Source organism: Lissotriton helveticus, chromosome 4_1 (genome assembly GCF_964261635.1).
Source record: "Lissotriton helveticus chromosome 4_1, aLisHel1.1, whole genome shotgun sequence".
Lineage (NCBI taxonomy): Eukaryota > Metazoa > Chordata > Amphibia > Caudata > Salamandridae > Lissotriton > Lissotriton helveticus.
Genome location: NC_136063.1, coordinates 117115575 through 117187663, shown reverse-complemented (window position 1 = coordinate 117187663; position 72089 = coordinate 117115575).

Here is a 72089-nt window from a genome sequence, read left to right as displayed (position 1 = left end):
GAAAAAGATAGATAATGATCTAGCTTCAATCATTGTCCCTTGGTTTGTATTAAAATTATTTTCATCCCAAGAGCAAATATAGTCCACCGTGCGGGGATCTCTAAAATGAACACAAATGCAATCTCCTCCGATTGTTTTTGGTGTATGTCCCACCCAAGATACCCTGCGCACCATCATGATATTACTACACATGTAGGGTGGGAGTGGTCTGTTGGTATTGAGCCAATGTATTACTTTATTTTTTAAACAAATAAATGGCTCATGGGTGGAATCATTTAATTCGGGCACCCCTTTAAGAACTACAACATAAGGGCTTGATTGCGGAGGAAGAGATACCGATTTTGCCATCTTGGGTATTTCTTTAGTGAAAACATTTCCAGCAGTTTTCAATTTTGTTACAGGCTGCAGGAATTCTTTGCCCCCAATACTGGAGTTCTGGTGCATGGCTATAAGTCCTATTGCAGCGTGAGGGTTAGGGGGATTTAGAGTAGCTGGAGCAGCTGGTCTCTTGTGTTGCATTGGAGGCTGTGCAACAGGAGCCACCGTTACTTTGTCTGTGCTCATAAGCTGATTATTTTGCTTTCCGCCACCCTTGTTGTTATTCTTAACCTCAACCTCAAGCTTAACTAACTGTTTGTCTATCCCAGTGAGTCTTACTTTCAGTGGGGCAAGTAGGGACTTTAATCGAGATGCCAGCTTATTTAAAAAGGAGATATTATCAGAACAGACAGGGTCAGTTCTGTCAGATATATTATTTATGTTGTCATCACGACTATTGCCTGGGATCGCATCCCGACTTGGAACTACAGGGCTAAGGCCGTTCATTCCAGGAAGTTGAGTGTTATGTCCTATTAACAGCTGTGCATCAGATTGTATTAGGTTTTTGCCCAGACCCTTAGTGGTTTTGATTTGTTGTTACTTACAGCAACGGGCTGTTTCCTTTTAGGGATTGCACCTTCTTTTCTCCCTCGTAACCGTCTGGTATTACCCGTCTTTTGAGGACTATCCTCACCTACCTTGGTGGGCTATGGATAAGGGCCTCTATGTCAGTGGAATTTATTCTCTTATTAGGTTCCGGTGTGCGTGCATTTGCTAGATACACCATAGACGACCTCTTCGCCAATGCTAGGTCCTGCGACACCCGCCTTTCCATTAATATAATCCTCTGATCTATCACTGTATTAGTTCTAGTTATGAAGCTATCTAATGTGCCCAAGAGCAAAGACCCATCAGCAGTTTTATTCCGTCTCTCTCGGGCAGGCATTATGTGACCAGTGTTCGACCAACAGTTCTGCTTGCTTCAAGATCAGTGAACCCTCGAGTAGCCAGACAGCGAATGCCGGGGGTTAGAGGGATGGCCCAGTCCAGTCACGAGCGGTCTCGAACGGGCTACAACGGACCCGCCCTTGGCCCGGGCTTTGCCCAGGTTGCACCTGCGCGCGTCCCGCAGTAGCGGATGTGGGCGTAACTAAATAAGAGGAGAAGGGGGCGGGAAGAGGCACCAGGTGCGGAAGATGTCAAACCGCAGTCGCCTCTGGTCCTCGTAGTCCCGCTCCTGTTCGTAGTAGCCCAAGGTGAGGGGTAAGAATTTCCAGTCAGTAGCAGTGCCTAGTTTCATACGGGATATGTGCTTTTAAGTATGCCAAAGAAATTCCTCAGGTCCACGTCTATGAGCAGCTTGTGCAGAGCGGGGGCCGCGAGTCATATTTGTAGAGCTGCCGGGAGAAGGGGGCGGGAAGAGGCACCAGGTGCGGGAGATGTCAAACCGCAGTCGCCTCTGGTCCTCGCAGTCCGGCTCCTGTTCGTAGTAGCCCAAGGTGCCACTTAAGCATTCTCTAGATTCCAGTCCATAGAAATTGTGTTCCGTGAGCACCTGTAGACATTAATATTTTGTTCAAAACTTGTATTGTTAGAGATATGACTTCTGAAAGGCAATATCTCCCCAAGTGTTCCCATACCTGGCATGTCAAGCAGTTTGGTGCTTACTTTCCCTCCAAGCACAGTACATGTTTCAGCACCCAGAGTAATGTGCTGCATAGCTAAATATATATAACGTCCTAAAGGCCAGACCAATTGCATTGAAAATGCTTGTCATGTTTCATTTTCACAAAATTACTATATACCTCAACTATTATAGGCTAACAGAACTTTAATCTGACATGCTGTGCAGGTGTGAGGTGCAGATACTTTTTGAAAACTACCTTCTAAGAGACAAGAATGCAATGTCTCTCATAGATTTTGACACACTACATATGCCACAAAAATAATGCGATAACTTTTTGCTCCCATTCTGACTACTGGATGCAGGTTTTCTGACTCTGATTGTACCCTGGGCTCTGCTAACCAGAACCAGGGTCTGTGCTCTTATTAAAAGTGCATGGTAATTAGGTATAACTACAAATGTTACTGACAACCTCTCTGTAAGTCGCTTAGGTCACTGAGATTTTGGCACTCCACTTTGAGTACGTAGTTTGTAAAAAACCTCATCACCCGACGCATGGCGGATTTTAACGGTGCCCTTATTAAGCTTCCAAGCTGGGTGTTATTTCAATGAAGATAACTCGGATCTTGGAAGCATTTCCAATACCGCAGTGGCACTGCGGTTTAGTGGAAGCCATTTACATTAAACGTAATCACATTTACCTATACTGTGGGAACTGGAAGGGAAGCTGAACTAGTTAAGGAGGAGAAAGAGGCATGAAGCGGAATGCAGTCTTGGCATTTAAATTTGGCAGTCAACTGAGAACCGTAGGATGCGCACAAGGTGGGTCCAATGGTCGAAGTAGCCAAGCTCCCAGGTCTCGCTGCGGTACCGTTGCCACTTGTACTTTGCGCAGTGTATGCAGCAACCACACAGGCCCATTGAGTACTGCCTGCTGCAGGAGAAAGGGATTGGCAGTCACTGCAGTTGAAAGCCAGAGCATCTTAAAGAGGTAGGGTAAAAAAAGAAACAGAGAAACATTCAGGGATTCATTGCCATCCCTGCACTGCTCCAGACACTCTTTAAAGAGATGTATTGCTGGAGCTAACATGAGATCTCCTCGATGAATAGGATCTCAAGCTTAAACATTACTTTCCTTCCAGCCTATGATACTTGGCCCAATAACTGCCTTGTGCTTCTCCATCAGGTCTTTACCTAGATTGAAAGCAAAAGGTTACAAATTGGTGGCCACTGGGCACTATGCACCAGGCTCTGTTCCGTGTTTCAATGATTTATATGTGCTGCTGTGAAACATTGTCCCCCTCCGTCTTCCCAGCCTATAGTTATGGAGGGGGGTTGAGAAAACATTGACCCCTTTGTTCAAAGAAGGAACTGGAAAACATTCAGCTCTGGCTTGAGAGGGAAGAGGTTCTCATGCGTTTTATTGCCTCTTGTCATACATTAGTCTGGGAAACAGTTCAGCAGTGCCACTCACTGACAAAACCTATGTGTTTTTAATCCTAGAGTCAATGTGTACCATAGGCCTAATCACTTTTTTTTATTGTGGCTTAGTGCAAATTAACTCCTACCAGTCCACTCTATCCAGACATCAGAGGAATTGGTGGAGCACAGGTAGCATCTGGGTATCCATTGAGGACTCACAAGTAAGCAGCATCATGGCTTCTGAGTTTGGGGTAGTGCATCGGAGGTGATGATTGATCTCGGCTTTCTCTGCCGAAGCCATTTGGCATATTTTCACAGCTCGAGGTAAGCGCTATACAGAAGGTCTGCAAGGTTATAAGCCTTAAATTAAATAATAGTCTCATCTCATCTGCTGTACAAATAAGCTAATAATGCCAAGGTATGGGCTACGCCCCTCTTTCTGCAGCAAAGTCAGCTCTTGCATGGTGTTTTGGTGTCTGGTGCTAAGGGGATACAAACTCCAGCAGGTGGGATGAATTGGTTCACTAGCACGTTGATTTGACTCACCAGTAATTCGTGGAGATGCTTCCTGAGCTGACAGAAGCTTGACGCCATGGAGCCCGGATGGATTGCTGGTCCAAGGCAATGTATAGCCTAATAGTAACCCATCAGAGATAGGCATCATCTCCCCATTGACCCTCTGATTCTACAAATGCATTACCTGCCTAAGGTCTGGGTACACATGCAACTGCAAATACATGATATGCCATAGTGAGACTGGTACTACTATACTGTAACATGTCATCATAAACATATATCTTGTTCTGCATCATTAGCAAGGCCACGACGAAGGTCCACATGAAAACATACCTTTAATGAATGCAATGAGGTTGTAAAAATGTACCAAGCAATAAGTCCAATGGCCAGTCCAAATAGCAGACACCTCTGGTGTGCCAGAAATCTTGTCACACAGTTCACTACCAGGGAAAACTCCCCAGGAGCATAGGGGCATCACATGGACACTCCAGCCACCGCTCATGGGGGATATGGGTGGGCAGGGGGAGGCTGCTCAATCCTTGGTATGGTTGGGCTTTAGATTAGGAGGGCTGGTTTGGGAAGTAGGAGGGTTGAACCTTGGATGGGGATGGCTGGCTTGGGTAGTAGGAGGGCTAGACCTGGGAGGGGATGGGGCTGGCTTGGGTAGTGGGAGGGCCGGACCTAGGAGAGGGAGGGCTGGCTTGGGTAGAGAGTGGGCTGTTCTTTGTATGGTGAGGGCTACATTTCTAACCTTGAAGGTGACTGTGTGGGATAGACATAGAGGTGGCATTGTAAGCCCCCTTTTTCCGCATGATGGGGATTTCTTTTTGGCTCTCTTTGATGATTTTGGTATGTGATCGGGATGGGTGGCTCTCTCACCCTTTTCTCCTATTAGGAAGGGACTTTTTCAGCAGGTCTGATGGTGCCACCCTTCTTAGGGGGATGGCTTTAAGTGGAAGTGAAAGGGATTGGTGTTAACCCAGCCCTCTACACTCTGGAAGAGGGTAGCAGTGGCAGGCCGGAGGTCCAGGGCACACAGGGTAGGGGTTTTCAAAGATGAGGGAGGAAGTGTTGTGATGGTTGGGGTTTTGGAGATAGAGGAACTGAGGTCTGAGATGTGAATGCATGTTTTCTGTGTGTATGTCTTTGAGTGTCCTGGCATAGTGTTGTGAGTGTTGTGTCTTGTGTCCTGGGAGTGGGTGTTGTGCAGGGTGTGATGGGTATAGTGTGCTTGCTTTTCTTGGAGTGGTGTTGATGTGTGCTGCATGTGGAAGTCTGAGTGCCTGTGTGTTCAGCTTTCCGTATTTGTCTGGTCCGGTGGGGAAATTGGGAGGGTAGATGGGGAAGGGACTGGAGCAAGGATGGGAGGCTGGTAGGTATAGATGGTTGCTGTAAGTGTCAAGGCCAGAGACTGGACAGATCTCTGCAGTCCTGCCGTGTCTGAATGACTGCCCTCCAGTAATGCAACAACTTGGAACAGCTTATTGCCATGATCCCGGAGGGCATTCAGGACTGCATTTTGATCCACAGAGATCTGATGCAGGATGTCTATGGCCTCCACACTGAGGGCAGCAGGGAATAAAGGGGCTAGGGCTGTGATGCCTGGGGAAAAGGAGACTCTGCTATCTTAGGGGAGTGGGCCCAGATAGCAGTTTGGAGAGCAGCATGGAGGGTTGAGACAGAACGTGGTTTGGGAAACAAAGATTTTGATGTTTTCCTTCCTTGGTCTAACGCCACAATGAAGTAGCTGCTGGAGTGTGACATTGTGGAGGTAGATGTATCATCTGTCTCCACCAGGGCACTCCCAACACCGTCCGAGGCACTGGTCCCCACTGTGTCAGTCGATGCATTGTGAAATCTCTTGCCAGCTGCTTTCCCAACACTGGCAGGCCCCTATCCTTCCCTGCCCTCGGTTTATACTGTAATAGTAGGAGACACAGGTACAATACTATTGTCTTGCAACACATCTGAAAGCAAATCTATATTCAACTCTTTCCACATCAGTATAGTAAATTACTTGTAGACAGATTGGCAGCATCAGCACAACCTTTGCCATGAGAACAGGTTGTATTGACACGTGACATGTTAATTCCAGCTACATGATGCTTTTGATAATGCCAACCCTTGCCTGTGCCAACATATACATCTCACATCCTATTATGTGTAGCAATACCTACATATATCCTCTCAAATGAGGCCCATATCCAATGGTGTAGTGTTGCTCTAACATTACGATGAAAGGCCTTATGCTTACACCACTATGTATACAAACTGAGACATGCAAATATGTAATCTTGCATGCATACACTAATATAACTTTGTAGTGTAGAGCAAGTAATCAGGATACCTGGCATTACACTAGGAAGGCATAATTGACATGGAAGTGTACACCACACTCAGCTTACTCCCTTCCACTCACCAGGATCACTTGAGTCTACTGCCAGATGATGCAATTGACAGATACAAATCAGAGAACTTAGTATGTGTCACCAGTAGTGTGGATACTCATGTACAAATCACCTTGTAATTGTGTAAACAAAGAACAAGGCACAGGCTATGGCAATCTCAGTCAAGGATGTTGCATGTAAGCAGACCTCATCCACAGAACATTTGTCAATGTCAGGACAACCCTTAAAGGACAGAAGTCCTTGGAATGAGCACATCCGTGAAGATGCATGTGGTCTCCACAAGGTCTGGTAATGTGCGGTCCAAACCATTGTCAGGTGCTTTGCATCCCCATATTGTGTTGACTGCTGACATAGAGAGCACATCAATGGGTCAAGATATCACTCCCTGATGCATGTCAGCAGCCACAGCTTGACTGTGCACTGAAGCACATGTCTAGCCCACCTCAAAGCATACAGAGTAAGCTCTGGCACTCAGATTAACATTGGCTGACTCTATTGCAATGTATCATATTGTAATTGCATTTATATAGCTACCCCTGGTGAGGCGTCAACTTGGTTTTTCTGGGAGAAGCACACTACGGAACCCATAAGAGATTAATGGTGAATTAGTTCCGTGAAATGCGTGATTTGAGTGATGGATATGTTAGTAAGTTGTTTGGATTGAGAAGGACGGAGGAGGGATAGAAGAGAGAAAATGTTTGCTTTGATATAGCACTTGCTACCCCTGATGGTGTGTTCAAGTGCTTTTTGGGATGGGTAAAAGGTCGGTGAAGTACAGTACACCTCTCTTAAAGATACCAAATTTTAACTTGCTCTGATACCATCTTACCTTGTCACCCCTTAGAGGTGAACGCATTCACCCAATCCAGACACACTGCTCCATTTCATCAACCTTGCACTGTCTGCCCATCACAAAGAGGTATTGCTATATACACAATGTACAAAAATACATCACTTAATGTATACACCCTCCATTCAAGTGTGCAGCTGCTGTGATTATGACAGGAAAACATCTATTGTAGTGCTATTCTGCAGGTAGGCAACTCAAGATTAAGCTGTGAGGTTGTCATCTGTATCATTTTGCCATACAAACACATAGGATAAGGGAATATTCAGCCAACTTCTTGCACTCTGGGTGCTTAATTGTCCAGTCCGTAAGCCACTGCCAAACCATCACATGAGTCACAGTAGTCTGGAAGCCACACTGCATACACAAGGATGACAAGTATCCTGGGTCATTTCAGACATTATTCTCCAAATGGGATCTGCAACTAAGGTAGGATTTGTTTGGGTGACACTGCCTATTTTAATGCTACATAATATGGAGACAGTTGTATAAACCAGGTAACTCCTGCAATTCCTACACAATCAACTTTCTGCACATTGCATCACCCAGGAGTCATTTCAAAGCTACCTGGGTTGATGATGGATGTGATAAAGGTAGTCATTATTGCACAGTTATACTCAGCAAAAAACTCATGCCTAATTAGCTGTTGTTGGGCCCTTAAATGTCCATCAAGCTCTGTTTGGGTCACCACCAGAATGCAGGCTATCAGTGGGGGGGTCAAGATCAGGCGTGCCAACCTTTCACCACGTCAGGGGGCCAGCCCCACCTGCATCTTCGCAACATTCATGCTGAGGGGGCAGATGTCCTTCCACCTCTTGTGGCAGTGTGGACTTTGCTGGTTTAAGAACCCCAGGGTCTACACCTTCTGGGCGCTAACCATTCACTGATGGACTTTGAGATGTAGGCATGGAAGCCATGTCAAAACAGATTGTCACAGATATGTAGTAGACCCTTGTATGCAAGTTATGAAGTAATTTGACACCTCTCACGCACATGGATCCTTGGGCTGCATCGCCATACCGACCATGTCACATTCTATGCTCAACTAGAGATTAGAAATTCCAATGACAATGTCTTTGAGGATGAATATACCACCTGGTCATTACATACACATACTGACACTGCCCACTTACATCAGGTTGACCGAGGACATCCTTGGTGGTACGTAATGTGATAGACCATGACAGACAGTACACTGTTCAAAAATCCTTTAGGAAATTCTCACTGGGCCTGATTCACAAGCCTCTTGCACCGCCGGTAAGTCACCACTTTTTCCCATACTAAAAGTGATGCACCAGCTGCACAAGGGGCGTGTAAATAAGCCCCACTGTGTCTGATAGTCACAACATCTTTACAACCAGGCCCACTGCACTGCAGCACATGGTAAATAGGGCACAGTAAGGTACATGACACAAAACACACTCACTAAATTGACATGGTAAGGGTTTGCTAGTGTTTAAATACGAGATAGTACTGTTTGTGATCAAATAGGAGTGTTCACTACTCAGATGCCTACCTAGTCAGTTGGGAGATGTGGCCTTTCTACATTGTGCCTGCATAGGACAGCCCTTTTGCCAAAAGGGACACTGAAACTGGGATGCCATCACAACTTTGATCTGCATTTGGAATGTGAATGGGGAGGCAGTAGTTACACATGTCTTCCTACTCAACAAATCCTACCAATAAAAGGATAACTTATATACACTGTACATGTCTCAGATATGTAAGAGGTGAGATCAGCTGAGGCTATACAATCCAAAAACAGGCCTTGACCACTTCGGCAGACATCACTAACCTCCATTGTGTCTCTGTTAACCAATTCAATAAACGTATCTGTAATGTCTGCCTAATAGACATGTCTCATATCATTTATGTTGACATTGTAAGGAAGATTGTGAATTTGAACCATCTCCCGGAAACTGGTGCACAAAGTGTAAATTGTTTAGTCATCAGTGAAACCATACAAAAGCCAAACCTCATTCGTTCTAACTCCTCATTGCATGCAGTCAGGGCTCATGGGAAAGAAGGCTTTGTGGGCCATTGCACAATAACCATGTAATCATTAAGCAAGTCAAAGTAGCTAACATGAACCAGAGCCATGCAGAGAGCAATATCTTAGGTAAAAGTGTCAAAGAGGGCTACACTCATTCCAATGGGGTCATCCTCTCCACAGACTTCAGAGCAACATAGGGATTTTCTAGCATGGGCCATGTAGTGGTCAAACAATCAATGCATCGGCTTGCACTCTGAGGCACTTACTAGTATAAAGTAACAGAAGCTAAGCATTCAAAAGAATTGAAAATCTGTACATGTGTAATTACCGGTACCTCTGATGAACCATATAGCCGCCCTTACTGTCCAAGGACCTCATCCTACAGCAGATCCAGCTCCTCTCGTGTGAAGGGACAGGCCCTTACCTACTCACTGCGGACCCTGAGTGCTCCAATAGGTAAGAGACACTAGCAGGTGATGGGGAGGTATGGCAGGCAGCAGTGTCTGTGGGCAAGTGACAAGCATTCCTAAATGCTACCTATAGATAGGTCACATGGGTGGAGTCAGTGCTAGACCAGCATTGCCATTGGTCCTTGTTGGTAGCATTTTACAAATAGGGCCCTTGGCAGTTGCTACTGTGGCTGATTATGACTACTGCGAGTCTCAAACCGGTAAGCCGTGGCTGTGCCTAATAAACTGCAACAAATTGCAACCAAGATTACCGTCAGCTGATCGCCATGGGTCAGAACGATTCCGATTGCCTGACAGACCTCTCTCCATCCCCAGGATGGAGGCGGCACCTATCAGGAACTGCTGTGGGAATTGCAATATCCCTTTTCACTGGTTGTTTTGAGGCGGTGGAAACGTATTTGGTGGAGCGTAACAGGTCCCCCTACCCTTTGGGGCTGGTACATGGTCCCTATTGTGCCCCACAACATATCCCTGTACAATGTGGCAGTATTGCAGGGATATGTAAACATCCTATTTTTTGTATTGAAGCAGTGGCTGCTGACCGCATCTCCGCTGCAATGCAAAAAATAGGCAATGCGATGCAGTGGTGGCAGTTGCATTGTAATTTTGAGTGTGGGTTTCCCACCTTATGGGCAGCCTGTTCCCATTCTGAAATGATGCCACGCAGACTTAAATCCATTTTAATTTGGCCCTAAAACTAAAAATATATTAACCCGTAAAATTGATATTATAGACAACTAGATTTTTACCATCGATATTTTTACCTTTGATATGTAATACTAAACTAATTTTTAATATTTATACATCAATATTACCTACCTCGCTAAAATGCTGTCAATATTCTTCTGTCGATTTTGATGTCACTCCATATTTTCACCTCCCTATTCTGTCTCTACACCTCTTTGGGCTTCTCACCCTCATTTATAACCCCTTTTTTTGGGTCATCCCAGTTTTTGTCTTGGTATACCTTGTCTTGACCCAGTAGTTCGCCTTCTTACCCAATTCTTGGGGAGAAATTGGTCCTAGGGCTACAGAAGCAGATGCAACTTTTCATTAAGGCAGTTACTTAATATTCCACCCAGGACTGACTCTGGGTTTTCTGAGTCCCTCTGAATTTAATTCTGGTCTCCTTAGTTGTGAGTCGAATTCTCCCAATTAGGGTGCCCTTCATGAGTTTATAAGACTCAGCATCTGCCCCAGTAAGGGTCAGGAGTATGTTGTGGCACTTACCAGTGAATAGTTCCTAAATAAAGTGCCTCGCAGTGGGTCTTTCTCACTTTCCTAGCGACATAAGCCCTCTCAAAGGCTGTGAACCATTTGGTGATATCATCACCATCCTCAAATGAAGGGACAATCCCTTTGGGGATTTTAGGATCATAAGATCTTTCAGTATCTTTGTTGGTTAAATTGCTGCAACCATTGATGGGTCCTAGGCCCAACTCTGCTCTTTATTTTTCCAGAGCTAGGAGTCTAGTCTCTAACTCTAGTCTTTGAGTTAACCTTGTTAACCATTGTCCAGACCTGCATACATCTTTAATGCCCTAAAATCTATCATTTAGGGGTGACCCAGAACATTGCGTCCTCAGATTCGAGGAAGAAAGAAGAAAGATCGAAGATCCATACTGACCCATGAAGGAGAAGAGGATATCATCTGTCTTGGCCCAGCCCTGTTGACCTGTCTCATCCACGACCTGCCTACAGCAGGAACCCCGGCAAGTCTAGCAGTAGACAACCCCCATAGCACATATTACCTGTCCTGCAACCTACCTACATACTCTGTCTCCCATGAGCACTAGATTTGCAGACTCATCTCCAGAATCCCGATTCTGTCAACCCTGTGATTGTGCACCATGATGCCCACTGCCTGAGTAAAAGTAGCCCATCACCCGAAGGAGTTCTCCCCAAGGATCCTGACATGGGATCTGGTAATCCCCTCCTTCCTCAAGACTCCAGACAATACCTACAGCATCAACCGGAAGGGCCCCTGGCGCAGTGCGGTTCCAAAGATTCTTCATAAATCACCACAAATAACCCCACGGAACCTCTTACAACAGTTTACAAATTTGGGCCCATCACTCCCATCATTCATACACACATTTAATCCGTTCCGAGGATTCAGTATGGTTGCGGTGCTATAGTGGAATGCCTAAACTATAGTTTATGCATTATTTACATCTGCAGTTTAATTTCTAAGAAGCATGTTTTTATTTAAAATAAGGAAAACAATATCATCCCACTATTTAAATTCGGATCTACTAGTAAAAGTTGACTGTAGGAAGTATCAAACCAGTTTAATTTTTATTTTTCTCTAAATTTCAAGTTTTTTAGCATCATCTCTATGTTTTAATAAGACTAAAAGAATAACTCAATTTGCAATGAAAATCTGAAAGGAAAAGGTTGAAATTTCAATAAGATTCATTTATTAGGAAATGACAGTGAAAGGAAATAAGCAACGAAAATATTACCCAAATGGAGAGACGAAGACATCAGTACGGAATGCAATAACCCCAAATGGAAAACCTCTCTGTCTCTCTCTCACGATACAACACCCATTCAAAAGTTAAATCAAAAAGAAAAATGTTCTAAGTCTCTGCGCCTCAAAGCAAAAATTGCGCAGACCGACAGCATCTCGGGGTGCCAAAATCAGATTGGAAAGCAAGCTTTTTTCAATGTCCGAAACGTCATTTTTTATACCCTTTTTCAATAACTTATCTATCTAAATTCGTAACTCTTAAGTTTTCTAATGTCTGTGATTGGTCAATTTGGAGTCGGATGAGCATAACCTCATCATTCCTTATTCGGATGAGCATAACCTCATCATTCCTTATTCAAATTTCCTGCAAATTTCCTGCAATGTCATCCTCACTTGCTCTAACTGGGGTTTCTTTGTGTAAAAAATAACTTACTCCGAAGTGTCCTCTAAATTGTTACTTGACTTTTCTTTCCCACGGGTAGGATTTTCGCCTCGCTGTCATCTTTGGCTTAGACCCCATAAAATGGCCACGCTGTCCTTGACCCGCGCTGTTCAGTCACAGGCAGTCTGCATCTCCGACTCTGGTGCATGCTTTTTTCTGTCGTCATCTCGAATTTTCAGACAGACTCCCTTTTCTTTTATTTTGCGTACCCATTTAGGCCTCGATTTAGGAACTAACACGAAAACAAACACAAATAGATGTAAGTTTACGAAATAAAACCCTTTCTGTTTACCTCCCCCTCCTAATGATAAACCAGTTAGTATTTATCTGGATCTAAGCAACAATTATGCATAATTCGACTTACCAATCTTCATGTTTTATGCCACAAGTAAACAGACAAATGCACATTCAAGCAGGTTAGTCCATAACATATGCATACATTTTATTACACATCCTCGACACATTAATTGTTTTTTTCCCTATGCAATACATGCAAATTAGTATCCCATGTGTATTGGTGTATCAATTTTACTCTAGGTTGGGACATTTTCAAAACCACGCATTTTAGTACTTGTCAGTGTTATAGAGTGTTAATTTCACAAGGGGTACACAACATTTTGTTTTCCACCTTGCTCCATCACCTACCTGACCGTGACCAGAGCTGGTAAGAAACCCCGACGCCAGAAGTCACCAATGCACCTGATGCCCCACAGCTTGAGGTGGCCCAATCAACAGTGTCCAGGCATCTTCCTAGATCCCACCTTACTGCTCCAGCCAGTGGTCAGCTTCAGGAAGCCTCTCTGTCCAAGCCTGCTGCATTTTTTCGAAACTGAAGGTCTGAATTGGAAAGCACAGGGTCCCCAGTGTCCATTTTACACCCTGCACCCAGGTGCCTGGTAGCTGCTGGTGGTGCGGCATCCTGTGCTTGTTGTTGCTCCCTGAAGTGCTGACCTTAATCCCAGGAGCTTTGCACCCACAACTGAGCGGCCTGCTGAACAGCAGTCTCTAACAGAAGGATCCCTCACCACCATTGACTAACATCGAACCCCCGCAATCTGCACCCAGATACCCGAGTGCTGCTGGTGGGGCAACTGGTGTGCCCCTCTAGACCTTGGAGAATCTTGGTCCTAATGACCAAAACTCACCCTCATACATTGTTAACGGATGTACGTCATTATGACTCACACTTTTACAACGCGTTCCATTACAATGCGGTTGCAACAACGCAAGTCTTTACAACGACTTTTTTGGGGGGGCGCAAATTAAAAAATTTTAATTTACTATTCCAACACCAGTCCCCGTGGATAGAAGGGAAGGTGTTGGGATAGTAAATTAAATGATTTACTATCCTTGAGCGCCCCCCAGCGCAATTCGTTGTAACAACTTTCGTTGTTATGACCGCGTCGTAATGGAACGGCGTTGTAATGGTTGCGTCGTAAACGTCGCATACCATTGTTAACTTACCTTTTGAAACCAATAAAACTTTTTCCCATGGTAACCCACGTAAAGAGATTTAGGCCTAAAAAATGTCAGAGAAGGTCATTACACCTGGTCCGCGTTCCTGAGTGTCTGATTAGGATGCAAACGAACACTGTTCAGTCATATTCCTACAATTTACTATGGAAGCATGCATTCCAGCTATAATCAAATGCATGCTCCTATAGTGAAATGGAGATACGGGTCATTTACAACGTGACGCATCTGGGGAGATGCGTCACATTGTAAAGCTCTGTGCCACATGAAACCTGCCTTAGGTTTCATGTGGGCGATCCGGCGCAGGAACGCCTCGTAAAAGTTACGCAGTGAATTCAGCAGGATTCCACTTAGTCACTTTTGTGTCTATAATGTGGCTCTTATTTTATGTTTTTAGAAATACATTTAGAAATCTATGCCCATTACTTTATATACATATTTCAGGATGCTACATCCTGCTGGTATGAGTAGAATAAATTGCATTAGATATATGCATAGAGGACGTCAAACGTTTTCTGTCCAGTTCACAATGACCATTGTTACATTCCTTTCATGGTAACACTATCATGGTACATTGCAGTATCATCAGTTCTCATTTACACATTAAGAAATTTCCAGCCATCAGTGCATTTCTATAAGAACCAAGTTTCCTTCCAAGAAAGTGGTGGGAATAGCTATGAAAATAATGAAGTATTTCCATCTAAATGTTTGCTTGTGATCTCCAGATCTAATATAATTTTTTTGGTTTCCTATTTCTGGGTGACTCAGGTATTCCAACTACCAGCAAAGTACATTCAGAATCCCAGTGTAGATAAATAGTTGAATTATTTACTTTACTAAATGTTATAGTTTTGAAATCTTTTGTTCAAATCAGTAAACAAAAATTAAAGTACTTACATGTGGAATTATTAATTTTACTAAGGAGGATTCTTTCTCCCTTAATACAGAAAGTTAATGCTCTACTTCTAATATGGTGTGATCGCTCTTACGATATGTATTTATAAATACATAAGTATATGTATGTCCATAACAAAAAAATACATATTGCAGTACTTGACACCCTCTTTTTATGAGTATATTTTATTGCATATGATGTATGCATTGAAAATATCACAGTTTTTGTCAGTTAAAAAGTAAACAAAGATAAAAGACTGTCCAAGAACTTGGCAAAATATGTACGGTTCCCAATGATCCTCACGACAAAGTATTCATGGTAACACTATCATTGTTCATTGCAGTATCATCAGAGGCCCCGCGTCAACTTTGCCTGTGGGTGTTCGAGACCTCTGAGTGCAACGCTGATTGTTCCCTTTCGTGCCAGAGTTGCCCGTGTGGTGGTAATGTGCCATTCTATTTTTGTGTTTGCAATGATATTATGTGATTGTGCCTCTCCCTGCTTGCTGCTTTGAGCTGTATCCAGCTGTGTGCCCATGCCCAGTTCCTGCTTGCTGCTGCTGTCCCCACGGCCCCTCCCGACTGGTCTTACTGCCCCTGCCCACCAGCTGTGCTTCCCGCCCTCCCCCTCCCATGTTTAACGGCGCCGCTGTGGACCTGCGCACAACAGGCTCTACACTTCTACCACAAGTGACTACTTTTTTACCATCAAATACCTTCACTTCCAGGTCCAGACCAGCCCTATAACCACACTTCACAACACCGTCGCCTACGAAGCACCCAGACCTTGAACTTTGTTCGCCAATGCCATCAGTGACCTCAACGCACCCAACGTCATCAATTCCATGGACTGCATATTCATCGGAGACCTGAACTTCCACATCAACAACTCCATGGACCCCAACTCTTCCACCATCCTGGACAACATGGCCAACATCAAACTGGAACAGCTCATTACCATGCCTACCCACAAAGCAGGACACACGCTTGACCCCATCTACACAGGACGTAACAACATATACTTCAGCCATACTACGCAACCCCCATGGATGGACCACCACTGTATACACTTCCACATCGACAAACCCACACTGCCCGAACCTGCACTGCGCCCTCTTCAAAGGAACTGGAGCAAAGTCACTGAGGAACAGCTCAACTCCACCTTCAACTGCGATGCCCCACCACCTTGGCCTATGCTAGCCTCACAGCCAAAGAATTCCACAGATTGATCTCCAACTGTGCAGACCAGCTTGCACCCCTACGTAACCCCAACAGACAGCACCCCAGGAAGGCCTCCTGGTTCATGACTGACCTCCAAAAATCCAGATTCACCTGCAGATGCCTTCAGAAGAACTGGAGAAACAGCAAATCCCCAGAAGACCGCAACACCTACAAGAATGCCATGACGGAATAAAACCAACACATATGAGCCCCCAAAAGGACCTTCATCCAAAACAAGATCTCTTCAATGTCTTCCAGGAAATTACAAATCCCCCCAGCGAAACCACAGACATCACCTCTTCCAGGACCTCTGCAACAAGTTCAGATCCTCCTTACATTTGAAAATCAAGGGCCTCTACGACAACTTCAATGACCAGACGCCTGACTCCGAGACCACGTTCTTCTCCAGAAATGCAAGCCAGCCAATCCCCTTCTCTTGGACCCCAGTCACCACCGAAGACACCAATTCAACCATGAAAGGTATCCACTCAGGAGCCCCCACAGACCCTTGCCTACTGCACATCTTAAACAGAGCTGCCTCCGCCATCGCTACAGAACTACGACGCACCATCAACGCCACCTTCAAAAGCGTCATCTTTGTCGATGAAATGCACAGAAGCCAGACCTCTGCTGAAAAAGCCCTCAAGAACAACTGACTTATCTCCCTCCACCCCTTCGCGGTCAAATTCACAGATAAGACCCTCAAAGCCCTACTAACAATATTCATAAAAGAAAACTCCCTCCTCGACCCCTCCCAATTTGTAATTTTCAGCAACCACTGCACCGAGACCGGTCTACTCGCTGCCACAAATAAAGTCCGCACCCTCCTCGACCAAGGACACACCGCTGCCCTGATCCTACTCTATCTCTCTGCAGCGTTTAACAAAGTCTCCCATGGTACACTCACTGCCAGACTCTCCGCTTCACAAACTCTAGACCATACAGAACACTGCAGCCAGACTCATCCTCAGCATCCCCCGACACGAATACACTACCTAACACCTTCACTAGTTCACTTTGAGAAGAGAGCTACATTCAAGATACTCACCCACACTTACAAATGCCTCCACAACACCGAACCCGAATACCTCAACAGCAGAATGTCCTTCCACATACCCAAGATAAATCTCAGAATGGCTGATCTTGCCCTGCTCATCCCAAAGCAAGAACAGGTGGAAGAGCCTTCTCCTTCATCACGGGCAAGACCTAGAATGAGCTCCCGATCAACATCAGATGTGCACCCTCCCGGAACATCTTCATAAAGACACTCAAGACCTGGCCCTTCAACTGAACAGTGCTGCTTTCCACCTCTCCCCCCGAGTGCCATGAGACCACTCACATTTCCTTGCTAGTAGGGGGTAGAAATAAATGGCAAAATAGTGAAATATTTGAAACAAAATGTATTGTTTGTGATCTCCAGATTGAATATTAACATTTTGGTTTAATCTTTTCGGGTGATCTAGTTCTTACAACTACCAGCAAAGTGGTAACCTTGAATACACTAAGTGAGTACAGCATCTCAGTGTGAAGAAACAGTTAAAGTTTTTCATTACGAAATGTAATATAATATCATTATAGTCATGAATTTGTACAATTCCTGTATGTTTATGAAAAATCGAACTTCACCAAATCCTTGATTATTTACTGAATGTCAAAAACAGTGGTTTAATGGACTCTGAACTTTATTCCAAATCAAAGTTACCAAAAAAGCATTTCACTTTGTAGTTTTTTTCTCATTTAAATATTTGCAGAACTAAAGAGTGGAAATAGCTTTTAGGGGATTTTCAGGGTAGGAGCAAGCCAACCTCAAATTCTTGCAACCTAAATATATTTCCTTGGAATCTCCTATCTAATATTACGTTTTTGGTTTCCTATTTCTGTGTGATCTAGTTGTTTCAACTACCAGCAAAGTTGTAAACCTGAAAACAGCGAGCACTGCATTTCAGTGTGAATAAAGAGTTGAATACATTATATTACTGATTGCAAAGCAATAATATTATTGTTTTGAAATTGCACTATTCCTGTGTAACTTTGAAAAATTAAGTGCACCAAATCATTGGATATATACTGAATATCAAAAACAGTGGTTGAATGGAATCTGTACCATATTCCAAATCAAAGTTTCCATAAATAGTATTTATTTTTGGACAATCTTCTCATTGAAATCTTTGCATGCCTAAACAGTGGTAATAGAATTTAGGGACTCGTCTAACAAGGCACACATAGGTTGACGTAATATGTTAAAGTAAAGTTGTTATCTATTAATGAGATTTATTTTGACTGAGTCACATGCAGATTTAAAGGTAGCCAATGCCAGGCTGCACTTACAGGCATTTAGTCATCTGGTACTTGTCAGCCTTGTGAATACCAAAATATGTGTTTGTCTTCTCTGGTGGTATTTAACTTCCATGACACTGGTTTAATTCCTGCACAACTTACTACAATCTTACTGGGAAGTGAAAAAGGCCAATTTGAAATTTGCCAATTTTACCTTATTTTAGAGAGTCAATTCTCATGAACTGAAACCTAGTAAAAAGTGCACCAGAATGTAGAGTTCATTAAAATGAAATGCCAGTCAATTACAAATGTGCCATTATGTTCTTTCATTACAAATCTCTAATCCACAAATGTCAGTAGGGACTCCATGGCAGATAGAACTACATGCATGTTAAATCATGTCCACTTTGATTCAGCACTTGTTCTTTTTTTACAAAAATATACCCATGAATTATCACAGAAGAAATCCACCAGACACCTGGGGGTCGATTCCGATCCGGTAAAATCCCCGTCCGTACGAATCGTATCCGGAGCCGTTTCCGTACGACTCGTACGGACGCCGTACGACCGGACGATTCCGATCCCGATCGGCCGACCTGGACGCGATTCGTACGGTACACGTCGATTCGTACGGAAAAGCGCACGATCACCTACACTCTGTACGGCACGTACCCCCCATGATCGCAGGGGTACGGCGCGTACCCCTGCGATAATGCGGGGTACGTGCCGTACACCCAGCGTACATGGGGTACGTGCCGTACACCCACCGTACATGGGGCACGATGCGTACCCCATGTACGCTGGGTGTACGGCACGTACCCCGCATGATCGCAGGGGTACGCGCCGTACCCCTGCGATCATGGGGGGTACGTGCCGTACCCGGGGGGGCGTGCCGTACCTGTTTCGGCGCAAACTGTGCGTTTACGACTGTTTTCACCTCCCGTAGGAAAAGGGTCGTACGGTGCGTACCCGATACGAATCGTACTTGCTGGGTCGTAAAAACTAGCCGCGATGTCGCGTACAGTGGGTTCCGAGTGAGATTCGTACGGAGATTTGAGTCGTACGGAGTCCTGTACGACTCGTACGGAGTTCGGCACCTAGTACGGATCGTACTTCATCGTACGTACGGGACGTCTACGGATACGATTCGTACGGGGAAAAAACGCCCCGTACGACGATTCGGAGCGCATTTTACCGGATCGGAATCGACACCCTGGTCTGGCACTCCACTTGAAACTTCCCCATTCTACCCAAGACAATTTACTAGAAATTTCCTTTTTTCAAAGTTACAGGTTTATATACAATGGAGCTTTTTTTTTGTTCAAATTCGTCAACAGACTTTAAAGTTACTGAATGTAGTAATAATAGTTTTACTTAGCAGGATGTTTTCCACCTTAATACATAGAGATAAAGCCTCTATTTCTAAAATTGTGGCATAGCTCTTACCATACGTATTTATAAATACGGAAAGTAAATGTATGTCCATAACTTCATGTACATTTTTCAAGATTTTACACTCTCCTTTTATAAGTAGATTAAACTGAATATGATATATGCACTGAAGATGTTAAAACGGTTTTGTCCGTTCAAAAGTAAACAGAGATAAAGACTGTCCAAGAACTTGATAAAATCTCGCAGCGTCTGGTTCTCGGTGATCCTTGCCACATTCTTTTCATGGTAACACTAACTTTGTTCATTGAAGTCTCATCAGTTCTCATCTACACAATATGCAATTTACAGCCATGTGTGCATTTCAGTAAGGACCAAATGTCCTTGCTATAAGGGGGTGGGAATATCTGGCAAAATATTGAAGTATTTGCATCTAAATTAATTGTTTGTGATCTCCAGATCTAATCATGTTGGGTATTAACCTGTCACCAACGTCGTTAATTTTCACATAAGGAACTTTATCAGGACTTAAATGATGAGAGTATTTAGAAGGGAAACCTTTCAGGTAATTACCTCCCATCTCTCTTGCGGCAGTAGATGCCAAGATGTAATCATTAATCTTACTTGTTGAATGTGTAACTGCTTCTATTGAATATGTTGCTGTCTTCGCCGCCTCATCGGCAAGTCAATTGTCAACAGCGTGAACTCCTACACGCTGGTGACCAAGAGTATGAATCACAAACATGAGTGGAAGCTGCTCTTTTAACTCAGCCACTCTAACCCAGATCATTTTATGTTTTATTGTGCGACCTTTGGAGTCGTGATTGTCATTTTGAGTCCAAAAGTATAAATTGTCATTGTATGATTGAACTCAGTAGTAAGAGTCACTTACGACAAGAGTAGTCACACTAGGATCTGCGTACTCTAATGCAAGCATCAGAGCACAAAACTCTGCTATTTGGGTGGTACAGTCCCCCAATGTCTGTGTATGCACGACATAAGACTTGAATTTACCATCCACCATCGTATCAACCACAATCACGCAGGCAGAAACATAGGCGTGTCTAGAATCCGTAGCCGGTTGCACAGAACCGTTAGTGTACATGATACAATGGAAATCCTCCAATGGCCGCATAGTCAGAGGAGCAGGATAAACACACTTATACTGCAATACCTCCCGAGTCTGCCGAGAGGAATCAAAAATGAATGTGACATCCGGAGATGTCAAGGATGTGGCCCTTTGTATCCACAGTGTGTGCAAGGGAAACATCCTTTACAACGCAACTTTTACCACGCAGTGCCTATACGACTCAACCATTACAACGCATGTCATTACAACGCATTGCACTGGGGGGCACTCTAGGATAGGGAATAGATTTAATTTACTATCCAACACCTTCCCTACTATCCACGGGGACTGGAGTTGGAATAGTAAATTCAACTATTCACTTTCCAGCACCCCAAAGCGCTATGCGTTGTAAGAGCATGCGTTGTAAAAACTGCGTCGTAACAGCATGCGTGGTAAAAGCATGCGTTGTAGTGTCATACATCCGTGTGCAAAGCCTTTGACTTTGGTACACTGGCTCACGTCACTGCCACCAAGGCAGGATACGGAGTAACAACCAAAATGCGCTTTCCCTGCGACAGTGCACGTTCCTTAAGAATCCACCGCCACAGGTACAATTCTTATTACCAGGTTGGTGTGGTTATCTTGAGTTAGTAAGAACCTAGATTCTAGATCAGCCTGCAAAGACTGCAAGATGGTTGAATGTGTTGAGAGCCAAGAAGATTTAGTTTGATGGCGCCCTTCCCCACCTTCTCACTGCAATTAGATTCGGTCCTATGTCCATTCCAGGCACTTCTTGGCCTGTTTTAGCTGGCTTTACCCCGTACCCACGTGCATGGGGATGTCCCTTACTCGAATTGAGGCCCCTTTATACCTCTGCAGTAGCAGTTATAGGGGCTTTGGTTAATTACATTTCCCGCAACATTCCAGGTGGGGGCCCTGATGTTGTGGCGCATCCAGTTGGGCCGAAAGGGTTGAAGCTTAGGCACGTTATGGTTAATGCGGTCATGGGCAAGAGTCCCCAAGATAAGGATGAAATGCCTTTTTGGCTTGATGAGAAATTTGACCAACTGGAAGCAGTATTTCCTAACACGACTCCAGTGGAGAAACATAGGATTCTTACAATTAGTTTGCTGAAAGACTTAGTGCCCAAAGTGACTGACTGTACCACATAGAGTATGATTTTTGTGGCAGTCTATATAAGATGCTTTGGCACCCCGTCCTACCCTCCCTCATTAAGCATGTTCAGGATGAGCACGGACCGGAGGCAGCTGTTGAATTGGGAATGACTTGGAGTGTTTTACGTAGTTTCTGATCTTGTCCTTGCTAACGTTAAGGGAGATGCAGTGAGCTTTCAGGTGTCTAATGCTTTGCGCGATGTCCCCAATGCAGAGAAACCACGTCAGTTACCGAGAATTATCACAGCGGCTTATCAGACCTTTGGCCGTAATAGTTTAGGTGTTAAGCTTTTTGCAAAGACAGCGCAAAAGCAAACACAGGCGGCGAAGTCTGACAACGATGATCGCCCCTCTAGTCAGAAACAGACTTGGACTAAAAATAAAAAACAGGGGAAAAAGCAACAGAAATAGGGGTCCCGTTCTGCCTCACCGATACCTGTGTCTACTGAGCGCACTTATGAATTTCAAAACCGTGCTACGATGAAGTCACCTGATCGTTTTTTAGGTTCCTGATCAACGCGCTCCTCGCTCTTTGCAGGATTCATCGGTCTCACCCACCGGTGGAGGAGACAGCGGCAAGGGGAGGGGTAAGAAGCAAGATTTGGAGAAAGTAGGTTGTACCAAAATGTAAAGAGGCTTGATATGTTGGGCATAATTGGGAATGTATGTCCGAAATTTAAAAATCTCAGTAAAGATTGTAGGTTTTTCAGTAATAAGGGAGCGCGAAACTGTGCGCATTTCTCCAGGAAGTGAGGAGCAAAACCTCGACCTTCATAGTTTTTTCTTCTTCTAGAAAACATTGCAGTCGTAAACCATGGAACTCGCGTTTTGGGGATAGTCACTGTACGATCATACCACCGTTAATTTCTTATAGCTTCCTCTTTTTAATTCTATTCGCACTAACATGTAGTTTACAAGGCACAGTTAGAGTGAAGTAATGTTTCAAAGCAGAGTTCCTACCTTTAAATGAGGTTTATTTAGATATATTCACATGGATGTTTAAAGCCAGCTGCAGTCAGGCTACATATGTAGGCCTGAAGCCATGTGTTACTTGTCAGCCTAATGATTACCAATATCTGTGTTTTTCTCCTCCTCTGATATTTAACTTCCATGTCACTGGTGTGTTTCCACACCATATACTGGGCTCTTTTTGAGAAGCTAAAAATACTAAAATTTGGCAATAGCTGATGTAACTATGTTTTAAGGAGTCAAACTGCATGAACTGATATCTAATCAGCAGTGCCCCAGTCAGTGAAATAACAGTCAGCAAAAATAGGAGTTACCACTCAAAAATGAGGTATTTTCTACCAATAAGTTACAATTCTTTTTCATAACTTAGAATTAACATTTAGTATTTGAGAAAAAAGGACCAGTAGAAAGAGGCACAGTGAGTTTGTACAAGGCCACGAAGAACACCTTGAGAGGTTGAAATGTGTTGTCTCCTAATTGCCGCTTCTAAGTAGCCCTTGATATTGTCATTAGGTCATCCACACAGCACTATTGTTTTGTAAAAGTCTTTATCCATTGTTAAGATGCACACCACACTCTGCTGTGGTTGCTCACATTATGCTGTTTGCTATCCACAAAACCTGCTCAATAATCATTGATATCACCAAGTGCAAGATCGCAACTTCAAACCAGAGCACTCCAGGTAATATCCATAATTTTTACCCATAACTGATCTCTAATCCAAAAATATTAGTAGGCAGATAGAATTGCATGCATATTAATTGTGATGAATTTACACTCAGCACTAATTCTTTTTTGCGAGAATATATCCTTGAAATATCACAAAAAATAAACCCACCAGCCACCTTGTCTAGCATCCTATTTAAACCTTCCCCTTCCACTCTGGAAACATTTCTAGAGATTTCCTGGTTTCAAAGTGGCAATTTATGATACAATTGTGCTGATTTCTTGTGCAAATTAGTCGTAAGAAGTTAACGTTGGTTGAACTTGGAAGCATTCATTTTCTTAAGCAGCATTGATTTCATCTTAATTCAGAGAGGCACAGGATCTATTTCCAACTTAGTTATATACCTAGAAACATACACAAATCCAGAAGTCTGGTGCTTCATACACAGCGGTCCAGGAGGGGTTACGGTAAACCATGTATCAAAAACAACTCTCTCCGGCTAAGAAAAAATAATTGCTGGGACACCCAGGGATGCTTCAAAAGTTTATTCTGGCAAAATAATGCCTCACCAACGCGTTTCACTTTTCAGCTTTATCATGGTGTGGTACAGACCTCCAAATTGCCGTATTTACCCACCATATCAGTGAAACTAAGAAAGGACATTGTAACAACACTATATTATGGGTCTATATCTGCGCCATATTGGAATGTACTGTTGTTGATTATTTATCACAGTATATATGCCACAATATTTCTTAAATCTCTGCTTTTGGTTTAACAGAACAATTAGAAATTTCATTTACAGTAAATTTCATCTACTAATATTATGGTATCCATTCAGTAATCTATTTTAGAAATATACTTGGTGTTGTAATCAACTGCCCTCTGATATCACAAACAGCAGAATAAGTACAACAATTACCTACAGAAATTGCCAATTATTGACAAACACCTACCAATCTTGAATTAACATACATATTATACATGAGTTCATGTCTAATATCAAAAAGATAAGGGCGATGTCTCATTAATCATTAATTACAATATTGAAACTGTAGTCCTGCTCAAGTGGGCCATTCTATTCAATTCGTAATCATCATTACATCATTATGTCAGATCCAATACAGTCTTGCCCAAATAGTCATACTATGTCTGATATCTCACACTTGGATTCAACAGGGCTGACTTGATGTTGTTTCCCTTTACGATGCTCCTAAACATTCCTGCCTCGATATTCTCTATGATCGTCTTACGTGTGCAAAAAAGACAACAAAATCTCAATTACTCATCTTAAAACTATTCTATTACAATTAATTATATTTAAATAAAAATAAAATTACAAAAACTGGAAGGATTAAGCTTCTTTATTCATTGGTTCCTGGCATTTACTTTTTACAAGGGCACTGACATCTCTTCTCGTGAGTTTAGACCTACTGGGGTTGGTATATCAAAGTCAATAATACACCTTGACTCCATTCTTCTTAATTGACATTCTCTATCACCTCCTGTCTCTTGTAATGTAATCAAGCTTGAAACTACATATGAAAGCAGTTTCTCATTTTGCCAATGCACAGTGTAAAAATGATGTGCAACAGGATACAGAGCATCCTTTTTTCTGAATGCACCTAGGTGTTCTAGTACCCACTTTTTTGCACAAGGAATAGTTTTGCCTAAAAAAAATTGCCACTAGGGAAAATCAGGCAGTAAACACAACAGTCAGTTTCACAGGTGAAATTCCCTTTAATCAAATATTCTCTTCTAGTGTTTGGGATTTCCAATTTAGTACAGTCAGTGCTGTTTGAACATGCCTTCTACAACATCTAAATCCATGACTCACATCTCTGTGGGCATCATGATCTTTAGTGTATACTGCATTGCTCAAGTTCAAGTTCAAAAGACCTTTATTCGAATTTCATAAAATTCATAAAAGTACCACATAAAACAATTCATTTACATAACACATCATTACAAAAATTCATGATTAAAAAATATAATACAATTCTGATGAGGCTAATTTCAAGGATTTTCCATCATTTTACGCACTTGTGTTATCAGTCTCAGGAAAGTGCTAGTGTGAAAGATTAGTTCATCTGAGTCCAGGGAAACCAACATTAAATAAGACTCCTCCAGCGAAAGGGGTATATATTTCCTAAAATATGGGGTTAAAAACCATTTAATATATCTTAAATTAAATTTACAGAAGACTAGGAAGTGCAAATCATCCTGTGTACTGACACCATCACACGGGCATGGGTTAAAGTCAGTGCTATGTCGGTAGCCCAAAGGGAATGATAACAAAAATTTCACTGAACCCGCTCTTAAGCGAAACAAGAGTGATCTCTCCCAGTTGGTCATGGGTAGAGTAAGGTAGGGCAGGAGTGGTTGCCTGCACAGTTTATTTCCCATATATTTTACAACAGTTGATTTAGTTGATTCTCTTCCCATCCTTTCAGATTCAAAAAGTGCATACTGTGCGTGTTTAACCTCAATTTTGTCCTTGAGCTCAATCTTGATAGGGTCGGAGAAAAGATTACCTCTGTCCACGGCACTTAATGTTTTAAATACTCCTGAGAGCCATGGAATCTCCATGCCACGGTCACAATTTAGGCAATCTTTTCTAATATTTTGTGTAAGAGTGGCTGAATTGTTCCTCCAAACTCTAACCCAAAATAGTGCTGGTCTGGCTCTGATAAAATCACATACATAGGGGAGGTTTAGTTCATTATGACAGATAAAATCAGAAGATGAGATTGGGGCACCCAGTATTTCTCTGCAGAAGCGGCTTTCTTCCCGCTGAATGCATGCGCTGTCTCCCAACCCCCAAACCTCTGCTCCATATGAGGCTACTGGTGAACACTGTAATCTAAATATTTTTAAAATAGCTCTTGTGGCACCTATTTTCTTCGGGCGAGGCAAGCTCAAGATAGAATTGGTGGCTTTCGAGAACTTGCTCGTGGCGTGGGCCAAATGCCCACTCCACGAGCCGTTCGCAGCGAAAACCAACCCTAAGTAAGGAAACATAGGGACAGATTCAAGTTTATCTGTTTCTATGTATATAGTGTTGAGCTTCCGTTTACCTGAGCCACATGACATGATAAAAGATTTTTTTAAATTTACGCGCAGATCTATCCCTCCAAGTATTGGACAAAACTTTGAACAAGTAAACGGAGGGCATTGGGTGTGCGGCCCATAAGCACCGCATCATCTGCGTATAATAATACTGAAAGAGGTTTCCCCAGAATTGTCGGTACATCGCTGGTGGCTTGTTTGAGACTTCCAGATAAGCCATTAATATAGATGATGAACAACAGGGGTGCAAAAACACACCCCTGTCTCACCCTCCTACCGATATCAATAGCTCCAGAGACCTCTCCACCCATCCCAATCCTGACCTGTGCTTTTAAATCAGTATGTAGGTAGGCCAGGAAGTTAACAAGGGTCTCGTCTAGCCCGTAATTCAGTAAGATGGTCCAGAGTTTAGATCTATTCACTAGATCGAAGGCGGAAGAGAGATCCATAAAAGCAAGGTAAATAGGAGATGCTCGGGCAATGCTATACTTGTCAATTATCAATTTTAAATTCAAGCATTGCTCCACTGTCCCTACCCCGCTCCTGAATCCCATCTGACACGGGTCTAATAATTCTGTATTTTCAGTCCATTCAAGCACCCTGTTATAAATTACTCGTCCCAAAATTTTTAGGGTGTTATCCAAAAGGGAGATTGGACGATAATTGACTGGGTCCGACCTATCTCCCTTTTTGAAAATTGGGACGATGGTGCTAGTTGCCCAGGTGGTAGGCATGGGCACTGTTGGTAGACGTTAACAAGAATTGGTGCCCATAAATCTGGACTATGATTAATAATATCGATGGGCAAACCGTCTGGGCCTGGTGCCTTGTTTCCAAGGCTCTCTTTTATAGCTGTTTCTACTTCATGGGCATCAAACTGTAGGCCACACAACTGTCCTGGACTGTAACTCGGTGACTCCTCAGTTGGAACGGCATAAATTTTAGAGAAGTGGGCCTCCCAATCTCTACTAGTTATATTACAACTGATTGGTGTTAGCTTTTTACCCATTTCTCTTGTTTTCCTGACTGCAGACCAGAAGGGCCCGCTGCTCCCCAGATTTGCGCTGGCGACCAGCGAATCCCACTGTTCTGAGAGTAATGCAGCCTTTCTACCAGTTATTGCAAATTTATACTGTTTCCTAGCTGTCTGGACAGCCGTTGTGCACCTGGGATTAGTGTTGAGTGCCCTTCGTAAATCCCTATTTGCCGATGAGCAGGCCGAATCGAACCACCTAGGTTCTTTCTCTACCTTTGGTAGAGGTACTAACAAGAGAGTTTTTATGGTTGAACACAGTTTGCCAAAGTCAGCAATTATCCTATGGTAATTACCGTCCATAGATAGGCAGGAGTTGATCAGGTGCGGGTATTTAGTTTGTACAGTATTCATAATTGCCCCGCTGTCAACCCCCCTCCATTTTAATCTCAAACCATCAGCCGTGGGTGTGATGTCCCTTGCGCCATTTAAGTTCGTGTAAACCGAACTAGGGGCTAAATCCAGAGTTACTATGAGTGGATTGTGATCCCCAAACGATGACTCCATCACTATAGACTTAACTACACAATCTATTAAATGGGGTGACATAAAGATATAATCAATGGTGGAACTACTATCCCTACCTCTCAATGTAGGAGCATAAGGAGCGCTAGAATTGTGACCTGTTTCCATGGCATCACCAAGGTTGAACTCAGTTAATATATTTGTTAGTTCGGTGCCCCTTCGTTCTGCTTGGTCTAAGTGGGTCCTATCCTTAGTCCCATGGTCTTTTAATATCTTTGCATTAAAATCACCCCCAATCAAGATCCCTAGCCCAACATCAGCTTGTGGGCTAAATTCCAGATTGTGTAAGGTCTTTGAGAGTGCCTCAAAGTTTTTATTAGGCACATAGTTAAAATCATTATTATAAAAATTAATTAAATAAATCCGAGTCTTTAACTTGTATTTGAGAATTTGTATGTTCGGATTCCCTCTAGACAAATCTCTGATTGTGCCACCAGCCAATATCTTAATCCCTATAAACAAACCACCCACTGCTCGGCCAAGACTGGGTTTGGGCGCTGTTACACTAAAGCAGTGATAGCCCTCAATGTATAGGTTCCCAATATCCCAAGTCTCCTGAAACATGACAATGTCTATACCATCAATTGTCTTGGCCCATTGAGGGTCTGAGAGCCTTGCTTCTAACCCAGCTACATTCCAGCTAAGGATTGACAAACCACGATAGCTGGGATATGTAGGAGGCTTATTCCCAAGATTCCTTACTGTATTCACATCGAGTTCGAGCGATGTGAAGATTTTATATTCATGCGTGACTGTGGATATAGCAATGTGGTTTGGTATTCCCTGGGCGACATTACCTGGTGTTACTAGTAATTATTCCTCATTAGTGTTGCCAACTACGGTGCATCTACTATTGCCATCCATATCACCAAGCGGTCTTCCCTGAGTTATGATTTCTTCTTCTGGTAATTGACACCCCTTGTTATCATTACTTGTAACTATGCTTCCAATGTTGTTACCTACCCTAATGTCCAGTCAGTCCAGCTCATCTAAATTTGAGAAGGCCTCTTCAAACCGATTATAGGTTGGGATGTTAAATAGTGGCCTTACTTCATTCTGATACATAAACTGATTTGGGGTAATTGTTGGATATGATCTTTCCCTGTGGTCATACTGGGGCATTGTGGGAAAGTGGGTATGGTGCAGCTGATATGTTGACATTGGGGCCTGATGGCACAGTGCAGGGCCATTCAGGAGATTGGGGTCTTGGTTCTGGTAAAAAAGTGGGGACTTAATCATGGAACAGAAATGTGAGTCCTGGTGGGGCAGGACAGAGTTATTTGCCATATTTTGCTTAGGGGGAATCAAATGTCTATAAAAGTAACCCAATGGGAGCAGGGTGGTGTTAAATTCCCATGGTGAGGGTAGTGGTGCACTATCCAAAGTTTTTTCTGCCCATTGGGGGTTCTTAAAATTTACAATTATGCAGTCCCCCTCGAACTTTTTCCTCAGTGGGCCTACCCATCCCACTCTCTGAGTGTGGATAATCTCCCTTGCCCCTTTCATCGGGAAATTACAATTTGCAATTAACCAGTGTAGGGTCTTATTTTTAAGGGATGGGAGGGTTTCTTCCTGGTCCTTCCTAAGTTTGGAAACATTAACTAGGACCAGCACATACGCTCCGCATTCAGGCGGCAGGCTGATGCGTGGAGAAATCTGTCTCATATTAGTTGCCATATTTTGGACGGGCTGAGCCCTTGGGGGATTTTGAGCGGAGTTATTAATTTGACTACTTGGGATTCCCTTGCTCTGGGCAATATTTGGCCCCTTCCCTGGCTGTGTGGCTACCTTGGTCGTGTGAGGATTAACGGTGGAGTTAACGATAGTGTTTGCTGCTGCTTGATTGGCAGCATTTCCTTTACATGGAGCTTGTGGGGTTTTGGGCTTTGCAGTCATAATGGGAGCTGCGGTGTTCCTGGGTTTAAGTCCCATACGGGTTGGCCGTCACTGAGAATATTTTTGTTGGAAGCGCTTAGTTCAGCTAATTGTTTTTCAATCCGTACAAGACTAGATTCTATCGGTGACAAATAGATGCTAAAAAGTTCACCCATTCTTTCCAACAGATGATCATGTGCAATATTAGCATCAAATTTGTCGCCTGTACCCTGCGGCGCCCCTTGAGACTCTTCACTCACTGTCTCTATGGCTACATTTGTTCCATCTGCATTTAGGTGTGGGTTGACGCCTTTTCTTGCCTTTCGCTTTGGGGCGCTATACTTTCTAACTTTAGACCTGCTAAGCTGTGTTGTGTGTTTAGTTTGTTTCCGTATGGCACCCACCCGCTTGTCCCTTGATTGCATTGTCCTGTCTACAGCTGCTTCATCCAGAGTAGGATCAATGAGCAAGTCCGGGGTCCTTTCCAGATCCATGGTGGATTCTAAGTCAGAATCTATTAGGGGGTTTGATGCTGATAAATTAACCTCATTTGGTATGCTGTGAATATCAGCACAAACGTCAATTGTAGGTCCAGTGTTGATGTTTCTGGCCTGAACTGGTGTTCTTGCTGATGCGATGAGGCCAAGGGATGATCGTCTAGCTTGGGCTAAATCTTGTGAAACCCTGCGCTCCAGGAGTGTGATGCCCTGATTTATGGCGTCATTGGCCCTTGTTATAAAATTATCTATTGGGCCTATCACTGGAACCCCCCCAGCTGCTGTTTTGCTTCTGGTGCCCCTAGTAGTCATAATAATAGTTTGGATGCGGTTGTATTTGTCACGAGTAGAGTGTTACTTAATTCCAAAACAAAAGGCAGAAGATGTTATACTGGGCTAGGACCCTCCCACTCTCCTTACTAGGTGTCAGTGATGATAAGCAGGTCCCCTGTAGGGAAATTATTGCACAGGGGTAGGTGCAATACGATGTAAGCAGTGCTTATAGACACTCAGATGACAAAATGCAGAAAGCAATATACCATACAGTGGAGTTTGTAAGTTCGCCAGATACAAGATGGTATGTATAGAACTGCGTTTTTCCCGCAAATGGTAGGTTGAGTATATAACGGTCCTGCAGTCAGTCCACATAAAACTAGGAATGTAGAGAGGACATACCTTAGGGAGACCTGCAAAGTCAATGTTAGGGGGGTGCACCCGGCCCGGCCTCCTCGACCTCTGAGGGCCTCAGAGGGCCCGCCCTTTGCCCGGGCTTAGCCCGGCACGCTCCCGCGCGCTCCCACGACACGGAGGCTGTTGTTGACTTTTAAGCGCCTCCAGGCGCGGAAATCAGGTGTAGCGGCTTCCTGCCGCAAAGCTCCCTGGGAGTCGTAGTCTCCCCCTCTCGGCGGCCGCGCCGGGATGGCAGAGGCTGCGACGGTGGGGGGAGACAAGTGGCAGGGATCAACGGCGAAACCTCCAGGCAAGCGGCAGCAGGTAGACTGTAAATACAGGGATTGCAGGCGAAGGTGAGTTCCGTGTTGCAGACAAAGCGCCCGCTCACCCGAGGCTGCATTGCAGCTTAGCTCATCTATGAGCGATCTACACCTTCTAAAGGTGATCTGGGGTGTTACATGAACATATTTTTGCAAAATTGCATCTGTTCTTAAAATGTGCCAATTTCCGTTGAACATTTTTCAGATTTTGTATGCTGTATTTGAAAATGTTGTTATAAATCTCACCTGACCTGATGCTTCCACCACTGCAGGGTTGTTTACTGTAACTCTGATCTTTGCAAAACATCCGCTTTAGCTATAGCTTGTTTTATTGTTTTACTGCTGTAGCCCCGTTCCTCAAAGCTTTTACTCATTACCAATTTATCTTTGTTGTACTCATACTATGTAGTACAATTCCATTTGGCCCTGATCAGCTCCCCATAGGGAATACAATGGATTAGGCTTGAAGGATATGCACTATCTGCATTTAGGAGACTATTGCCCGCAGTAAGCTTGCTGTGTAACTTCATAGCTAACACATTTCCCTGAATCTCTATTCCAACATGTAGGAATACAATTCTATCTTTGCTTTTGTTTGAAGTAAAATATAATTTAATCTCATTTTCATTAAGAAATGTCACAAGTTGGTCAGCAGACAGTTTATCTCCTCTCCAAATTAAAAAAATATCATCTATAAACCAAGTCCACATGACAATATTTTCTCAGATCAGTTCCCAGCTACCGGACACCTGCTCCTCCCACCAGCCCATAAATAAATCATCATAGCTGGGGGCTAAGCAGGTGCCCATTACTGTCCTTTGCGTCTGTCTATAGATGTTTTGGTCAAAGAGAAAAAACTTCAACAGTACATCACCATTTCTAATAACATTTCAGTATATAATAATGAAGAAACTGGTCTTGCTCTTAAAAAATATCTCACAGCTTGGATCCACAGGTCATGCTTAATGCAGGTATAGTGACTGGTTACACCCAGTGTAACCAGCAAAACATTGTTTTCCCAGTTGATGCCCTCAACCAGTGTTTGGAAGTGTGTTGTATCTTTTAGATGAGCAGGTAACATAAAAACAAATGGCCATAGAAAGTAATCAATACATTTTGAAGTAATTTCTTATTGTGATCACATTGAGGAAACAATGGGCCTGCCGGGTGGCCTTTCTGCATCTTTGTCTAATTTGGGAAGCAGATACATAATGGGCAGACATGGATGTTTCCAATATAAAATACAACATTCCTCCCAGTCAAGTAAATCTTGATCTTTCCATTTAACCAACATTTCATTGTACCTTGAAAAAGATGATTGTACCTCTGATTTACTACTTAGCATATAACATAGAGGATCGATCATTTAATTAATTGGCAAGGTCCTTCAATCAAGTAGTCCACTTTCACCAAAACCACAACATTTCCACCTTTGTGTGAACATCTAATAACTATAACGGTATCAATTTTTAAACTTTCCATTGCTCATACATTTTCACCTGTTAAATTTCTCCCTGCTCTTCCAATTGTTTAATATCTCATTTTTTTCAGATCCGAAACCACACTTTTCTCAAACACTTCCAATGCATCACTATGTATGTTTGGTATAAATGTAGATTTGGGTTTAAAGTTACTCAAACCTAATGCATCCACAGGTATTTGTGATGTATCCAAATGTATTAACGGATCCTCATGAAGTACTATGCTCTCATCCAGTTCTGCCATTGTATGTAACAACTTTATATCGTACATGCATAATGCCTCTGATAACTGATTAGGCCTTCGCTCACTTTTGGACGGAGCATGCAGGAGGAACTACTTTTTCAATTGAAATTTTCTAAAAAAACTGAAAATGTCAATTCAAGTCTTTACATTGTCTAATTGTCTGGAAGGACAGACAGATAGGCCTAGGGATAACAATTTACTATCTGTAGGTGACAACTTATGTTCTGACAAATTGACCACCGTCATCTTGTTACCCTCTTGGCTCTTGTTGACATTGCAACTGGTTTGCTGCTGTTTCCTCTTTCGTCTTGACCTTGTTTGTTTGTTTCTCTGGTTCCTCCTGTCCCTCTGGTTTGGCCTTGTTTGCCACATCCTCTGCCATGCCGAAAATCCTGCTCTCTTGTTTGTTGATTTTGCTTAGCTTTAAAAAAGAAAACATCATCACTCTTTGCCCTTTGTTTTTTTCATTACCACAAAAAAATGAAAGCAGCAGATACCTCTAGCAATACATCCTGACGGGACTTAAAACTGACATGCTGTGCAGGTGTGAGTTGCATCTACTTTTTGAGAACGTCCTTCTAAGAGAAAAGCATGCAATGCCCTTCATAGATTTTGACACACTACATATGCCACACATCAAATATGATGACTCGGATAAAACTGCAACCTGAGTGAAGTTAGGGATTGTGAGAAACAAGGACCTGTTAGAGATTTTGCTCCCATTTTGACTACTAGATGCTGGTTTTCTGACTCTCATTGTACCCTGGGATCTTCTGACCAGGGGCTGGATTGTGCTCCGAATAGAAGTGCATGGTAATTAGGTATAACTACAATTATTACTGACATTCTCTCTGTAACTCCCCAGAATGAGGTTGGGCATGTTGTTCTAGAGGCCTAGTCAATTTCATGTACTTAGGTGTGCATTATTTTTATGCCTGCTGACATTTTCGGGGATGCTTTTAATCTTAAATTATATGCAAATTTCACTATTCAATTAAAGGTACCTTGGTTTTATATATAAGTCATATATAAGATCTACCCTATGTCCCCCAGTGGTAGTGTGCCTTGTAACTGTAAGGAAAGATGTGATAAAAGAAGTTGTATTTGCCCTGGAAAGGGAAACAATGCCAATTTCATGTTTTCCAAATGAGTCACAATGACTCCGTAGGCTAACATAGAGAAGTGTTATTAAAGTGTAACTATTGAAAGAAAGGAGCTATAATGATGCTTCAAAGTACAAAATGTATTCTAACATTATTTCACAGAAAATAAGTTATGGACTTTCTTTTTCAGTAAGCCAAAATCCAGCCTTTCAGGTGCTCTATTCTGGTTTGCCAGGTTGAGCCAAGGTGTCTTAATGAGGTGTGAAGTGTCCAGCCTTGAGACGAAGAATTTCCTTTGGGAGGAGAACTGCAAGCTGAAGAGCATAAGGCATGACTGGGTGGAGGGGCCAGACTAGTCTTCAAAAATTGAATGACAGCCTCACCCCTAAATGCCACACCACCAGTCAAATATGAGCCCCACTAAATGGATCAATGAGGGGGCTGGAAGGGGAGTGTTAGGAAACCTTAGTCATACGAGTGGATTGGCTTAGCCATATCTAAGTGTTCATGAGAGAGTTTCTCTATTTTGTATATTAGTAGTATCCTGATTTTAGGGTAAATAATATACCAGAATTTAGAGGAAGTGGCCATACTCCACCTCGTGGTACCCTGCATGCCATTGGTATGTGTGCCCTGTTCCCCCCCAGAAGTGTGAATAAATCTGGTAGCATTGTCCAGCAACTCAAATCTGCTGCCTGAAACAAAAAAGAGAAATGGGACTGCTCTGCTTCGATCCTGATCTGTAAGGAAAGGATTGCACTCTGAGGGACTGCACCTGCTGCACATTTTGGTACTACAACACTCATCAATAGGTCCCAGTGAGTTCTGATTAGTAGTGGGTGAGGTAACACCTTTATTGTAACCACTGGCCAGTGGGTTGGGTGACTTCTAAATATGCGCTGACCAATGTGATAGGCGGAGGCTGGATACCCAGTTGGAATGTCCCTAGGGCACTGAACAAATGCCTCTTACTCAACTAAAACAAACTGGTCTGGAAGCAGCTCCTCCTATGACTGGAATGGAGGAAGGTTGGCTACAATTAGCCCTGGTTTCAAGTACTAGAATTCCTCAGGCCCAAATTGGAAAATACCTATACATTTGCAGGCTTCAGCCTGGTAAAATTAAGTTACAGAAGTTCCTCAGCCCTCTCCAACTGCCCTTCTTGATTAAGGATGATCGGTATACCTTATACCAGGACTTCTTACCAAAAGGCCCAAGCCATTATTTATTTTCTGAGAGCAGTTTCATATCTCATTGAGACGAAAGCCTGATGGGTATAACAGCGACTGGATAGGCTAATGCAAATTAGCTCACTGGAGTTTCAAGCAGGTAAAGTGTTAGTTTTGACATGGTACCTTTCCTGTGTGTTTTTGTAAAATCCAAATTCACCAATTCAATGGATATTTACTAAATATCAAAAACAGTGGTTGAATGAACTCTGTACCGTATTGCAAATCAAAGTTACCAAAAATGGTATTTAACTTTGTAGTTGTTTTTCTCATTGAAATCACTGCAGTACTAAACCATGGAACTCATGTTTAGGGCCTAGTCACTGTACGATCATGCCACCCTTAAATTGTTATATCTTCCTCTTTTTAATTCTATTGGCCCTAATATGTAGTTAACAATGCACACTGAGGGTGAATTAATATTTCAAAGTCGAGTTTCTACCTGGCAATGAGGTTTATTTTGATAAATTCACATGGATGTTTAAAGCCAGCTGCAGTCAGGATGCACATGTAGGCCTGACACCAAGTTTTACTTGTCACCCTAGTGAATAGCGAAATATGTGTTTCAATCCTCATGAGATATTTAACTTCCATGTCACTGGTGTCTTTCCTGTACCATATGCTGTGATCTTAATGGTAAGTTAAAAATATTCAAATTCGGGAATAGCCAATGTAACTATATTTTAGGGAGTCAAAGCGCATGCACTGAGATCCAGTCAGCAGTGACCCAGTGTACAGAGTAAAAAAAAAACTGAATTACTGGTCAGAAAAAATTGGGGTTACCACTCAAAAAGAGCTATTTTCTAACAGTATGTTACAATTCTTTGTATGTAATAGGTAGTAACAGCTTTTGCATCAAGAACACTTAAGGATTCTGAGCGCAACTACTCCACTATAGAGAAGGAAATCATTTTAAATTCATTCTATGGAGAGTCCCGTTTACCGTAAGAACTGATCATAAACCTCTATTGCCCATGTTCTGCGCTAAATGCATCAAGAAATCTACCCCCTACATCTCTAAGTGGGTGTTGGGTCTACAAGGTTTTATCTATAACATGAAATATGTCCCAGGTGACAGGAACCAGGTTGTGGAATGTTTGTCTAGACTTCCTATTGATGTTGAAGATTCCTACACTAATTCCTCTGATTACACAGTTCTCTCCATTCCAGCTATCAGTAAATATGAATGGGATAAATGTGCCTTAAGGTCATCATTAGTGAGGGGTGGCCTTAGAATCTCAAGGAAGTTCCTGAGAACCTTAGAACTTTCTGGATTGTAAAGGATGAATTGTTTATCATTGATAACTACATACACAGGTGCAACAAGATCATGTCACCCGAAAGTCATGTACAAGCCTATTGAAGATACATTTTCCTTTTTTAAAATTTTTTTTTTTATTAAGTTTTATATTTCCTAACAATAATAAATCAAACAATTTTACATTTAGCACAGACACTCGTAAAAAATGCACAAAGTAAATAGCAGAAACAAAAAAAATCAATGTTTTCAGTATGGAGGGATTAACATAAATAAAGAATTCAAAATTCTAAGTTTTTACGCATTCTCCTTCCACCTAATAATAGGTTCCCAAATATGTTTCCCAAGAATTCTACCTTTCTTCCCCTTCCTATCATATTTCCCTTTTTCCAAATTATACACAGAAAGCAACCGAGCCAACCACTGATGAAAAGTTGGGGCAGCCTTATCCAACCATGTTGTTGCCACTCATATTTGCAGAACCAACATGGCCATAAATAAAAAGTAATGTAATGTACATTGGACGTCGCCCCCGCTTACCCCAAGGGTAACCCTTGCTGGTCTAAGAGTAACGCTAATTCCTAAAATTTTGTCCAAAAAGGATTCAATAGCCCTATGTAGTGAATGGAGTTGCTGACAGGATGCAAAGATGTGGATTCTATCAGCATCAGGCTATTACACCGGGGACACATAGTACCTGTAGTACTCCCACACTGAGCTATCCTAGCAGGTTTATGATACAGGGAATACATTGTTTTGTTATGTTGGGCCTGCAACCCTGCCAAGTGTAGTCTGCCCCAGTGCGAGAGAATCTTGAAAGCTATCCTGGTCCACCCCGAGCTTGTCTGCCCACTTCTTCCCATATTTTCCGTTTATATTTAAGGCAGACAGCTCTGAATAAAATTTTCTAATAGAGCACTCCGCCCCAGCCTCAATAACATCCAAAACACTTTTCTTACAAAACCTGGCAGAGCCTCCATGATTGTTTACTAGATAACTCCCGACCTGCAAATACTTAAAAAAATGATTGTTGTCGACACCAAACATCTTCTGGATATCAGAGAACTGAACTACTCCATCAACTCCCGTCAGTTCACCAAATTTCCGAATCCCCCGTTGTCCCCATTCAGCCCTTACAGAGTCTGGAAATATTTCTCCCGGTAGAGAGATATTCCTTTCGATCCGAGTATAAACATTCAATGTGCCCAGTCCCAGTTTTTTACAAAATGATGCCCATTTTTTTTATAAGCTGCCATCAGTGTCTTAAATCTTGTTATTTTAAAATAACTGGGATTGTTATATTTAAGAAAACAGTTCTCTGCATTCTCACCAATAGGTATCGAATATATGTCAGTTGAACCTAGTTTAACCTGTGGATCTGAGGCATTACCCCCCAGCAGCCCACGCTTGTACTGGAGGGCTGCTGCCCAATATTACATCCTGAAATCAGGAATTGCCCATCCTCCCCTGTCCCTGGAGAGAGTCATGAAACAAAGGGCTCTCCTGGTCTTTCCTTGCGCCTAGATGAATGTATTAATTGAGTGTTCGAATGCAACAAACCATTTGCCCTCAAATATCAACGGGATTGTCCTAAATAGATAAAGGAACTTGGGTAAAATTATCATTTTCATGACATCGGCGCGCCCTACCAAGTAAAGATGGAGATTATTCATTCTATCAAGATCCTTCTTAACTTTATCAATTAGCGGTTCAATATTTCTATTCACAATGTTATCTAAGTCAGCTGATATGCTAATCCCTAAATACACAGCAGAGTTGACCACCCTTATATTGCCACATACTATCTGACTATTCATAATACTCTGTTTCTTAGGCCCGTTTAATGCATAGCCAAAAATTGAGCCTAATAGCGCGGCCTCCCTTTCCACTTCCAGTATAGCGCTAGTAGGGGAAGGAGTCACTATCGCCATGTTGTTCGCATAGGCCAGTGTTTTAAAGCTTTAGCCCTGAATCCTAATTGGTAAGATCTTCTCATTTGCTTCCAATTTGCCGATCACCGGGTCGATATACACTGCAAATAACAGGGGTGAACATGGGCACCCTTGGCGAGTGCCACATTTAATCTGCACCTCCGAGGTATACCCTCCAATATTTCTAAGTTGGGCCATGGGAGATTGATAGAGTGCCTGGATTGCCTTAATAAACCCCTCCCCAATACCACACTGAGTCAGGGCTGTCCAAAGAAAGACCCAGGAGACCCGATCGAATGCTTTTTCTGCATCCAGAAACATAACCGCCATGGGATCTCCTGAGACTTCCATGGCATCAAAGGGAGTGATAACCTTTCGGACGTGCTGTGCAGTACCTCTCACTGGGATGAAACCATGTTGGGTAGAATTAACCAACTGTCCTATAATCTTATATATCTTGAGAGCCATTGCCTTGAGGTATATCTTGGCTTCCGAATTCATAAGGGTATAGGTCTATAAGACTCAGGTTCCAAAGGGGGTTTGCCTTTTTTTGGTATCACCATGATATCAGCGCCTGCCCACAACTTTGGGACAGACTTTCCTAGTTGGGCCTGCAGGATTGTATCGACCAGATCGAAGCAAATTGACAATTGAAATGTTTTTATAAAATTCGATGGGGATCTGGTCAGGCCCAGCAGCTTTACTCGAAGGAAGACTATTAAGGGCTGCAAACCTTTCCTCAGGAGTCAAGGGGACGTCTAGTGCCTCCCTGTTTCCTTTGGAAAGAAAAAGGCCAGAGACATCCCTGAGATACTGTTGAATATCTAAGAGGTCCCCTGGGTGCTCCACACTATATAGTCTGGCATAAAACTGTCTAAAAACATCCCTGACCCCCTCAGAGTCCAGAGCTATCCCTCCCTTACCATCCGATATTTCTTTAATTTCTACAGAGGCTGATCTCTGTCTTGTACGGACTGCAATTATAAGTTCCGCACGCTTGTTTAATTCGTGGCATTGTTCCCTTTTTGTTAAATAAGTTGCAGCTGCCTTGATAGCAATACTTTCATTCAACTCTGCTTTGGCACATACACTTTTTAGGAGTTTCTGATCCAGAGAGGCCCGGGAGAGGATTGCCAAATTGAATTCTTCCTCTGCATCTGAGACTGCTTTAACCAAATGTTTAACTCTAGTCCCCTCTTGTTTTGTTTATGAATACTGTAGCTTAGTGTCCCCCCATGAATGCCAGCCTTGAAAGCGTCCCAGCATATTCCTGAAGAAGTATTACCTCGACTAATCTCATAGAAAGCTACTATCCAGTCATTCATTAGCTTAACATAGCCTTCATGCTTAATTAACCCTCTTCCATAAGTCCATACCCACTGCCACCTGTCATTTTTTATATTAAATCCAGGGGATTATGGTCAGAGACAATCCGAGGAAGTTTCTCAATCTGAATTCTTACCAGTAGAGAGTTTGATATGAAAAAATAATCCAGACCTTATGTGGAGCAGAATAGTAAGTTCTGCCATTATCAAGTGGGTTCAAACGTGCCCACACATCTACTAAAGAATTATGGCGTGCCAGACTAACTATTGCGCGACATGTTTTTTTGGGGGGCTTGATAATGTTGCCCATGGTCTGTACCTAGGCCCCAAACAACATTTATGTTAAAATCGCCCAACAGTCTAACCGGCTCGGGCCAAGAAGCCAACTCTAAATCTAAAAATTCAAAGATACCCGGGTCATCCTCTGTTGATCAATATACTGATCCTGTGGGAATTATTTCATCATTAATTATACACTCCTAAAGGACCCATCTACCCCATTGATTTTCCCTTTTTATTTTAACTTTGACATCCTTTCTTTTGGACAAAATGGCCACCCCTCCGATCTTAGTCCCCTGTTTTGAATGACCAAGCAAACCAAATCCCAGCTATTCCATTAAATAACCCCTTATCCCTTCTACATGTGTCTTTTGGAGACAAACAAGATCAAGCCGCATTGATCTCAGGGTAGCCACGACACACTGCCTTTTCCGATGGTCATTCAGATCGCATACGTTGATAGATGCAACCCTTGCATTCATTAAAATACATCAAATACCTGTCCCCACCAATTAACCAACCCATCACTACATGTTTTCCTCGTCCCTTCTGAAAATGTTTTCATTCTTTTACTAACACACCTTCTGTGACTGCCCTCCCATCTCAGACATCGTGCTGAGCTGTGCCATGTGAACCACCACCCTGCACCCTGCCCCTCCGCTCCCCCAGTTAAAACCACCCCCCAAAAGCCCCCACAGCTTAAACTGCAGCAGTCGTAACTCCTCCCCTCCTCTTGCTTCCACCCTCTATGTCCTTAATGCCAGATATTCCTAGGGGAGATCCCTTCTAAGTACGGCATACCTCCCGAGAAGACAAATAAACTCTCCTTATCCTTCCTTCTGCTCCTTTAATTCAGCCAGATACTGTTGAGCCTTAATCTCAGAATGAAAACATTCTAACGTGACCTTTAACAATAATCTTGAGCCGGCTGGGTACAATAAGTAAGCCTCATGTTCGAGGCTCTGAAGAGGAGCAATTCGCTGTCTCAGCCTCCACCGTCTTTCCACAGTAAAGTGGCAAAATCGGGGCAGGCAAAGAATGTAACCCTGTCGAACATGCGGGGAGGGCATTTTAACACACCAACCCCCCCAAAGTAATTCATGCCTCTAGAGACACCATAGAGAACAAAATTACAGAAATAAGACTGGAGGTCTCCCTCCTGCGTCAAGATATGCGCAATAAAGTGGAAGGATTGCCCAAAACGGAAACCTACATCTTAGAAGCAGAAAACTCAACACATAAACTGAATTCCAACGTCAAAACCTGAAGGCCATTGTGAGAGAGGTAGCATGGAAAGCGGATGATGCTTAAAATTGAGCCTGCAGAAACAACCTCCTCGTCATCGGATTCCAAGAAGGACAGGAGGGTTCCGACCCAGTGGTGTTTGTGATGTCCTGGGTTTGCAACTCCCTCCCGGCGGTGAAGTTTTCATCCTGTTTTATCATCAAACAGGCAAATAGGAGGCCCAATGCAAGATTGCCGCCTCGTGCCCCTCCGTGATCACTAATTCTGAAATTCTTGACCTACCAAGAACGAGACTCAATACTTAGAGAGGCATGGCACAGAGGGAAATTCAAGCCTGCTAACACAAAGATAATGATTTTGCTGACTAATCTAAAGAAATACAGAAGATGAGGTACACATTCAACTTACTGAAATTCAAGCTGAGACCTATGCAGATCCAATATATGTTTCTTTTCTCAGTGAAGCTCAAGGTTATCTTCCAAGGTACCTCACAATTTTTTCAAACCCTGAAGAAGCATGAGCCTGGAAAGAGGAGTGCCCCATGCTATGACGGTAAACGAGGACCAGCTTGTCACAATCCAAAGACGCAACCCCAAAATGGGAGCCCCGAACACAGAGAATAAGAAGGAGTTGCCAACTTAAACGAGGACACAAGACACTCTTGAGATCCTACGGAAAGAAACCCGGTACAGGGCCAAGATACGCCTCACTGAAGCCAGGGGAAGACAATGCAGTCAAGGGGAAAACACCCACAACAAACAATCAGATAAGAAATCCTTGGCGGACACGAACTGTGACCACCCACACTTCAAGAATATCACTTGCATGGAAGATCAAGATGCGTAGACACACAACGTGTAGAGTACGCTCCAACAGCAGGCTAAGAGTGGCAAGAAAGGCTGAAACATGGGCAGGCCAAAGGCAGACAAACTGCAGAACTGCTACAGAATCCCCCAGACTTGATTTTTCTCAGTGCGCTCTGAGTGGAATACTTTTTTTGAAGCCTAAATCCCTCATTCTTTTGGATAGAATTTAGCGGGTTGGAGGGTAGGGGTAGGACTACAGACCGCTCAAACTGAACTTATGCCAAGTTGTCATGTTGACAGTTCAGGGAATAGGTGTAGGTAATGGAAGAGAGTGGGGTGGAGGGGTTAGGTTTAGGGGTAAAAAGCTTTATAGTTTAATCATTTAGTATGTTTCTAATACAGCCAGTGGCAGATTTAAGGTCCACAGCGAAGAATAGAGGGAAAGAGGACATCAGACAGACCCACCTGTGCATAAACTGAAAATCATGGGATACACACATAATCAGTGTTGACACATACTCAGCATTGTCATAGAAAGTTATTGGACTCTGTAGAAAGATCAAGAGGGGGTTAGTTACCAGATACATCAAGAGACTTAAACCTGACATTGTCTTTTTACAGGAAACCCACTTGCTGGGGTACATACTGTGACTTCATTGGAAGAGGGACATACACAACCCTGACCCACACAGAGTTTTCTGAAGGGGTGCAAAGTGTCACCATACTACTTAAAAAATCCCCCCCTTTCACAACTAAAATCTGGACAGACCCCAATGGGACCTTTGTTGCTGTCCAGGAGTCCTGGGACGACATGTACTCACATTAATTTGTGTTTACCTCCCGCAACAACTGCATTCCTAATCCCTTGATACAATTGCTAAAATACTAATAGGCTCAGGCCCATCCACAAACATCGCTGTCCCCACTCGCTGGCGAAGTTTGTGAGGCTGCTATGACTGACTAACCTCTGGAGACAATAACACCTTCTAGAACGCACTTATTCCTATTTTTCCTGAGCCACATAGCCTTTTCTAGACTCGACTATTTCTTTACCCGGCAGGTGAAATAAGAATGGTGGGTAGGATGAAATACCTAGCAAGTGACATTTCAGACCACTCGCCATTGCGGTTCACAGTAGGGGGTGAGGGGAATAGGCAGCAATCAGACTGGAGACTGAATGCCTGGGAGCTTCACAACAAAACAGTAATGGGAGTCATTAGAACAGAAACTGAGCTATTCTTCCAAGAGAATAAGGGCTCAGTAGCTTCAAATATAACCCTCTGGGAGGCCTACAAGACGGTGCTTCGGGCTAGACTGCATGATGAAACCCACCAAATAGAAACCCTAGACTATAAACTCTTGGAATTAGAGAGAAACTTTACCCCAGATACAGAGGCTGCCCTGTTGAAACAGCCAGTAGTCACACTTAGAGAGATCCATGCCCTAACGGAACGAGAGGTGCAGACCCAAATTCAGAATACACAACATAGACTCTACAAGACAGGTGACAGAGCAAGGAGACTCCTAGCCTGGTTGGGCAGAAGGAAAAGAGAGATGAGCTGGGTGACCCAGATACACGAAACAGATGAACGACGCACGTCCGCACACTCCATAGTGGGTGCTTTTGCACTCTACTACACGGAGCTGTTAGAGGCTAACCACTTGCAGACAACATGCAAATAATAAATTATCCTAGCAATATAGACATGCCTCCCCTGCAGCAGGAAGATAAGGAAGCCTTAGAGGCAGATATTACCCTAAAGTGCAAGGTGGTATAAATAAACAAAAATCGGGGAACACTCCGGTGCCACACAGTGTGCAAGTGGGATTTTTTAAGCAAAATGTTAGCCTGGTAGCCACTCACTTACTTAATATGATCCAGGCGGCATTGGAAGAGGGGGAGTTGCCACAGGATTTGTGTCAAGCCTCAGCGTTGTTTATACCAAACCCAGGTAAGCAACCAGAGGGTTGCGGCTCCTACCTCCCAATATCATTGCCAAACACTGAAGCCAAGATTTTGGCCTCTATTTTAGCATCCCGACTCTTGACCATTATCACATCATTGGTATACAGAGACCATTCGGGCTTTATGCCTGCACGTGCCACGTGCCTCAATCTCCGCCGACTTGCCAACTGGCTAGACACAGTGAAGGACAGACATATCCTGTATATCCTTCTGTCTATAGATGCGAAAAAGGCCTTTGACAGTGTTCATTGGCCGTTCATGAGACAAGCCCTAGTAAAATTTGGATTTTGGTCAAGGATTCATGGCTTGGGTTGAACTATTGTATACTAACCCCAGGGCAAGGATAAACGTCATTGTAGTAAGCTCAGCTGGCTTCCCCATTCTAAGGGGAACCTGACAGGGCTGCCCCTTGTCAGCCCTGCTCTTTTGATTGGTCTTGAAGCCGCTGGCATGCCGGGCCAGGACCCACCCAGAATTAAGGGGTATCCGGGATATCGGAGGCTAACTTGTTGATGGACGGATTTCTCTATATGGGGATGATATTCTGCTCTACGTGATTAACATAGATACGATGCTCCCCCTGATACTACACCTGGTCAAATGATATAGCAACAATGTAGGATATAATATCAACTTGTGGAAGTTGAGTCTTTACCCCATGGGAGGTTCCAAAGAAATACACTCTCTAGCAGAAAACCTGAACATTACGAAAGAGTATATTTGCATTGAAATGTAATTGGTTGGAATCTCCCGATCTAATAATAACTTTTGGATTTCTTCTTTACTGTGTGATCTAGTCCCTACTACTAGAAAAGTGATAACCCTGAAGAAACCAAGTAAGTACTACATCACCGTGTTAATAAGACTTGAAAGCATTATGATACAGAATGCATAAGAATAATATAGCACAAAATGTCTCTGATTGTCCTGAAATATTTTAAAAACAATCTTTTCACAATTGTGCTTTTCATAACCTCTCTTGTATGGTTACAGTTGCCCTGGTTAGCCCAGTCAGACGATGTAAAGAGTACATTAGAAATTCCTATTTAAAATGATTGCATGTAAAGTATTATTCCAATACTTTTCAGAGTTTTTATTGTCTACTGCTGCTTTTTACATTTTTTTGTGATAAAGCACCAAAACATCCGTACTCAGAGCATGTGAATAAAAAATAATACATCATCCTTCTCTGACCTTTGTTTGTTTCATTACCACAAAAATAATGAAAGGGGCAGATACCTCCACCATAACATCCTGACAGAACTTTCAACTGACATGCTGTGCAGGTGTGTGGTGCAGATAATTTTTGAGAACTTCCTTTACAAGAGAAAAGCATGCAATGTCTTTCAAAGATTTTGACACACTACATATGCCACAAATCTAATATGATGACTTGGATAAAACTGCAACGTGTGTGAAGTTAGGTTGCAAGAATAAAGTATCAGTTAGATTTGTACTCCCATTTTGACTATTAGATGCTGTTTTTCTGACTCTGATTGTACACTGGGCTCTGCAGTCCAGGCCCAGGGAGTGAGCTCTGATTAAAAGTGCATGGTAATTAGGTATAACTACAATTCTTACTGACATCCTCTCTGTAAGTCCCAGGAAGGGGTAGGGCATTTAGGTCAGGAGGCCTAGTCGATTTAATATACTTAGGTATACATTACTGTTGTACATGCTGTCATTTTCAAGGCTGCTTTTAATCTTAAATTATATGCAAATATGACTATTTAATTAAAAGTACTAACACAGTTTCAAAATACCTTGGTTGTATATATGTCACATGTAAGGTTCCCCATAGGTCCCCCAGTGGTAGAGTGCCTTGTAACTCTAAGGAAAGATATGATAAACGAAGTTATATGTGCCCTGGTAAGGGGAAAAAAACATGGCAATTTCATTTTTTCAGCAAATCAAAAGGGAGAGAGAGGACTAGGTAAGCCAGTCCGGGTCCCCTGGTTATATGTAGAAATATCAATATAGGACTAGCTACGTTGTATTTAGTGGAACTCAGAAGGTATATCTGCGGGCAAACCCTTAGGTTTGGACATGAAGCCCTCACACACCAACCTAGTTGGTGTCATGCTTCATCATCGGGCCCACCACAGTGACACCGAATGTGTCCCGGGTGTGCTGCGACTCCAGATTACTGAGGAGCTGGTATTCTTGCTGAGTGTGCAGTGCTAGTGAGAATGAGAGTGGAAGGTTAAAAGCTATACAGGTGGTCCCAGTTCCCGAGGGTAAAAGGTAAATTTAATACCTGGGCCCCTGTTAGCAAGATAAAAAGGCTGTGGACGATGTGGAGTGTATTAAGAGCTCCTACGTCCTTGTGGTCTACATGTTTCAGCCAGGCCTTTTGATTAAAACTGGCTTTCCTCAGGACCAATGAGTATGTGTGAGTGATGGTAAACTATATTAAGTGACAGTGTGTGATAAAAAAGTGTTGCACTCGCTAAGGTGCCGTACGTGTAAGAGGGGGATTCCCTCTACTTTACTGTACATAAAACACAAAGACAATACAGACATACAAGGAGAACCAATGAGAATGGTATATACCAAAACACAACATAAGGCCGACTTCTAGTGTGCGTGAGTGACCTAGAGCGGCAAAGAACTTGGCCATGAGTGGTTGCCATGGCTAAGGTGAACTATGGCGGTAGAATATTAAACGTGGTGGCAGTGGTGGGCTACACAGCGAAACAAGCATAGCGTGAGGTACAGGTAAGTATGGTACATAATTCCTCACACTTGCTACTTGCTGTTAAAGCCTCATGGGTCACTTGGCAGGGAGGGAGAGGAGACCCTAAACGTTGTAAAAGGTCATAGTTAGGATGGTACCTGTGGGGAGAAAATGCTGCTTACCCAGAGCGTCGTGTAGAGATCACTCGTTTACTCACGGTATTTCCGATCAGCGTGCTCCTGCGACCTATCGTCCTGCTCCAGTGTCCCGAGTGAACTGTGCATGGATCAGGTAAGGGCTTAAGTAGCCGGTTCAATTGGTATCACCTGGAGAGGGGAGAGGGTGCGGTCGCGCTGGCTAGTAGTGCGCATGCGCTGGTAGCTAGCGGCACTAGCGTCGATATATTGACGATATTCTCATTGTCTGGGAGGGCAATGAGGAGACACTGAAAGATTTCCTCACGTGGATCAATAACCTTGATCCATTCCTCAAGTTCACCTGCACTAGCAGCCCTACGGAACTAGCGTTCCTAGACCTCAACATAAGAGCTGATCAAGGGGGTTTGACGACAACCACTCATTACAAACCAACATCCAGGAACTCCTTGTTACGCTTTGACAGTTTCCACCCCAGACCCTTGAGGGAGAATCTGCCTTTTGGGCAGTTCCTGCGCATACGCCGGAACTGCAGCAACCTCCGTGACTTCAAACACCAGTCCAAAGCCTTGGTCCACAAGTTGGAAGACCGTGGTTACCCAACTAGAATCATTTCGAAATCCTGCAAGCGAGCACGCAACCAGAACAGGGAGGCCCTCCTTGAAACTGTTGTCAGACCACCAGAAACTCCCTTGATGACATGCGTCACCACCTACAATACCGCCTCAAACCAGGTCTCCAGTATAATTCGCAAAAATTGGAAGATCATCAATTCGGGCACAAGGAACTGGGATCCCCCCCGGTTCGCATACAAGAGAGCACAAAATCTGAGGGACCAGCTGGTTTCCACGAGACCCAGAAAGACACAACCTACAGGCCAGACAATTTTGAACACATGGGGTCTACCTGAACTAACAGGCCATCAACCGTGTTACAATTGCAGCGTCTGCCACCTGACTACCCCTTCCAAAACATTGTCACTTGAAATTGGTAAAACCTGGACACAAAGGCAATTTACTAATTGTAACTCGTCTAACTTAATATACCTCATCACCTGTCGCTGCGGTCTGAGATACATCGGTATGACTACCAGAAAAGTCAGAACCAGGATGACCGAGCACAGAAGCACAATGCGCTGTGGCAAAAATATCAGCAAGCTAACCCAACACTTCATCGTGCAAAATCACACTCCTAACGACTTCACCTGGACAGTCATCGAACAATTCGCACCTTCGTGTTGCGATGAGAAAACTCTGCTCTCTAAAGAGCAACGCTGGATTTATCGCCTTTCTACCCATACAGAGGGGCTCAATGATTCTATCCCGTGGAATGCTCTAGCAAGATAAACGCCTCTATGTAAGCGGTCCGTGTCCCTGTCTGCGCTCAGACTCGTGGTCTGTCCCTACTCTGTAGTTTCCCTGTTTGCCCAGATGCCTCCATTCGCTATTGTTGCTTTTTTAACTTCATTGGTCCCTCACGGGCCTTTTTAATTCCCCCGCATGGCGCACGCACTAGAGTGCACATGTTAATATCAGTGCAGTACCACTCCGGGTACCGAGGCACATGCGCGAATGAATAGTGCTAATGCCTCCCATCGCGCATGCGCTACAACCGCCCATTGCGCATGCGCAGCGCTAGTGCCGCTAGCTACCAGCGCATGCGCACTACTAGCCAGCGCGACCGCACCCTCTCCCCTCTCCAGGTGATACCAATTGAACCGGCTACTTAAGCCCTTACCTGATCCATGCACAGTTCACTCGGGACACTGGAGCAGGACGATAGGTCGCAGGAGCACGCTGATCGGAAATACCGTGAGTAAACGAGTGATCTCTACACGACGCTCTGGGTAAGCAGCATTTTCTCCCCACAGGTACCATCCTAACTATGACCTTTTACAACGTTTAGGGTCTCCTCTCCCTCCCTGCCAAGTGACCCATGAGGCTTTAACAGCAAGTAGCAAGTGTGAGGAATTATGTACCATACTTACCTGTACCTCACGCTATGCTTGTTTCGCTGTGTAGCCCACCACTGCCACCACGTTTAATATTCTACCGCCATAGTTCACCTTAGCCATGGCAACCACTCATGGCCAAGTTCTTTGCCGCTCTAGGTCACTCACGCACACTAGAAGTTGGCCTTATGTTGTGTTTTGGTATATACCATTCTCATTGGTTCTCCTTGTATGTCTGTATTGTCTTTGTGTTTTATGTACAGTAAAGTAGAGGGAATCCCCCTCTTACACGTACGGCACCTTAGCGAGTGCAACACTTTTTTATCACACACTGTCACTTAATATAGTTTACCATCACTCACACATACTCATTGGTCCTGAGGAAAGCCAGTTTTAATCAAAAGGCCTGGCTGAAACATGTAGACCACAAGGACGTAGGAGCTCTTAATACACTCCACATCGTCCACAGCCTTTTTATCTTGCTAACAGGGGCCCAGGTATTAAATTTACCTTTTACCCTCGGGAACTGGGACCACCTGTATAGCTTTTAACCTTCCACTCTCATTCTCACTAGCACTGCACACTCAGCAAGAATACCAGCTCCTCAGTAATCTGGAGTCGCAGCACACCCGGGACACATTCGGTGTCACTGTGGTGGGCCCGATGATGAAGCATGACACCAACTAGGTTGGTGTGTGAGGGCTTCATGTCCAAACCTAAGGGTTTGCCCGCAGATATACCTTCTGAATTTCATTTTTTGCCAATGAGTCACAATTACTCCATAGGCTAACATAGTAAAATGTTATTAACGTGTATCTATTGAAGGAAAGGAGCTATAATGATGCTTCATAGTATTGAAATTTATTCTAACAATCACAGAAAATACGTTGTGGCATTTTCCTTTTCAGTAAGCTAAAATCCAGCCTTCCAGGGTCTTTTTCCTGGTTTGCCAGGCTCAGCCAAGCTGTCTTAAAGAGTTGTGTAGTGACCTGCATTGAGACAAATAATTTCCTATGAGAGGAGAACTGCAAGCTGAAGAGCTTAATGCAGGAAGGGGATGTTGGGGTAAAACTAATCTTCAAAAATAAAAATGACAGCCTTAGGGAGGTCCGTGCCCTAACCAAACGAGAGGTGCGGACCCAAATTCAGAATGCACAACATAGACTCTACAAGACAGGAGATAGAGCAGGGAGACTCCTAGCCTGGTTGTGCAGAAGGAAAAGAGAGATGAACTGGGTGACCCAGATACACGAAACGGATGAATGACGCACACCCGCACACTCCATAGTTGGTGCTTTTACACACTACTACACGGAGCTGTTAGGGGCGTGACAACTGACAGATGGAATGCAAATAATAGATTATTTTAGCAATATAGATATGCCTTCCCTGAAGCTAGGAGATAAGGAAGCCTTAGAGGCAGATATTACCCTAAAGTGCAAGATGCTATAAATAAACAAAAATCGGGGAAAACTCCAGGTGCCATTGGAATATTTTAAGCAAAATGCTAGCCTTGTAGCCACTCACTTACTTAATATGTTCAGGCGGCATAGGAAGAGGGGGAGTTTCCAATGGATCTATGTCAAGCCTCAGTGTTGGGTATAGCAAACTCAGGTAAACACCCAGAGCGCTGAGGCTCCTACCTCCCAATATCATTATCAAACACTGAAACCAAGATTTTGGCCTCCATTTTAGTGACACAAAATTTGAACATTATCACATCATTGGTATACCGCGACCAATCGGGCTTTATACCTGCACATGCCATGTGCCTCAATCTCCACCGACTTGCCAACTGGCTTGACACAGTGAAGGACAGACCTATCCTGCATATCCTTTTGGTTTTAGAAACGAAAAAGGCCTTTGACACTATTCATTGGCCGTTCATGAGACAAGTCCTAGTAAAATTTGGATTTGGTCAAGGATTCATGGCTTGGGTTGAACTATTGCATACAAACCCCAGGGAAAGAATAAAGGTCAATGTAGTAAGCTCAGCTGGCTTCCCCATTCTGAGGGGAACCTGACAGGGCTGCCCCTTGTCACCCCTTCTCTTTCCATTGGTCTTCAAGCCGCTGGCATGCCGGGTCAGGACCCACCGAGAATTAAGGGGTTTCCGGGATATCGGAGGTTAACTTGTTGATGGACGGATTTCTCTATATGGGGATGACATTCTGCTGTACATGACTAACCTAGATACGATGCTCCCCCTGATACTACACCTGGTCAAATGATATAGCAACAATATAGGATATAATATCAACTGGTGGAAGTTGAGTCTTTACCCCATGGGAGGTTCCAAAGAAATACACTCTCTAGCAGAAAACCTGAACATTACGAAAGAGTATATTTGCATTGAAATGTAATTGGTTGGAATCTCCCGATCTAATACTAACTTTTGGATTTCTTCTTTACTGTGTGATCTAGTTCCTACTACTAGCAAAGTGATAACCCTGAGGAAACCAAGTAAGTACTACATCACTGTGTTAATAAGACTTGAAAGCATTATGATACAGAATGCAAAAGAATAATATAGCACAAAATGTCTCTGATTGTCCTGAAATATTTTAAAAACAATCTTTTCACAATTGTGCTTTTCATAACCTCTCTTGTATGGTTACAGTTGCCCTGGTTAGCCCAGTCAGACGATGTAAAGAGTACATTAGAAATTCCTATTTAAAATGATTGCATGTAAAGTATTATTCCAATACTTTTCAGAGTTTTTATTGTCTACTGCTGCTTTTTACATTTTTTTGTGATAAAGCACCAAAACATCCGTACTCAGAGCATGTGAATAAAAAATAATACACCATCCTTCTCTGACCTTTGTTTGTTTCATTACCACAAAAATAATGAAAGGGGCAGATACCTCCACCATAACATCCTGACAGAACTTTCAACTGACATGCTGTGCAGGTGTGTGGTGCAGATAATTTTTGAGAACTTCCTTTACAAGAGAAAAGCATGCAATGTCTTTCAAAGATTTTGACACACTACATATGCCACAAATCTAATATGATGACTTGGATAAAACTGCAACGTGTGTGAAGTTAGGTTGCAAGAATAAAGTATCAGTTAGATTTGTACTCCCATTTTGACTATTAGATGCTGTTTTTCTGACTCCGATTGTACACTGGGCTCTGCAGTCCAGGCCCAGGGAGTGAGCTCTGATTAAAAGTGCATGGTAATTAGGTATAACTACAATTCTTACTGACATCCTCTCTGTAAGTCCCAGGAAGGGGTAGGGCATTTAGGTCAGGAGGCCTAGTCGATTTAATATACTTAGGTATACATTACTGTTGTACATGCTGTCATTTTCAAGGCTGCTTTTAATCTTAAATTATATGCAAATATGACTATTTAATTAAAAGTACTAACAAAGTTTCAAAATACCTTGGTTGTATATATGTCACATGTAAGGTTCCCCATAGGTCCCCCAGTGGTAGAGTGCCTTGTAACTCTAAGGAAAGATATGATAAACGAAGTTATATGTGCCCTGGTAAGGGAAAAAAAACATGGCAATTTCATTTTTTGCCAATGAGTCACAATTACTCCATAGGCTAACATAGTAAAATGTTATTAACGTGTATCTATTGAAGGAAAGGAGCTATAATGATGCTTCATAGTATTGAAATTTATTCTAACAATCACAGAAAATACATTGTGGGATTTTCCTTTTCAGTAAGCTAAAATCCAGCCTTCCAGGGTCTTTTTCCTGGTTTGCCAGGCTCAGCCAAGCTGTCTTAAAGAGTTGTGTAGTGACCTGCATTGAGACAAATAATTTCCTATGAGAGGAGAACTGCAAGCTGAAGAGCTTAATGCAGGAAGGGGATGTTGGGGTAAAACTAATCTTCAAAAATCAAAATGACAGCCTTAGGGAGGTCCGTGCCCTAACCAAACGAGAGGTGCGGACCCAAATTCAGAATGCACAACATAGACTCTACAAGACAGGAGATAGAGCAGGGAGACTCCTAGCCTGGTTGTGCAGAAGGAAAAGAGAGATGAACTGGGTGACCCAGATACACGAAACGGATGAATGACACACACCCGCACACTCCATAGTTGGTGCTTTTACACACTACTACACGGAGCTGTTAGGGGCGTGACAACTGACAGATGGAATGCAAATAATAGATTATTTTAGCAATATAGATATGCCTTCCCTGCAGCTAGGAGATAAGGAAGCCTTAGAGGCAGATATTACCCTAAAGTGCAAGATGCTATAAATAAACAAAAATCGGGGAAAACTCCAGGTGCCATTGGAATATTTTAAGCAAAATGCTAGCCTTGTAGCCACTCACTTACTTAATATGTTCAGGCGGCATAGGAAGAGGGGGAGTTTCCAATGGATCTATGTCAAGCCTCAGTGTTGAGTATAGCAAACTCAGGTAAACACCCAGAGCGCTGAGGCTCCTACCTCCCAATATCATTATCAAACACTGAAACCAAGATTTTGGCCTCCATTTTAGTGACACAAAATTTGAACATTATCACATCATTGGTATACCGCGACCAATCGGGCTTTATACCTGCACATGCCATGTGCCTCAATCTCCACCGACTTGCCAACTGGCTTGACACAGTGAAGGACAGACCTATCCTGCATATCCTTTTGGTTTTAGAAACGAAAAAGGCCTTTGACACTATTCATTGGCCGTTCATGAGACAAGTCCTAGTAAAATTTGGATTTGGTCAAGGATTCATGGCTTGGGTTGAACTATTGCATACAAACCCCAGGGAAAGAATAAAGGTCAATGTAGTAAGCTCAGCTGGCTTCCCCATTCTGAGGGGAACCTGACAGGGCTGCGCTTGTCACCCCTTCTCTTTCCATTGGTCTTCAAGCCGCTGGCATGCCGGGTCAGGACCCACCGAGAATTAAGGGGTTTCCGGGATATCGGGGGTTAACTTGTTGATGGACGGATTTCTCTATATGGGGATGACATTCTGCTGTACATGACTAACCTAGATACGATGCTCCCCCTGATACTACACCTGGTCAAATGATATAGCAACAATATAGGATATAATATCAACTGGTGGAAGTTGAGTCTTTACCCCATGGGAGGTTCCAAAGAAATACACTCTCTAGCAGAAAACCTGAACATTACGAAAGAGTATATTTGCATTGAAATGTAATTGGTTGGAATCTCCCGATCTAATACTAACTTTTGGATTTCTTCTTTACTGTGTGATCTAGTTCCTACTACTAGCAAAGTGATAACCCTGAAGAAACCAAGTAAGTACTGCATTACCGTGTTAATAAGACTTGAAAGCATTATGATACAGAATGCAAAAGAATAATATAGCACGAAATGTCTGATTGTCCTGAAATATTTTAAAAACAATCCTTTCACAATTGTGCTTTTCATAACCTCTCTTGCATGGTTACAGTTGCCCCGGTTGGCCCAGTCAGATGATGTTAAGAGTACATTAGAAATTCCTATTTAAAATGATTGCATGTAAAGTATTATTCCAATACTTTTCAGAGTTTTTATCGTCAACAGCTGCTTTTTACCTTTTTTTGTGATAAAGCACCAAAACATCCTTACTCAGAGCATGTGCATAAAAAAACATACATCATCCTTCTCTGCCCTTTGTTTGTTTCATTACTACAAAAATAATGAAAGGGGCAGATACCTCTACCATAACTTCCTGACAGAACTTTAAACTGACATACTGTGCAGGTGTGTGGTGCAGATACTTTTTGAGAACTTCCTTTACAAGAGAAAAGCATGCAATGTCTTTCATAGATTTTGACACACTACATATGCCACAAATCTAATATGATGACTTGGATAAAAATGCAACCTGTGTGAAGTTAGGGATTGCAAGAATAAAGTATCAGTTAGATTTGTACTCCCATTTTGACTATTAGATGCTGTTTTTCTGACTCTGATTGTACACTGGGCTCTGTAGTCCAGGCCCAGGGAGTGAGCTCTGATTAAAAGTGCATGGTAATTAGGTATAACTACAATTCTTACTGACATCCTCTCTGTAAGTCCCCAGGAAGTGGTAGGGCATTTAGGTCAGGAGGCCTACTCGATTTAATATACTTAGGTATGCATTACTGTTGCACATGCTGTCATTTTCAAGGCTGCTTTTAATCTTAAATTATATGCAAATAAGACTATTTAATTAAAAGTACTAACAAAGTTTCAAAATACCTTGGTTGTATATATGTCACATGTAAGGTTCCCCCTAGGTCCCCCAGTGGTAGAGTGCCTTGTAACTCTAAGGAAAGATATGATAAACGAAGTTATATGTGCCCTGGTAAGGGAAAAAAAACATGGCAATTTCATTTTTTGCCAATGAGTCACAATTACTCCATAGGCTAACATAGTAAAATGTTATTAACGTGTATCTATTGAAGGAAAGGAGCTATAATGATGCTTCATAGTATCGAAATGTATTCTAACTTTCACAAAAAATACGTTACGGGATATTCCTTTTCAGTAAGCTAAAATCCAGCCTTCCAGGGACTTTTTCCTGGTTTGCCAGGCTGAGCTAAGCTGTCTTAATGAGTTGTGTAGTGACCTTCATTGAGACAAAGAATTTCCTATGAGAGGAGAACTGCAAGCTGAAGAGCTTAATGCAGGAAGGGGATGTTGGGGCAAAACTAATCTTCAAAAATAAAAATGACAGCGTTAGGGAGATCCATGCCCTAACCAAACGAGAGGTGCGGACCCAAATTCAGAATGCACAACATTGACTCTAAAAGACAGGAGATAGAGCAGGGAGACTCCTAGCCTGGTTGTGCAGAAGGAAAAGAGAGATGAACTGGGTGACCCAGATACACGAAACGGATGAATGACGCACGCCCGCACACTCCATAGTGGGTGCTTTTGCACACTACTACAGGGAGCTGTTAGAGGCGTGACAACTGACATACGGAATGAAAATAATAGATTATTTTAGCAATATAGATATGCCTCCCCGGCGGCTAGAAGATAAGTATGCCTTAGAGTCAGATATAACTCTAAAGTGCAAGATGCTATAAATAAACAAAAATCGGGGAAAACTCCAGGTGCCATTCGAATATTTTAAGCAAAATGCTAGCCTTGTAGCCACTCACTTACTTAATATGTTCAGGCGGCATAGGAAGAGGGGGAGTTTCCAATGGATCTATGTCAAGCCTCAGTGTTGGGTATAGCAAACTCAGGTAAACACCCAGAGCGCTGAGGCTCCTACCTCCCAATATCATTATCAAACACTGAAACCAAGATTTTGGCCTCCATTTTAGTGACACAAAATTTGAACATTAACACATCATTGGTATACCGTGACCAATCGGGCTTTATACCTGCACATGCCATGTGCCTCAATCTCCGCCGACTTGCCAACTGGCTAGACACAGTGAAGGACAGACCTATCCTGCATATACTTCTGTCTTTAGACACCAAAAAGGTCTTTGACACTATTCATTGGCCGTTCATGAGACACGTTCTAGTAAAATTTGGATTTGGTCAAGTATTCATGGCTTGCGTTGAAATATTGCATACTAACCCCAGGGCAAGAATAAAGGTCAATGTAGTAAGCTCAGCTGGCTTCCCCGTTCTTTGGGTAACCTGACAGGGCTGCCCCTTGTCACCCCTGCTCTTTTCATTGGTCTTGAAGCCACTGGCATGCTGGGTCAGGACCCACCCAGAATTAACGGGTTTCCGGGATATCGGAGGCGAACTTGTTGATGGACGGATTTCTCTATGTGCGGATGACATTCTGCTCTACATGACTAACCCAGATTCAACGCTCCCCCTGATACTAAACCTGGTCAAATGATATAGCAACAATGTAGGATATAATATCAACTGGTGGAAGTTGAGTCTTTACCCCATGGGAGGTTCCAAAGAAATACACTCTCTAGCAGTAAACCTGAACATTACGAAAGAGTATTTCGAAATGTAATTGGTTGGAATGTCCCGATCTACTTATAACTTTTGGATTTCTTCTTTACTGTGTTATCTAGTTCCTACTACTAGCAAAGTGATAACCCTGAAAAAACCAAGTAAGTACTGCATCACCATATTAATAAGACTTCAAAGCATTATGATAACGCATGCAAAAGAATAATATAGAACAACATGTCTCTGATTGTCCTGAAGTATTTTAAAAACAATCCTTTCACAATTGTGCTTTTTATAACCTGGGTGGGCCCAGTCAGATGATGTTAAGAGTACATTAGAAATTCCTACTCACAATTATTGCATGTAGAGCATTACTCCAATACTTTTCAGAGTTGTCATCGTCAACTGCTGCTTTGTACTTTTTTAGGTGATAAAGCACCAAAACATCCTTACTTAGAGCATGTGCTTTAAAAAACAGTACGTCTTCCTTCACTGCCCTTTTTTTTTTACTTTACCAGAAAACGAATGAAAGGGGCAGATACCTCTACCATAACATCCTGACAAAATACTAAAGTGACATGCTGTACAGGTGTGAGGTGGATATACATTTTGAGAACTTCCTTCTAAGCATGCAATGTCTTTCATAGATTTTGACACGCTACATATGCCACAAATCTAATAGGATGACTCGGATAAAACTGCAATGTGTGCGAAGTTAGGGATTTTGAGAAACAAGGAGCTGTTCGATTTTTACTCCCATTTTGACTACTAGATGCTGGTTTTCTGACTAGGATTGTACACGGGGCTCTGCTGACCAGGCCCAGGGAGTGTGCTCCGATTAAAAGTGTATGGTAATTAGCTATAACTACAAATCTTACTGACATCCTCTCTGTAAGTCCCCAGGAAGTGGTAGGGCTTGTAGGTCTAATGGCCTATTTGATTTATTGTACTGAGGTATGCAGTGTTGTTGTGCATGCTGTACTTTTCGAGGCTGTTTTTAATCTTAAATTATGCGCAAATATGACTATTCAAATAAAAGTACTAAACCAGTTTCAAAATACCTTGGTTGTATATATAAGTCACATGTAATGTCCCCCCTAGATCCCCCAGTGTTAAAGTGCCTTGTAACTATGAGGAAAGATATGATAAAAGAAGTTGTATGTGTCTGGGGAAGGGAAAAACTGCAAATTTTATTTTTTGCCAATGAGTCGCAGTGACTTCATAGGTTAACATCGGAAAATGTTATTAAAGTGTAACTATTGAAAGAAAGGAGCTATACTGATGCTTCGAAGTATTGAAATTTATTCTAACTTTCACAGAAAATACGTTATTGGAGTTTCCTTTTCAGTAAGCCAAAATCCAGCCTTCCAGGGGCTCCCTCCTGGTTTGCCAGGCTGAACAAAGCTGTCTTAATGAGTTGTGTGGTGGCCTGCATTGAGACAAAGAATTTCCTGTGAGAGGATAACTGTCAGCTGCAGAGCATTAGGCAGGAAGGGTTGTAGGGGCAAAAGCAATCTTCAAAAATATAAATGACAGCCTCACCCCTAAATCATTCACGCCCAGTCAAATAGGAGCCCCACAAAATTGATTAGTAAGGGGACTGGAAGGGGAGAGTTAGGAATCCATAGTCTCACCAGTGGGTTGGCTTAGCCAGATCCAACTGTTCTGGAGAGAGTTTCTCTATTTTGTATATTAGAAGTATATTGATTTCTGGGTCAAGAATATGCCACACTTTAGAGGAAGTGATCATATTCCACCTCGTGGTACCCTGCATCACATTGGTAGGTGTGCCCTGCTGCTTTTAAACCCAGAACTGTGAATACATTTGGGAGCGTTGTCCAGCAACTCAAATCTGCTGCCTAAAACAAAAAAAGAGAAAAAGGACTGCTTTGCTTGGACCCTGATCTGTACCCAAAGCATTGCATTCTGAAGAGCTGCACCTTCTGGTACTGCAGCACTCATTCATTCATAGATCCAGATGCGTTTTTAATAATAGTAGATGAGGTGACACCTTTGTTGTAACCACCAGCCAAAACGTTGGGTGACTTCTGACCAATGTGTAAGGCGGATGCTGGATAACCAGTCAGGAATGTGCCTAGGGAACTGAACAGATACCTCTTACTCAACTAAAACAAGCATGTTCTGTAAGCAGCTCCTCCTATGACTGAAATGTAGGCAGTTTGGCTACTAATTGCCCTGGTTTCAAGTGCTATATTTCATCATGATCAAATTGAAAATAACTATAGATTTGCAGGCTTTCCTCTTATAAAATTGAGTTTCAGAAGTTCCTCAGCCCTCTCTACCTGCCCTTCATATGAGAGCATGATTTGCATACTTTATACCTTGACTTTTTGCCAAAATGCCCAAGCCATTATTATTTTTCTGAGAGTCGTTTCACATCTCATTGAGAGGAAAGCCTGATGGGGATGGCTCGACTGGATATGCTAATGCTAATTAGTTCACTGGAGTTTCAAGCATGTAAAGTGGAAGTTTTGACCCAGTACCTTTCCTGTTTTTTTTGGGAAAATCCAACTTCACCAATTCAATGGATATTTACTGACTTATGTTTTTTTCTTCTCATACAAATCACTGCAGTCCTAAACCATGGAACTAGCATTTTGGGGATTGTTACTGTAGGATAATACCGCTGTTAAATTCTTATATCTTCCTCTTTTTTTTAATTATATTCGCGCTAACAGGTAGTTAACACGGCACACTTAGAGTTAATTAATGTTTCAAAGCAGAGTTCCTACCTATCAATGAGGTATATTTTGGTGTATTCCCATGGATGTTTAAAGCCAGCTGCAGTCAGGCTACACATGTAGGCCTGAAGCCATGTTTTACTTGTTAGCCTAGTGATTAGCAACATATCTGTTTTACTCCTCCTGTGATATTTAACTTTAATGTCACTGGTGGATCCTGCACCATATACAGTGCTCTTTCTGAGAAGCTAACAATATTCAAATTATGAATAGCTGAGGTGACTATGTTTTAGGGAGTCAAACTGCATGAACTGAGATCCATTCGGCAGTGCCCCAGTGCGCAGAGTAAAAAAAAGGAAATAAAAGTCTGCAAAATTAAGGGTTACCACCCAGTAGGAAGAGGCACAGTGAGTTTGTACAAGGCTATGAGGAAGACCTTGAGAGTTAAAATGTGTTGCCTCCTAATTGCCGCTTCTAAGTAGCCCTTGATATTGTCATTAGCTCATCAACTTTGCACCATTTTTTTGTCCAAGTCTTTATCCATTGCTAAGATGCACACCATACTCTGCTGTGGTTGATCACATTATGCTGTTTGCTATCCTTAAAACCTGTTCAATAACCACCAATATAACCAAGTGCATCATAACTTATCTCTAATCCTAAAATATCAGTAGGCTGATAGAATTGCATGGTGAGCAAAATAATGATGGATTAAACCCAGATCTGTACTGGGGGTGAATGTTTTGCCAATGTGCAACATTTCGTCCATCATCTTGTGTGTTTTGCTGTTTGCCCTATGTGGGAAGGGTATGCCCATACGTGGGTCCCGTGCTCACTACGCCACTGGAGTCAAGTTATCCTGGCTGATGACGGCTGATAGCCAGAAACTGGTCCTAGGATGCTTCATTCCGGTCCAGGGAAGACATGGCTTGGCAGTTCCGGCTGGACTGTTCCCATGGGACACAGTGTCAAGGCTGATTTGCATATGGCCATGTCTGGACTGGGGTGGTGTGGTGAGCAAAATAACAATGGATTAAACCCAGATCTGTGATGGGGTGAATTTTTTGCTAATATGCAACATTCCGTCCATCATCTTGTGTGTTTTACAATATAAACTACAACATTCCTCCCACTCAAATAAACATTGATCTTTCCATTTAACCAACATTTCATTGCACCTTGAATAAGATGTTTGTACCTCTGATTTATTACTTAGCATATAACATAGAGGAACAAAAATTTATTTGGCGATGTCCTTCACTCAAGTAGTCCACTTTCACCCAAACCATAACATTTCCACCTTTGTCTGAACATCTAATAACTATAGAGGTATAATTTTCAAACTTTCGATTGCTCTTAAATGTTCATCTGTTAAATTTTTTCCTGCGCTTCCATTTCTTTTATATCTCATTTTTTCAGATCCGAAACCACACTTTTCTCAAACACTTCCAATGCACTATGTATGTTTGTTATAAATATAGATTTGGGTTTAACGTTACTGAAACCCAATGTATCCACAGGTATTTGTAATGTACAAATGGACCCCTGGGGGACTCTTCAGGTGGTAGGTGTAGGGTCGGAGAGGAAATGGTGGAGCCTGAAACGCTGAGTTCTGCCGGAGAGAAAGGAGCAGATCCAGTTGAGGGCCTTGTCTTGGATCCCTGCATTGTGGAGTCTGCATATTAGTGTACAGTGCAGGACTGTGTCGAACGCCGCTCAGAGATCGAGGAGTATGAGGGCTGTTGTTTCTCCTTTGTCCAGTAGGGTGCGTATGTCAGCTGTTGCAGCGAGGAGGGCGGTTTCCGTACTGTGTGTTTTTGAGAACTCGGATAGGGAGGATGCTGTGCTCTTCGATGGATGTGGTGAGTTGGCTGTTGATGGCTTTCTCGATGAATTTTGCTGAGAAAGGAAGCAGGGATATGGTTCTGTAGTTCTGAGGTTGGTTCAAGAGGGGGTTGACCTCAGCGTGTTTCCAGTCGTCGGGGAATGTGGCGGTTGCCAAGGAGCGGTTGATGTTGTGGCAGAGCATGGGCGCGATGGTGTCGGAGTCTCTATTGAAAATATGGTGAAGGCAGGGGTCAGTGGGGGCCCCGGAGTGGATTGACTTCATCGTCTTTAGTGTGTCTTGGGTTGTGAGGGCTGTCCAGTTGTTGATCGCTGGCTTCCGGCTGTCAGGGGTGGTTGGTGAGGGTACAGTGTGTTGGTTGCCTTCGTCGAAGTTGTTGTGGATGCTCTTGATTTTGTGGTGTAAAAAGGTGGTGAGTTTGTCGCAGAAGTCTTGTGAGGGAGGGATGTCGGTGGATTCACTGGTGAGTTGGGCAAACTCCTTGATGATGTTGAAGAGTTCTTTGCTGTGAGTGGAGATTCTGTCTCCAATTGCTTTTTTCCTTATTTTTCTGATGAGTTGGTGGTGGGCGGCTCTGAAGTTGTTGTAGGCTTCTGTAGATTTGGTGTTCCTCCAGGCCTTTTTCGGGGCAGTGGCAAGTACGTCTGGACTCTCAAAGTGCGGTGGTAAATCATCTGGCTTTCTTGGCATGGGTGTTGTAGTTTTTCTTGAGGGGGCTTTGATGTTGGCACTGTCAGAGATCCACCTGTGCAGTGTTTGGGATGCGGTGTTGGGATTGTCATTTTCCGTGAAGGTTCGGGTGGAGTTGCTGAGTGATGAGGTTAGCTGGTCGTTGGTGATTCTGGTCCAGTTTCTTTGTGGGAGCAGGTGCAGGTATCTGTGGATGGTGGGTGTTCTTGGGTGAAGTGAACGCATCAATGTTCAGTTCATGGGAGTTCAGTGGTGGGGCTGAAGGTGATGGAGTCCAATGTTGTAAAGGTTGTCCAGGAGGAATGTGGTGCTGGGGTCCAGATGGTTGTCGAGGTGGAAGATGAGGTCTCCCAGTAGGGTGCAGTAGGTGGATGCGATGGCATGCGGGGAGATGATTTCTGTGATGGAGTTGGTGAAAAGTCTGCAGGGTCTAGGGGGTTGGATTTGTGGATAATGGTGAATCCTCCTCTCGGGCAGATCGGGCGGACATTCCTGGAGATCTTGTATCCTTGGGGAATGGCAATGGCGATGTCCGGTCCTGTGGTCGTGTTGGGCCATGTTTCGTGAATAACGCTACATCTGGCTTGGTGCTGTCGAGGAGGTCCCAGATTTCGGTGCCATGTTTGTGGAGGGATCGGCCGTTTTGGAGGATGCATTGCAGGGTCTTCAGTTGGGTTGTGGTCTTGCAGGTGGATTGCGCAGGTCCGTGGTCCAAGCAGTGCTGCAGGTGTGCCGGCAGAGGTGACAGCTGAAGCTTCCGTGGATGTCGACTGGTGTTGCTAGCTTGCAGTTGTTGTTTGCGTCCTGGGTTGAGAGAGTGGATGCCACTGGGTCATATCGTTAACTTTGAAGAGATCCAGGGTTCCTGGCACTGGTTGTGGTCGGGTCACAGATGGCGCAGATGGGCTTGCCTTTGGCACGCCTTTGGCATGCCAGCGGCTGCCATTAAGTAGGGGTCGGGGAGGGTTGGACAGCGGGGAGGCGGGAGCAGGGAGGGGAGCTGGATTGGGCTGGTCGAGTTAGTCATGCTGGGTGAGAGAGACCACGGGGCAGCAGCGGCTGGGAAAAACAGACAGAAAAGGCATAAGAGAGGAAAGAGTGGAAATTAGGTAGTGAAAGGTGCAAGACAAGTGGGGAAAGAAACAGAAGGAGAGTAGGAGGGGAAGATTAAATCAGTGAAAAACGAGTGAAAATGGAGGAAAGACAGAGGGGAGTAAAAGAGGGAGATTGAAATCAGTAAAAAAATATTGAAAATGGAGGAAAGAAACAGAGGATGAGTGAAGGGGGAGATTGAAATCAGTAAAAAACTAGAGATAACGGAAGAAAGACACAGAGGTAGAGTAAAAAGAGGCAATTGAAATCCGTGAAAAACAAGTGAAAACGGAGATAAAGACCAGAACGAGAGAAAGGCGACAGAGGTCCACTGGCCACCAGGGATTAGGCGCAGGTAAAACCTGCGGGTGGAGGAGGTCCTCGAACACCAGCACTCAAGAGTGCAGGACTTAGGGAAAGGCCCCACTTGATGGTGGAACTGCTAGGGGGATAGCAATTTCACTGACAATGAGTCAGTGGTTTTGCTCACCTGTCCCCGCTGCGGCCACCATAAAGTAGGGGTCGGGAAGGGATGTAAAATGTAAATTGATACTTGTATAGCGCACTACTCACCCGCAAGGGTCTCAAGGCGCTTGTACGAATACCGCTGTGGAACCCATCCTGGCTTTCCCTGTGAGGTGTCCACTCCTGGGCACCCCCAAGGTGGAGGCCAGGCATTCTCAGCGTTGTGGGGGGCGTTGTGGGGATTAAGCAAGCTATTGCCCAGAGTTGCAGATTGGGACATCATGATTGGAATAGGCACCGAGGTGAAAATTATCAGGTCCGTGGAATTTTTGAGCCCAAGACCCGCCGAGGCGGGGAATTGAACCCTGGTCCCGGGCTAGAGCTCTGCATCAGGGTCTGCCGCTCTAACCATTGAGCCACACTTCCCCACAGATGGACAGCTGGGAGGCGGGAGCGGGGAGGGGAGCTGGATTGGGATGGTTTCTTTGGTCAAGCTGGGGGGCGGGAGGGGCCGCGGGGGCAGCAGCAGCAGGGAAAAACAGGAGAGGCAAAAGAGAGGAAAGAGTCAAAGTGAGGCAGTGAAAGATGCAAGAAAAGTGGGGGAAAGACAGAGAAGGAGAGTGAGAGGGGAAGATTTAATCAGTGAAAAACGAGTGAAAAGGTAGGAAAGACACAGAGGGGTAGTGAAGGGGGAGATTGAAATCAGTAAGAAAACAAGTGAAAACGGAGGAGATACACAGAGGGGGAGTGGAAAGGGGAGATTGAAATCAGTAAAAAAACAAGAGATAACAGAGGAAAGACACAGAAGGAGAGTATAAGGGGGAGATTGAAATCAGTGGAAAACAAGTGGAAACGGAGAGAAAGAGCAGAGTGAGAGAAAGGTGACAGAGGTCCATTGGACCACCAGGGATAAGGCGCAGGTAAATATATCACACAAAATTGGGGATCAAATCATATATACCCGCACCAGTCTTGTGATCCCTATATTTTAAACAGAAAGTAAGGTGCAAAAGGGCTTGAGACACAATCCCCTAGGTCCCAATAGTGAGACACACTACCATACAACAGAAAAACCGCCGAGCACACTTATAAGTATCAAATGTGTAAAATGTATTTTTCTTTAACGAGTGTTTTTTGCAACCACCAGTTGCTAAAAATGCTTTTAAAAGAAAAATGAATAAAGGCTGAAGTGCAATAATACATACTCACATCGACTCTTTTTTGGGAAAACAGTTTTGTCTTAAACCTACTCTATTGTGTGTTTTACACATTTCATACTTATAAGTGTGCGGGATGCTTTTCTGTTATGAGGCGCCGGTAAAACCTGCGGGTAGAGGAGGGCCTCGAACACCAGCACTCGAGAGTGCAGGGGCTCGGGGGAAGGCCTCACTTGATGGTGGAGCTTCGAGGGGGGGAGAGCAATTTCACTGACAATGAGTCAGTGGTCTTGCTTCCTTGTAAAATTAAGTTACAGAAGTTCCTCAGCCCTCTCTACCTGCCCTTCCTGAAAAAGCACGATTTGCATACCTTATACCTGAACTTCATGCCAAAAGGCCAAAGCCAATATTTCTGTTTAAGTTCTCATTAAGAGGAAAGTCTGATGGGGATGGCATCAACTGTAAAGGCTAATTATAATTAGTTCACTGGAGTTGAAAGCAGGCAAAATGTAAGTTTTGAAATGGTACCTTTCCTTTTTGTTTCTGTAAAATCCAACTTCACCAATCCAATGGATATTTACTAAATATCAAAAACAGTGGTTGAATTGTACCTTATTCCAAATCAAAGCTACCAAAATGGTATTTAATGTTGTATTTTAATTCTCTAAAAATCACTGCAGTGTTAAATCATGGAACTAGCTTTTAGGGACAAGTCACTGTAGAATCATGCCACCTTTAAATTCTTACACCTTCCTTTTAAAAGAATTATTTGCACCCTAACATCTAGTTAACAAGGCACACGTATGGTGAATTAATATTTCAAAGTAGAGTTCCTAGCTGTCAATGAAGTTTATTTTGATAGATTCACATGCAGGTTTGAAGCCAGCAGCAGTCAGGCTACGCATGAAGATCTGAAACCAAGTTTTACTTGTTTGCCTTGTGAATAGCCACACATGTGTTTCACTCCTCCTGTGATATTTAAGTTCCACGTCACTGGGGTATTTCCTGCACCATATACCGTGATCTTTCTGGGAAGTTAAAGATATTCAAATTTGGGAATAGCCGATGTCACTATGTTTTAGGGAGTCAAAGCGCATGCACTGAGATCCAGTCAGCAGTGCCCCAGTTTGCAGAGGCAAAAAACCTGAAATACCATTCAGCAAAAATAGGAGAAACCACTCAAAAAGAGGTATTTTCTGACAGTATGTTACAATTCTTTTTTTAGTATAGAATTGACATTTAGTATGTCAGAAAAAAGGACCAGCAGGAAGAGACACAGTGAGTTTGTACAAGGCTGTGAGGAGAACCTTCTGAGGTTGAAATGTGTTGCCTCCTAATTGCCGCTTCTAAGTGCCCTTGATATTGTCATTAGGTCATTCACACAGCACTATGGTTTGTGCAAGTTTGTATCCAATTTTAAGATGCACACAACACTGTACTGTGGTTGTTCATGTTATGCTGTTTGCAATCCTCAAAATCTGTTCAATAATCAATGATGTCACCAAGTGCAAGATCACAACTTTAAACCACTGCACTCCAAGCAACATCCATCATGTTCACTCATAACTTATCTCTAATCCAAAAATATCAGTAGGCATTTTGTAGCAGGCAGAACTGCATGCATAATAATTCTGATGCATTTTCACTTCTCACTCGTTCTGTTTTGCCAGAATATATTCATGAAATATCACATGATAAACTCACCAGCCACAATGATTGGCATCCTACTTGAACCATTTCCTTTCTCCCTGGAAATGTTTCTAGCGATTTCTTGGTTTCAAAGTGGCAGTTTAGTAATCAATTGAGCTGATCTCTTGTGCAAATTACTCATCAGAGGTTAGGTTAATGAATTTGGAAGCATTTGTTTTCTTAAGGAGCATTGATTTCACCTTAATGCAGAAAGATAAAGGCTCTGTTTCTAATTTAGTTATATAACTATATATATATATAGGCCTTTGTTCTTTCCCTTTGAGAAAGGCGAGGTGGCTGAAATGCATCAGGAAGGGGAATGTTGTACTTTTGAAAATAAATGCTGAATTCCACTGTAATGTGTGTGGCTCAACTTCTTTCTGTGGGAGAAAGACTGGGTGAGATAATACATGGCTTGATCATGCCGTGAGCAACGCACTACCAAGAAAAGAGCTCCACCACTGCCGGACTCAGACCCTTTGTTGTGACTGTGAAAACCTTTAAGGGCAGCAGCAGCCGCCAGGTATTGGACTTTGGTTTGGACCCTAGCACACCTCAAAATTGGCATGCAAGGGATTACAGTGAAACTCAGCAAGTTTCTAAAATCAAAAAAGCATTGTTTACAAGAAGAAAATAATGAAGTAACCACATTGCATACTACAAATACCAGCATGCTTGGTATAATCTGGCCTATCACAGCGCCCAACAGGGGGCAAAAAATTGGATGAAGAAGCAATCCACTGGTCTGCGTGCTGGTTTTGAAATCGTCAGATGCCTTCCTTTTGAGAAAGGCTAAGGTGGCCGAAATGCATATGGAAGGGGAACGCTGTACTTTTGAAATTAAACACTATACACTGTAATGTGTGCAACTCAACTTCTTTCTGTGGGAGAAAGGCTGGATCCGGTAGTAGGAGACGCTAGGTGCTGAACGGGTGGCAAGCGTTGCGGGCGGTGTGCCATTGTCGCTTCCCCCACCTCCCGAGACCCATGGGGTGTGGATCTTGTGCATTACAAACAGTACAGGGACCTTGAATTGAAGGTACCCCACCATTTTTGGTTTGTTTGGTTTTTGCACTTTATTTTACACAACTGTTTTTAACTTTCACGTCCTCTGGTTAGGGTGGGCCTTAGCGTGCCCATACCGCCGAGGTACACCATCTTACGGTCCTGATGAAAGCCCAGTAAATGACACATAGATGGGCAGAAACATGTTGACCCCACCTTGAGTGGAAACAACCAAGTCATTAACTGGTAAGTTTCCCACACATATTTTACTCATGTCAAACTGACCATTGAATAAAGATTTTTGTATGGTACAGTTTTCAACATTTTTAATTCACATTTCTTTTTGACACCTTTGCCACAAAGAACTAGCTCCGCAGTAATCTGGCATTGTAGCACACCAGGGAGGCATTCGGCTTCTCCTGGTGGGCCCGATGATGAAGCATGTCACCACCCAGGGTGGTGAGTGAGGGCTTCCTGAAAAATCCCAGCTGATTTCCAATGTGATTTATTGAGGGTGATTTTTCCTACTCTGTGTCTAGTGCTTATACACCCCTTTCTTTATGACACTCTTTCGTTGTTTCACAACATTCCTTTTATGGCCATCTGTTCTTTTCAATAGGGGCCAAAACTCCATCCTAGAGTAAGCTGAGAATTTCTGGGAAAAGAATTAAATATTTACATCCAAATTGAATTTCTTGGAATCTCCAAATCTAATATTAACTTTTGGATTTCTTCTTTCTGGGTGATCTAGTTGTTCCTACTACTAGCAAAGTGTCAACCCTGAACAAACCAAGTAAGTACTGCATCACCTTGTAAATAAGTCTTGAAAGCATCATTTTACAGAATGCAAATTAATCTTATAGCACGAAATGTGTCTGATTGTCCTAAAGAATTATAAAAACAATCCTTTCACAATTGTGCTTTTCATCACCTCTGTTGTATTGTTGCTGATACCCTGGTGGGCCCAGACAGATGATGTTAAGAGCACATTAGAAATACCTACTTAACATTATTGCATTGAGAGCATGCCTCTAATACTGTTCAGAGTTTTTATTGTAAACTGCTGCATTGTACTTTTTTTTTGTGATCAACCACCAAAACATCCCTACTCAGAGCATGTGCTTTTAAAAAAAAGTTCCCACCTTGCCCTTTGTATGTTTCATTATTACAAAGGAAATGAAAGGATTAGATACATCTACTATGACAGGATGACAGAATTTTACTCTGACATGCAGCGCAGTTGTGAAGTGCAGATATTTTTTCAGAACTCACTTCTAAGAGATAAGCATGCAAAGTCTTTCAGAGACTTTGACACGCTACATATGCCAAAAATCTAATATGATGACTCGGAAAAACTGCAACCTGTGTTAACTTAGGGATTGTGAGAAACAAGTACCTGTTAGCTTTTGGCTCCTATTCGCACTACTAGATGCTGATTTTCTGACTCTGAATGTACCATGGGCTCTGCTAACCAGATACAGGGTCTGTGCTCTGATTAAAAGTGCATGGTATTTAAGTATAACTACAATTGTTACTGACAATCTCTCTGTAAGACCCTAGCATGTGGTAGGGCATGTGGGACTAGAGGCCCAGACGACTGAATGTACTTAAGTGGGCACTACTGTGGTGCCTGTCACCATGTTCAAACTTAAATTAAATGCAAATTTGACTATGGAATTAAAGATACTAACAAAGTTTGAAAATACTTGTAACTACAAGGAGTGGTATGATAAAATATCATTTATATGCCCTGGTAAGGCAAATGCTGCCAATTTTTTTTTTTCCCAATTGACTCACAACGTCTCTGTCGGCTAGCATGCAATATGTTATTAAAGTGGTACTATTGAAATAAAGGAGCTAAAATGATGCTTCAAAATATCAAAATGTATTCTAACTATCACAGAAAATACCGTATAGACATTTCTTTTCTGTAAGTCAAAATCCAGCCTTCCAGAGGCTGTCTCCTGCTTTGCCAGTCTGAGCAAAACTGTCTTAATGAGCTGTAAAGCACTGTGCCTTAAGACAAAGAATATCATGTGGGAGGAGAACTGCATGCTGCAGAGCACTAAGCAGGAAGGTGGTGAAGGGGCCAAACAGGCTTCAAAAAAGAAATGAGAGCTTCACCCCTAAATATTGCACCACCAACCAAATAGTAGCCCCACTAAATCGATTATTGAGTGGGGTAGAAGAGGAGTGTTAGGGAAACTTATTCACACCAGTGGGTTGGCTTAGCCAGATCTAACTATCCAGGAGAGAGTTTCTCCATTGTGTATATTGGAAGAATATTGATGTCTCAGTCAGGAATATGCCACACTTTAGAGGAAGTGGGCATACACCTGAGTGGTACCCTGCATTCCAATGGGAGGTGTGCCACATTGCGTTATACCCCAGAAGTATGAATATATATTGGAGTGTTGTCCAGCCACTCAAATCTGCTGCCTGAAACAGCAAAGAAAAAAAGGACAACCCTGTTGGAACCATGATCTGTACCCAAACGATTGCACTCTGAAGGACTGTACCAGCTACACAATCTGGTAGTACAGTTCTCAATACCTTGCCTGGCTTCACAAGGATTAAGGAGTGGACTCTCTGAAAGCAATAGGTTAACAGAGCCCTCCTGCATTGTGTCCACCAAGATGTCCCCACTATGGAGTGCATCCATTTGACACTTTGAACCCAAAGGAGGAATTGCAGGACGAGGTTTTAGAAGTTTGGAGCAACTTTAGTATAAAGCGCCATAAATTCACCAGGTGATTTGCGGGAGTGGTATTCCCAGGCCCCAAGAAGCAAACCAGAGTACCTAAACCCTTGGCTGGTGCTGTGGATCACTTTTCTTCATCAAGGAAGACTTATAAAAGTAAGTGTGAAAGTGTGAATTGTAAACATTGATTGACACGCATGCGATACACTGCAGGCCATTACAACGGAAGTCATTACAAAGACTTGCTGAAGTGATTTATAAACCAACACCTTCCCTACTGTTGTACAGACTGAAGTTGAAATTGTAAATGATAATATTCGAAAATCCAGTCCCCCCTACAGCAAGTCATTGTAACGACTTGCATTGTAATGGTATACGAGGTAACAAAGTGGTTGCTAAAATGGTATGATTTGTAAATCCATGTGATAAGTGGCCTATTCGGTCTGAACTCGCAGCCAGCTACCAAGGTTTGATTGTGCTAAGGAATACTTTATTGAGACCATGACTGAACCCTTTATTGCATTTGTCGTCTTAATATTAATGGTTGTCCCTACTTATCACTACTAATAAACCCCTATTCCTCATTTGGGGTTCAGCAGTAAGGATACTTGTACGTACTTATGTTTAAATTACACTATCTTACTAACCTGTCCAAACTCACAGCTGCTATGCTTAGGTTACAGTGTAGGGGTAGGGTGCTGCCAGTTGCTAATCATATTGGAAGGAAGAGCGGATGGAGTCACTTAAGGCCTGGGCAGAGATATTTCTGGGAAATTAAGGTGATGGACAGGATATCCCTGCCAACAAGCTGCAGGTGGAGGATGTCAACATGGCCATTACTCTCAGTATTATATTCATACTTCCAGCTAAGGAAGGGAGAGGAGGCTTCTCCCACCAGAAGCAGGGATGTAATTTGAGAATTAAGAGCTGAAGGCTTAGTTAGCTTCCATAGAAGGGAGGAAGTTCGCCCAAGCTGAGAAGTGGGCTAGGGAGGAAGAGAGAAGAAATGGTGGCAGCAACAATGAACAAGATGCAGAGATTCCCAGGAGTTGTGGATTTGATTGCAGGTTTCCCCAATGTAATAGTCCCCATGTAGGTATTGGGGAAGCACATTGACAAATTGCTGACTGCATTTGAAATGGCTCTTGAGATGAGAAGGGTCACCTTTAAGTATTGAGGTGCCCTCCTGTGGAAATGTATTCTAGTAGCTAGGGTGGATATGCTCCAGACCCCGCAAGGGATGAGGCAGAATTGTACCCACACTTGAGGAAATAAGTTGTCACAAAATGTGATCTTACCCCAGAGCAGTACAGAGTGAAGTTCAGGGACACCCAGAAATTAAACACAGTCCTAGGTGGACTTTGTGCACCTAGGACTGTGGCTGGATTAAAGGTAACCTTTTGAGGGCATTTATATCTTAATTCTTAAGGACCACTTCTTGACTCATTGTGTACAAGAAACTTAATGCAATTACCCAGTAGACTCTAATCTGGCTAGTCCCAGGGAACTAGGACAGACAGCTAAAATGGAGCTGCTCCTCCCACCCGAGTGCCTTGAGACCCTCATGGATGAGTAAAAAATTCCCTGATTAATTTATTGATGAGTGGATGAGAACC